Raw genomic sequence first — 72089 nt, 5'->3', positions numbered from 1 at the left:
CTTTCCGCTGGCATCCCCACTATCATCATGGGCAGCTTCAACATCCCCATCGACACTTCCCACTCATCTGTCTCTAAGCTTCTATCCCTCACTTCCTCTTTCAGCCTCTCTCAATGGGCTTCCGCAACCACTCACAAAGATGGCCACACACTGGATCTCATCTTCTCCCACCTCTGTTCCCTATCTAATCTCTCTAACTCTCCTCTCCCTCTTTCTGTCCACAACCTACTTACATTATCTTCCCTCTCCTCTTCAGGTGCACAGTCCCCACCCCACAAACCTCCACACCCTTGCAGAAATCTTAAATACCTTGATCTACACTTACTTTCTGTGTCCCTTCTCCCTCTTACAGATATAAGTTCATTGCACAATACAGATGCTGCTGCTTTATATAACACCACAAAATCTGCTTCACACATACCAAAGGTCACACATTCAATAGGCAACCCTGGCACACCAGCCTGACTAAAGAACTGAGGCAGTCTTCCAGAGTTGCTGAGTGGAGATGAAAAAAGATCCCACTCTAAGGAACACTTCATTACATTTAAACAGTCCCTCACTACCTTTAAGTCCACACTCACTGCAGCAAAGCAAACATACCGTATTTTTCAGACTATAAGACGCACCGGACCATAAGACGCACCCCAAATTTTAGGGTGGAAAATAGGAAAAAAATATTTTTTATAAGATGGGGGTCTGTCTTATAGTCTGAATAGGTATCTTACCTGGGGGGCGTTGGAGCGAGGGTCACAGGAGGCAGGGTCCTTCAGGGAGCCAGTGGAAGTGTGGCCTGGGCCTGTGGTGGGGCCTGGGCCTGTGGTGGGACCTGGGGCCTGTGGCCTGTGCCTGTGGTGGGGCCTGGGGCCTATGGTGGGGCCTGGGGCCTGTGCTGGGGCCTGGGCCTGTGCTGGGGCCTGGGGCCTGTGGTGGGGCTGGGGCCTGGGCCTGTGGTGGGGCCTGGGCCTGTGATGGGGCCTGGACCTGTGCTGGGGCCAGGGCCTGGGCCTGTGCTAGGGCCTGGGGCCTGGGATCTGGGCCTGTGCTGGGGCCTGGGCCTGTGCTGGGGCCTGGGCGGGGCCTGTGGTTCGGATAGGGCCGGGGCCGGGTCCTAGGCCTGTGAGTGGCGTGCGCTGCTGTCCAGTGGCTACAGCTGTGCAGCGGTGCGACAGAGCGGTGGTGAGTCCTGCGGTGCGGCTTTCCAGTGGCCGCGGCCATCTTCATGAAGCTGTGATCCACAGAAAAATGGGCGGCCATTTTTCTGTAGATCACTGTGCACCCACCGCCGCTCTGCCTCGCCGCCGCAGCGCTGGACATTTACTCTGCTTCGCCGCAGCAGCGCTGCACATCCACTCTGCCTCACAGCCGCTCTGCCTCGCCGCTGCACCCACCACCGCAAATATGTGGTAAGGTTCGGACCATAAGACGCACCCCCCATTTTCCTCCTAAATTTGGGGGAAAAATAGTGCGTCTTATGGTCCGAAAAATACGGTACTTATCATTTCTCATATCCTCCCTGTCTCACAGCCTCTCCCCTCTGTCAATCCCTTCACTGGTCCCCATTACTCAGAGACTCCAGTTCAAAACCATACCCTTGGCATACAAAGCCATCCACAACCTGTCTGCCCCATACATCTAATCTCCCGGTACTTACCTGCACGCAGCCTCCGATCCTCACAAGATCTCCTTCTCTACTCCCCTCTTATCTCCTCTTCCCACAATCACATACAAGATTTCTCCTGTGCTTCCCCCCCTACTCTGGAACTCTCTACCCCAACACATCAGACTCTCACCTACCGTGGAAACCTTCAAAAGGAACCTGAAGACTCACCTCTTCCGACAAGCCTACAACCTGCAGTAACCAACGCTCCACCATACCACTGCACGACCAGCTCTACCCTCACCTACTGTATCCTCACCCATCCCCTGTAGACTGTGAGCCCTCGCGGGCAGGGTCCTCGCTTCACCATACCGCTGCACGACCAGCTCTACCCTCACCTACTGTATCCTCACCCATCCCCTGTAGACTGTGAGCCCTCGAGGGCAGGGTCCTCGCTCCACCATACCGCTGCACGACCAGCTCTACCCTCACCTACTGTATCATCACCCATCCCTTGTAGACTGTGAGCCCTCGCGGGCAGGGTCCTCGCTCCTCCTGTACCAGTCAGTGACTTGTACTGTTCAAGATTATTGTACTTGATTTCTATTATGCATATGACACGCCCCTGGGCCTGAGTCGCGCAGCGTTGCGCACGCGGGAGCCTACCCGGAGCCGGATCAGATGGTGGTAGTAGTCTCGTGGCGGTGACCCAGTCCGTGCCCAGGGAGTCAGACTAAGTGGCAGTCTATTAGCAGTAGATGGTGGATGACTATGCCACCCGTTGAATGCAGCTATGGAGCTGCCGCTGCAGGGCAGACCGCTGAGGCCGGTGGAAGGATGGTGCAGCGTGGATGGTATAACCCCCAACGGGAGGGGTATGGCCTCAGGGCAGCCGACGTGGAAGATGGGGGTAGCAGGAACCACTCAGAGACGGTGCGGTGTAATTCAGGGTCTTTACTCGTAACAACGATAGACCCTCCCGGAGTACTTGCTAGCGAACGGGGCCTGGTCAGTCCTTGAGCAGATGGGATCTCCCCTGGCCAGGCGGAGTTGTAGGCCTCCCAAACTGACTGTACTCTTCTGGCTACCTTGCTAGAAGCGGATATAAGTAGCCCACGTCCCTGAGTGTACCGTGTGGTGCTCACCCGTATGGCCGGTGACTCGGGGCCTTCTATTGGCTTCCGCTCCACGATGGCGGTGCTGGTCCCACACGTGTGACCGTGCCTTCGGGTTTCTGGGCCTGAGGACCTGAAATCCCCTGCCGGTCGGCTTCTGCTGCTGGGTAAGAGTTAGTCCCCACAGCCTCGGACGCCGGGTCCGGTAAGAAAGCTTCTCAGTCAGGGCGAGCTCTGCAGCTGCCAGCCCCTGACTCGTAGTAGTATTGCTCCCACTGAGCTCCAGCTGTTTCTTCCTATGACTGTTTCTTGTCTCTACTTTCCTGGACTCCTAACCCTGCTTCAGCCCCGGGTTTATATAGGGGAAGTTCTTCCCCTCCCAAGACTGGGCAGGAGGTGTGGCATGCACAGGATCCCTGACCAAAGGACCTCCCACCTGCTCTCAGACATAACATCTCTATCACTGTGGCAACAAGACCCCTGGGGTGTCACATTCCCCCCTAGTGAAATTTAGTACCCCGGGACTAAACATATTTTAGAAAAACATAACAAGATAAAAACAATAATAATACAATAAGAAAAACATATAAAGATGGTTACGGCATGTCCGTAACCGGGTGCAGTCTTTGAAGAAAAGCAGGTAGGGTGTCGTCCTTATCTTCCGGCAGCCATACAGATTGCAGAATTCCTGGAAGACCTCCGCTTCAAAGGCAGGTCCCTGGTCCGTCAGCACTTGGTCCGGGTACCCGTGTGGACGGCAAAAGTGCTGCTGGAAGGCTCTAGCTGCTGTTTGAGCCGTTAAGTCCTTGATGGGGACGACAACCAAGAACCGGGAGTAATGATCCACGATGGTTAACGCGTAGACGTAGCCACTTCTGCTTGGGGTCAGTTTTACATGATCCAAGGCTACCAGTTCCAACGGTTGCCGGGTGACGATGGACTGCAGGGGAGTCTTCTGGCTGGCACGGTCCTTCCTTCTCAGGTTGCATGGGCCACAGTCTCTGCACCACTTCTCAATGGTTCCCCTCATGCCTACCCAGTGGAATCGCTCGCGCAGCAGGAACTCCAGCTTCTTCCACCCGAAGTGTCCAGCTCCGTCGTGGTATGCCTCCATCACCATGGCTGCGTCTCTTCGTGGCACCACTACTTGCCAGAGTAGTTCATGCGTCCGGGAGTTAACCATTCTGCGGCACAACTTCCCCTTGTAAAGGAACAGTCGACTCTTCTCTGCCCATAGTTGTTTGGCTTCCTCCGGAGCGTCTGGTTCAAGGCAAGCCTCCGGGCGAGTCAGCATCTCCTTCACCAGTCGGACGGCAGGGTCGCTGTCTTGCGTTTCCGCCCAGTTGTAGTGAGGTAAGGGGTTCAACGTAGCAGCCTGCTTACTCCTTACCCGGTGGGAATACTGGATAGTCCCATGACGGTGGAACGCAGGGAGTTCAACTTCTTCCAGTCCCTCCGGATCTTCTCCTTCGTCCGGCAGGTTGGGCATCCTGGACAGGGCATCCGCGTTGGTATTGGAGCGTCCGGCCCGGTATTTGATTGTGAACTCGTAGTTGGACAGACGGGCCATCCACCTCTGCTCCAGGGCACCGAGTCATGCCGTGTCCAGGTGTGTCAACGGGTTGTTATCCGTGTACACGGTGAACCGGGAAGAAGCGAGGTAATGCTTAAAGCGCTCGGTGACTGCCCATACTACGGCCAGGAACTCTAGCTTAAATGAGCTGTAATTCTCGGGGTTCCTTTCGGTGGGTCGCAGTTTTCGGCAGGCGTAGGCGATTACTCGTTCCTTCCCCTGCTGGATCTGGGACAGTACGGCTCCTAGCCCGATGTTACTGGCGTCGGTGTAGAGGATAAAGGGCTGGCTATAATCCGGGTACGCCAGGATTTCGTCCCCCGTGAGGGCCATCTTCAGCTGGCGGAAGGACTCTTCTTCCAGCTCCTCCCATTTGAAGGGCGGCTTCTGGTTCTTGGCCTTCCGGGACTGGCCTATCAGGAGGTCCTGCATAGGTGCTGCCTTTTTGGTGAAACCGGGAATAAACCTTCGGTAGTAGCCTACCAACCCGAGGAACTGCCGCACTTCTTTTACGCTGGAGGGGCTTGGCCATTCCTTAATTGCGGTGATCTTATCAGGGTCGGGAGCCACTCCGTCAGCGCTCACCACGTGTCCCAGGTACTGCACCTTTGGTTTCAGGAGGTGACACTTGGAGGGTTTCACCTTTAGGCCGTAACTCGCCAGAGCTTCGAACACTTCCGCCAGGTGTTTCAGGTGGTCCTCATACGTCTTGGAATATACAATGACATCGTCCAGGTACAACAGGACCGTCTCGAAGTTTCTGTGGCCCAGACAACACTCCATTAATCGTTGGAAGGTTCCTGGTGCGTTGCAGAGTCCGAACGGCACGCAGGTGAACTCGCTAAGTCCCATCGGGGTGGTGAATGCGGTCTTCTCCCGGTCCGCCTCTGCTACAGGAACCTGCCAGTACCCGCTAGTGAGATCCAAGGTAGAGAAGAAGTTAGCAGATCTTAAAGCAGCCAATGACTCCTCTATCCTTGGTAAGGGGTACGCATCCTTGTGTGTGATACGGTTGATTTTCCGGTAATCTACACACATCCTCATGGTGTTGTCTTTTTTTCTGACTAAGACTAGTGGAGCTGCCCAGGGGCTACAGCTATCCCTGATCACCCCAGCCTCCTTCATGTCTCTAAGCATCCCCTTGGCGTGTTGGTAGTGGGCAGGGGGTACGGGTCGATACCTCTCTTTTATAGGAGGATGGTCTCCCGTGGGGATGTGGTGTTCTACCCCCTTGACTCGCCCGAAGTCTAACGGGTGTTTACTGAACACTCTCTCGTACTCCTGAACCACCCGATAGACTCCTTGTTTCTGGTGTGAGGGAGTGGAGTCAGTACCCAGATGTAGTTGCTGACACCAGTCCTCCATGTTTTTCTTAGAGCCGTTACCTTCCTCCGGGTGAGATGGAGGCAAGGGTTCCACAGATTGTATAGAATTTTGGTTAATGGTATATAATTTGGCTAGCGTGGCATACCGGGGCAGGTACACTTCCCTCTCCCCGATATTTATTATGCGAACGGGCACCCTCCCATGGCGTACATCAACCACCCCCCGTGCTGTCAAAATGGTGGGCCTACTGTCTGAGTAAACTGGTTCTACCATTGCCTGGTAATCCCTACCTCTCAGACCAATAGCTGCCCGGCACCAAATCATCATTTCACTTTTTGGGGGCATGGCAATAGGAAAAGGGTCACACATTCTTACGCTACCAATCTCACCGCCGGAGAGTTCCACCTGTTGCCGTCGCATCAGTGACCGGATCTCTTTCTGGAGCACCCGCTGCTCGCCGGAGCTGGCGTTCTTGGCAACCTGCTGTAAAAGGAAAATCACCTCTGCAAGACAATTTTCAATTACATTAGTTCCTAGAGTTATTTTTGGGTGACTCTCATGTTTGTCAATATCTACAATGATCAGTCCCTGTGCTGCCAGTTCGACTCTACCGATTTTGATGGTCACCTCTTTAAATCCGATCTGTGGCACGGGCTGGCCATTGCTGGCGATGATACTCAAGTCGTCGTCAGGGTAGCGGGTAATATCCGAGTCATTCCATTACTGCTTAAAGAGCACGTACGGGATGGTGGTGACCTGTGACCCGGTGTCCAGTAGGGCACTCATGGGAATGCCATCCAGTACCACAGGCAAGACTGGACGTCCTCCCACATATCTGTCGCGCCAGTTCGATGGGCCTGGTGATCTTTTTCCTGGGGGTTGGCCCTCTACCCCAGGTTGTGCCCGTTTAAAGAACAGTACCTTGCCATATGTCCGGGTTGATTGCAGCGGCGGCAGATGGGTCGTCCGTCCTCGCTGTATCGGTCACTGGGTCTTCCTCTGGCCGGTGGGGTCCTCCTTGGTCGACGCCACGGGATGTCCTCCGGTCTGGATGCCAGCTGGATCTTCCCTGTGGTGGAAACCTGTAAAGACTGCACAGTTCGGGTTAGCGCAGCAACGCTCTTAACTAGCTCTTGGACCTGATGGTGTAGGTCTGGAGCCGGGTCATTGTCCAAAGCCTGCGCATCAGCTCCCACAGGCCCTGCCGACAAGGGCGCCGCCTCCTGGTGGTAAGTAATAGCTGGGCGCCTGTGGGTCATAACGCCACCCGGTGCCGGTTCTCGGAGCACCCGGATGGCTCTGTGTTTGAACTGTGCAAAGCCCAGATGGGGATCCTGTAAGGCCATCGCCCGCAACTGGGTTCGGTGGGCATTACAATAAAGTCCCTCTATAAATTGTTCAGTCAACAGCCTGTCCTCGTTTCCCGCTCCATCAGGGTCGGTCTGCTTAATGGCCCTCAGGGCCTCTTGTAGGTTTAGTGCATAGTCCCTTATACTCTCATGCGCTCGCTGCTTGCACCCGTAGAATCTAAGCTTAATCTCGGCTGAGGTGCGGGTATCAAAGGTATCCTTCAGCCGGGTTAGTATCCCTGCGACAGTCTTCCTCCCAGGTGGCCAGGATTTTACTTCCCTTTTAGCTGCCCCGGTTAGTTGGGCCACCAGGATGCTCACTTTTTGCTCTTCTGTGAGGGGGTACACCTGGAAGAGGCTATCCAGCTTTTCTCTAAAGTCATGCAGGGTATGTGACTCCCCTGAGTACTGGGGTAGCCAAGCTGCTTCCGGGATATAGGGCATGGTGAAGGGCATAACTGCAGCAGCGGTGGCGCTGGCGGGGGTTGAGGCAGTGAAGCTCTCCTCCGTATTCGACATCTTCCTCCCCCCTAGTGGACCGTGGCCTACCTTGCGATGATCCTGTTCCGTAGGCCGCGGCTCCGCAGTAGATCGTCAGGGTTGAGGACCTTCCGTCGCGCTCCGGTGACATCGGCGTCTGCTGGGCTCCTTCCAGGACCTTACGCAACGTCCGGACTTGAGGCGGGGCTTCAGTTCTCGCGCGCTTTCGAAGTCCACGCCCCTCTTCTTCCCGCGCGGCGTCCTCAAGATGGCGTCCAATGGCGGGAAAACTCCACGGATGGCGGGAAGAAGGCCGAAGATGGCGCCGGATGGCGGGAAAACTTCGCGGACGGCGGGAAGAAGGCAGAAGATGGCGCCGGATGGCGGGAAACCTCACCACTGGTAAGTTTGAACAGTCTTTGCTTTTCAGGCACGCAGTACCCGGTGGTTGCGGGCACGAAATCCTGCCGACTACGCCAAAAGTTGACACGCCCCTGGGCCTGAGTCGCGCAGCGTTGCGCACGCGGGAGCCTACCCGGAGCCGGATCAGATGGGGGTAGTAGTCTCGTGGCGGTGACCCGGTCCGTGCCCAGGGAGTCAGACTAAGTGAGCTTTTCTTCATACTTATGATTGGGTTCCCTGTATCTGGCTTTTGCTCTCCCTCAGTGTTCATTATTCTTTCTGATCTAAAGTCCGTGCTCTTGTTTTTAGCCTGTTTTTATCCTGTTTCTAATTGTGTTTTTTTTATGTTTCTAGACTCGTGGCTACTAATACATTGGTTATGTGTGCCATATGGACCTTTTTCACTCCTTGTTTCAAGGCATCCTATAGCGGACATGATGGAGCATCTTTCAAGAGTTCCTCCATTTTTTCATCTTTCTCCCCGTCGGAAATGGCTCTATTGATTAGTCCTTATATTTATACATATATTTTCTGACTTGTTTATACTCACCCCTTTGGGTATTTATTATAACCATCTAGAGTTATTGAATGGATCTCTTTTTTATAATCATGTTCCACTAAGCTATTTCATGTATATGTTTATGCCTAAGAGCATTTTTGTCTTACTTACTGTGTATCTTATTATTCAGTTTTCAGCCCACTACTCTTGGTCTGTCTCACTGAGCTCTGCTTCCTTTCACACATTGATGGTGCATATAGTTTCCGGCTCTTTGCCGGCCCGTGCCCGCGTCCGGCTGTCTCCTGTCCCTGGCGCGCCCCCGGGGGCGTTTCCTAGGCACGCCCCCTGGTGTGCGCTCGAGACTTGACAGCTGTGACGTTGGTAGCGGGGGGCGCGGCTTCGGGTACACGCGCCGCTATACTCCAATGAGTTTCTGTTTTAAGCATCACATGACTAGTTGTGGGCGTATATAATCAGGTCCTGTCAGGCAGACATACAGCGCCTCTTGAAAAAGAAAGCGAAACGCGCGTCGGGGCGCGTCCTCACATGCAGCACGGTCTTTGACTCCCCTGGCACCTTGCGAGCTTCCTGTCTTTTGGACACTCTGACACTGGGCAACTTGAACGAGCGTTCTGTATCCCGGACACTTTCTCACTGGGTGAGTGTTTTCATTTAGGTCCGGGTACTCTTTCTATACATTTCTTTATCTAGCACTACATGGCATAGGGTAGTTACGTAACTCACTCCTATCTTGGATGTTTACATAAATTGTCACTACTCAGTGATTGTTATACTTACCCTGAGTGTGTATATTTGCCTCATTGACTTTTTAAAGGGGTTAATTGTGATATTTATCTACTGTTCTTATCTGTGGCTATATACCCATGGGGTGTTCCTTATGCCTGTAGATTTACTTGCATTTTTATCTACTGTTCTTATCTGTGGTTATATACCCATGGAGTGTTCCTTATGCCTGTTGATTTACTTGCATTTTTGTAATTTGGATTGCTTAGCTAGTGTTTTGCCAGGGGCGGTCTAGCTTTCGGCACTGTGTTTTCCTGATCCCCTTGCTATGTCATTTCTTTATTTACTTTTTACTGTTGTGATCATGTATCATTAATAAAGATTTTGCCTCTTTGCTAACTACTCTTGTGCTCTCCGTGTTTCCCCCATTTGATATGAGTAGGCAATTTGAACCCGGTACTGGACTACTTGTCCTGATACCAGGTTTCATACTTTAGTTTTATGTTGGCCAGTTTTTTGTCTTATAAGTGGCAGTCTATTAGCAGTAGATGGTGGATGACTACGCCACCCGTTGAATGCAGCTATGGAGCTGCCGCTGCAGGGCAGACCGCTGAGGCCGGTGGAAGGATGGTGCAGCGTGGATGGTATAACCCCCAACGGGAGGGGTATGGCCTCAGGGCAGCCGACGTGGAAGATGGGGGTAGCAGGAACCACTCAGAGACGGTGCGGTGTAATTCAGGGTCTTTACTCGTAACAACGATAGACCCTCCCGGAGTACTTGCTAGCGAACGGGGCCTGGTCAGTCCTTGAGCAGATGGGATCTCCCCTGGCCAGGCGGAGTTGTAGGCCTCCCAAACTGACTGTACTCTTCTGGCTACCTTGCTAGAAGCGGATATAAGTAGCCCACGTCCCTGAGTGTACCATGTGGTGCTCACCCGTATGGCCGGTGACTCGGGGCCTTCTATTGGCTTCCGCTCCACGATGGCGGTGCTGGTCCCACACGTGTGACCGTGCCTTCGGGTTTCTGGGCCTGAGGACCTGAAATCCCCTGCCGGTCGGCTTCTGCTGCTGGGTAAGAGTTAGTCCCCACAGCCTCGGACGCCGGGTCCGGTAAGAAAGCTTCTCAGTCAGGGCGAGCTCTGCAGCTGCCAGCCCCTGACTCGTAGTAGTATTGCTCCCACTGAGCTCCAGCTGTTTCTTCCTATGACTGTTTCTTGTCTCTACTCTCCTGGACTCCTAACCCTGCTTCAGCCCCGGGTTTATATAGGGGAAGTTCTTCCCCTCCCAAGACTGGGCAGGAGGTGTGGCATGCACAGGATCCCTGACCAAAGGACCTCCCACCTGCTCTCAGACATAACATCTCTATCACTGTGGCAACCAGACCCCTGGGGTGTCACACATACCCCATTTCACATGTAAAGCGCCATGGAATAAATGGTGCTATAATAATAAATAATAATAATACTTGCGGTCACATGCTTGTTGCTCCCCGAGCCAGCACTGGAAAATCCTCACATGGTGCACATGAGTGAATGCAGACTTGTAGCCTAAGGCTCAAGAACCCCTTTAAAGTATTATTCCCATCTAAGATATTTATGGTATATGGACAGGATATGACATAAATATCTGATAGATGCAGGTCAGATACCGAGCATGGGCCACTGGTAATGTAGAGGTGACTGCAAATGTGTGGTTTTACTCAATTTTTCTCCATTTTTGTCCATTTTTATAACTACCATAGAAAAGAAGTACAGAAAAGAACAACTGACGGCTATGTTACAACACTTTTTATAAAAGAAGAAAACAACTTCCTTGATATTTTACCCCATTGGGTGTAATGATGGCACTCCAGTAACTATCAAGCGCTCAGTGAGAAAAATATAGTGATGATTCCATGATGAATTTGTAGTTCTTCCTTTTTCTATAAACCACTAAAATAATATATTTTCCTGGTTGCCCATTTCATTCTGTTAGAAATAAAAAACCTTGATGTGAATGGAGTATAACAAACCTTATTAAGGTAGCTGTCTGTTCATCGGGACTCATCAAAAAAAACAAAAAAGAAAAGAACACAATACGAGGATTTCTTCCTGGGGCGAAAAAGGGAAAAGGTAGATTAAGAATACAAATCGGAATCTGCCCTCATAAATCAAATGCACTTGCAGAATTTTCCTTCAGTTACAGCTCTGTCTTACACATTAGACAAGTCATAATTACACTTCAGCACACAGTGTGAGTAGAGGAATAAGCCGCAACACAACGCACAATAAACCCTGTCATATGGCGGAAAACAGGATGGAACAACAGTGGCAATACTCAATTTTACATCACAGTCTAGCATTACACTGTGACATACTGTAATATTACCATCCATCATGATCTCATCCAAAACTGACAGCTCAAGTAGATGGAAAATTGCGCAAAAGGAGTTTTGTGCTAGTCCGCACACTGATAAAATCACGCAGCTTGGCGAGGAAGACAATCAGGTGTTCCCGTAAGTGTTTTACAGGAAATAAATGAGTTTCTACAAATAGAATACACAATGTTTCCAGATCTACCACTCCGGTATGAAATATGGGATTTTACTATAGAAAAGAGACTTCTGGGTAAGTTACTGACTGATCTAGATCGCCATCTTAATGCAATGGACTGATGATTGGTTTTGTTCGGCATCAGTGAATTTTTCAGGATGGCAGTTCTGTGTGCGGTGTCCCTATAGCATGGGGTCAGTGGTATCGCTATTCCATCGTAGGAGTTGTCTTGAGCTGCAAGTTCACCTCTACACAGGATCAGACCTATCATTGAGAGGTCACGATCAAGAAAAAAGACCATCAAGAAAAGTCCTCTAACACAAGAATTATTCTAAAAGTGAAAATACTTCATTAATAATGATAAGATATAGAGACAAAGTGCTCGGACACTACATACACATGACTAGTTCAAATATAATGGGCAGACAATCCGCCCAACTAGCTGATGCACCACAAATTAAGCATATTCATATATTCAGTTATTCCTAGAAAGCACCAGCACATCATATAGAGTGTTATATCATGTCACTCACAAATTTGTAGTGAAAGAAACACATTTACCTATAATACAGGAATCAAACAGTATACATTGCCAGGCGGACGCTGTCAACCCCAACGCGCGTTTTGGCGGATGACCTGACCACACTGGTGCTTTTTCTTGGAGCAGTAATGAGATGCAGAGAGTGCTCACCTGTCTGTTGACTAATTAGATGATTGAGGCAGCCAGGGGCAGTTTTGAGCAGTCAAAATCCATTTGCCATCAGCTGCTGAGCTCTGCATTGGCAGTGACCAAGTTAACAAACCTCTCAGTGAGCTTTGTCACCTTGGTCACTGCCTATGCAGAGTGCAGCAGCTGATGACAAATTAATCTCATGTGCTCTGCATAGGCAGCCACTGAGATAATAAATGCTGCACTGTGCTTTCCGACAGCTCCCCACCTCTCTTTTCACTTATTATTTTGTGAGGGGAGAGGCAGATATCTGCTGGGGGAGCTATCCTAAATTAAGTGCTAATTTTTTTTTAAAAAAAAACGATGTTATAATAAACTTGAATGTTTTCCATACTTTTTTGAACCCTAGCTAGAGTTAGTTTTAAGGTTAGAAGTTGACTAGGGCCAAGGTTAGGACTAGTGTTAGGTTTGGGATGAGGATTCATTTTCGGACTGGGGCTAGGGATAGAACTAGGGTTAGGATTAGGGTTAAGGTTAGGATTAAGCCCTATGGTTAGCAATAGTGCTAGCAAAGGGTTAGGTTTAGGGCTAGGGTATTAAAATAGTTCTATAAAAAACAACATAATGGAATTAAAAATATAAAGTAAAAAAATATAACAAAGTATAACTTTATTTTAAAATGTTATTAGTGATGAGCAACCATGCTCGCTACTGCTTGGTGCTCACCCGAGCATCTCACTGCTCGAGATGCTCGGTGCTCGCGAGTATTTCCGGGGTTGCTCGGCGGGAGCTCAGGTCCCCTCCCTGCAGGTTTGGTGCTCTTTAGAGCGCCAATCAACAAGCAGGGATTGCCTGCCACTCACTGTAATGCCGCAGCCATGTTTGTTGTGGCATTACAGTGATTGGGTGGCCCCTCATCCGATATGCTCGTCACAGTCACTCCGGAATCAGACAGAGTAGGGAGAGGTGCTGCTGCGTCAGGTAGAGATTTGCTTGTGTATTAGGTAGTGTAGGGAGAAAAAACGTACATTACACATATCCATCTTAACAAACAGTCCTTCTGAGGACTAATCCATCTACAGAGATATCAGGCAGGCAGTGTATATAGCAGACAGTATATATAGCAGACTGCAGTGCATATAGCACAAGATGCTCCATTTCAGTTCTGCCTTCTGCTGCTGTTAGATATATCTAGACAAAGGCCCAGGTCTCAGGGCCCAGGAATACTTTTTTTTGGATCTTAATCCTCATTATTTGCTTAAAAAGCAATCCAGAGAACACAGTTTTTCTGCGCCATTTGCTTGTTGGCACTGCAGAATACAGCCAGGTCCTTTCCATATTAGAGCGCTAGAAATCCAGCTATTTAAAACCGTGTTTTCTCCGTCAAACGGATCACATATACGTTGTCAGAAAATACTGCCACTTCTGGCCTCTATTAAAAATTTCCTTTACTGTGTCAGTGAAGCAATTCACACCAGTTTGCTACTCAAACTACTTACCTACAGGCCAGGTATTTAAAACTCTGTTTTCTCTATCACACGGATCACATACAAGTTTGCTCCAAACTCAGTCATTTGTAGTGAGCGTGGAAGATATTGTCCTCCATTTAAAATGGGCAACGCACGTGGCAAGAGATGGGAAACTGGATGTGATGGTGATGGTGCATGCCGAGGCCGAGGTCAAGGCCGTGGGCAAGCTGAAATTGTGCAACAACAAACACCCACATCTTCTCGCCTGACCTTCCTGTCCCAATTTCTAGGGGACCGCAGCACAAAACTATTGAACCGAGAGCAGTGTCAAAAGTTTGTTGGTTAGATAGCGGATAATGCTTCCAGTCACTTAGCCACCACCACCACCACCCAGTCTTCCACACGGTCAAGTCTCAGTAGCGGTGAGTCTGGACCGCATATTCCTCACCCTGATCCTCCTTCCTCCCACCATGCCGAGTACCCAGAGACAACTGATACCACACTTGGACACTCTGAAGAGCTGTTCACTTTTCCATTTATAGATTCGGGCCACTCGCCCGGTCCACTTGAAGCGGGGCAACAAGAGATTGCGTATAGCGATGCCCAAATATTTGAGCAGCCACGGTCACACAAAGGCAACGGTTGGAAAGTGTCACAAGAGGTGGATGATGATGAGACACAATTGCCAGAAAGTCAGGAGGAGGACCAGGGTGTGGAAGCGGAAGACGAGGTGGTGGATGATATAGTAACTGACCCAACCTGGCAGGAGGACATGCAGATCGAGGACAGCAGCACACAGGGTTAGGGAGGCAGAGCATCCCAACAGGCAGGAAGAAGCAGTGTGGTGGCCGCAGAAAGAAGGCAGGCAACCGTTCCCCGTAACACCAACACGAAGGAAGTTGCCAGTACAACTGTTAGGTCTTCCCGAGTCTGGTTGTTTTTTAAAGACTCTGCCGATAACCCCCAAAAGGCCATTTGCACCACCTGCCAGGCCAACATCAACATGGGTGGCAAAATGACCAGCCTGACCACCACCAGCATGATCAGGCACATGGCAGCAAAGCATCCGAGTTTGTGGGCCGAACCCCTGGGACCAGGAACAGTGTCTGCAGGTAGCACCATTGCTTCTTCCACTATTGTGCATGCAATACAATCCCCTGTTCATGGTGCATGCGAAGATGCCTCCTGCCCTGCACCTGTCGTTGCACACTCTCAAGTAGCAGCATCAGGAAGCACGTCCATGTCCTTGTCCCAGTGCAGCGTTAAGTTGTCCATACCCCAGCACTTGGAACGCAAGCGCAAATATGCAGCCAACGCCCCACAGGCCACACTACTAAATTCTCACATTTCATGACTGCTTGCGCTGGAAATGTTGCCTTTTAGGCTCATGGAGACGGAAGCATTCCGCAACCTGATGGCGGCGGCCGTCCCTCGGTACTCGGTCCCTGGCCGCCACTATTTCTCCCGGTGTGCCGTCCCCGCATTATAAAATCACGTGTCCCAAAACATTAGCCGTGCCCTCAACAACGCAGTTACCAGGAAGTCCACCTGACCACGGACACGTAGACAAGTGCTTGTGGGCAGGGACGTTACATCTCGCTGATGGCACACTGTGTTAACATAGTGGAAGCCGGGACCCGGTCGGACCTTGGGACGGAACACGTCCTCCCAATGCCAAGGATTGCGGGCCCTAGGTCAATCAGGGTTGCCCCCATGGTCTACAGCTCCTGCACCTCATCCTCCTCAGCCTCCTCCTCCTCTTCAGCCTCCATCTCCAAAATGACCACATCAGTCACACGCTGGAAGCACTGCAGCACTGCCTCAGCCAAGCGTCAACAGGCTGTGCTGAAGCTAATATGCGTTGGTGACAAACCGCACAATGCTGAAGAGTTGTGGACAGCTCTGAAAGAGCAGGCAGATCTGTGGCTCACACAGCTGAACCTACAACCAGTCATGTTCGTGTGTGACAATGGCCGGAACCTGATGGCGGCTCTGAGGCGAGGCGAGATCACACACGTACCATGCCTGGCCCATGTGCTTAACCTCGTGGCTCAGCAGTTTCTCAAATCCTACCCGGAGCTGCCGAATCTGCTTGTTTAAGTACGCCGCCTGTGTGCCCATTTTAGAAAGTCAGCTACAGCTTCCGCCGCCCTTGCCGTGTTTCAGCAGCGTTTGCAGCTTCCGGCTTCTACACTGCAGATGTTGGGAAGGATTTCTGAGCAGAAGAGGGCAGTTGTTGAGTACCAGCATCAACAAAGCCGTTGGTATTCAGTTCAGACTCCACACATAAGACCTCAGGAGTGGACATGGATGTCAGACATATGTACCATCCTCCAAAACTTTGAGGACTCCACCAAGATTGTGAGCGGCGATGACGCCATAATTAGCATCACCATCCCGCTTCTCTGTCTTCTGAAATGTTCTCTGCTCACAATCAATAGAGGATGCATTGCAGGCGGAGCACGATGAGATGGAGCAAGGAACCATTCAGGGTGATTACACACAGCCAAGCCTCATCTCATCCCAACGTGGATTGGATGACAATGAGGAAGAGGAGGAGGAGGAGGAAGGACAGGAGCTAGTTTCATGCACTATAGACGGTACTACCTGCACAGCTGTCATACCGTCTGTTCAGCGTGGATGGCCAGAGGACAGAGAGGAGGAGGAGAGCATGGTCAGTCATCCTCTTGGTGAGGACACGGAAGTCTTGCCTGTTAGTAGTCTGCCACGCATGGCTGAGTTTATGTTACGCTGCCTTTCCCATAACCGCCGCGTTCTCAAAATTTTGGATGACAGTCATTACCGGTTGGTGACACTTCTAGACCCACTCTACAAGGAGAACTTTGTATCTCTTATTCCTGAGGCGGATATGTCTACAAAAATGGGGCTGTACCAGAAGGCCCTTGTTGCGGAACTATTGAAAAAATTCCCATAAGGTTGCAAAATGTTAAAATGACATTTCCTCGGTGAATGCATCTGTCTTAAAAAATAACGTAAAAAACCCCAAAACAATAGGATCTTTGTTTAGTATAAAAAACAGCGTCACCAATTTAACCTCAATGTAATCACATTGTTCAGCTCATGCACCTCCTCCTCCATTTCCGAAATGATCACATCAGTCACAAGCTGACAGCACTGCAGGACTGCCTTGGCCAAGCGGCAACAGGCTGTGCTGAAGATAACATGCTTAATGCTTAATTGACAAACCGCCCAGCGCTGCAGAGTTGTCTAAAGCTGTAACACAGCAGCCTGATCTGTGGCTCTCACCACTGAACATACAGCCAGGCATGATCATGTGTGACAATGGGCGGAACCTGGTGATGGAGAAATGACAGCCGGAGTAAATACGGTTTCCCTTTATGTCAGTCCTTTTACTGAGCTAAATACAACTCTCAGCAAAAAAAGCTGTGGACTGGCTACCGGGAAAAATAATGGCGGCTGGGGACCGAGTATGGATACCCGGTCGCCGCCGCCATAAGATTGTGGACAGCTTCTGCCTCCACGAGCCTAAATGGCCATATTTCAAGTGCAAGCAGCTGCCCAGAAATCTGGCAGTTTAGTGTTGCGGCCTGTGGGTGGCTGGCTGGCTGCATACTTGCACTTGCATTCCAAGTAACAGAAAACTAAGCAGATGGTGGCTTCTATCATCATCATGGCCTCACCTCGGCACTATGAACTCTCCTGAAGGAGAAGCCAGGGCCCACCGGAGGAGTCTCTGGCTCTCTGGTGGGCCCGTCCAACCCTGCCGAGAAGCAGCCCTGGCTAAGAAAAGTGTGGGGGAAGGACACTCTATGGCTGTTTTTTTAATGTGGATCAGATAGGCTTATGCATGTTATTTCTTAAACCGCATTGCAGATCAGGCCATTGTCCAACTCTGTATTCATGAAATTAAATGCGCAAAGAAAGGTATTTGTGTGTCAAAGCACCAACGACAAGTGCGAGTTGATGTTGGATGGGCTGCCATTGCCTCTGCCACAAGCTGCTTTGCACTGGGGAGGGCACGGGTAATGTTGTGGGACCCGTGCTTGTGGAAGTTGGAGACGATACCAGGAGAAATAGTGGCAGCTGGGGACCAAGTATGGACACCCGGACGCCGCCGGCATGAGGTTATGAAAAGCTTCCGCCTCCACGAGCCTAAAAGGCCACATTTCAAGTGCAAGCAGCTGTCAAAAATCTGGCAGTATAGTATTGCCGCCTGTGGGTGGGTGGGTGGCTGCCTGCATACTGCATGGTGGGGTAGGGAAAACTGAATGCTGCACTGGGACAAGGACGTGGACGGTGATTGTTGCAAGTCTGCAACGACAGGTGCATGGCGGGAGGCATCTTCGCATGCGCCAAGGATCACTTATGATGGGTACACTTTTAGGCAGTGACCTGGGAGTCAGAGATGCTTCCAGAGGTCTTCCCCATGCTGTTTCCATGTCTTTTCAGCACTGTATGCATGTGTCTGATGATGTGTCACACAGCACATGGCCAGATAAGGTTGTAAAATGTTAAAATGACATTTCCCGGTGAATGCATTTGTCTTGGTTGAAAGCAATGCAAAAGTGCAAAAACGCATCAAAAACGCTACGTGTGAACTTAGCCCAAGGTGTGGAGGAGTATTTTTGTATTTGGTTATTTATTTTGCCTTATATACAAGTCATTACCCTGGAAAGGATGTTCCTTAACATATTTCCCAGGAAAATCCATTTTGGTTTCGTTTTTGAACGTTTTATTGTGAGTCCGTAAAAGTGGCATAATACTCTGACAACGTTGTTGACAGCAGTGATCTGGGAGTCAGAGATGCTACCAGGGGTCTTCCCCATGCTGTTCCCATGTCATTTGAGCACTGTTCCCATCGATTTGGGCAATTTTTAGGCCCTCTGCAGACCGCCAGGGGGAGCCGCCTGAAAAATGCTCGAGTTTCCCATAGACTTACATTGGGCTTGTTGCTCGTGTCGAGCACCCGAGTATTCCAATTTGCTCGACCCGAGCAACGAGTACCCGAGCGTTTTAGTGCTCGCTCACCACTAAATGTTATGTCTAACAGCCACAAGTTAGGGGGTGCAAAACAATTGTTTTGCGGGGGCGATGGTAACTCATGCTATGCCACTGCATGGGCCTCCTCAATCTTGGGTATATTGGGCATTTTATCTTCTGATGATGACGATACCTCAGAAGCAAAAGCAGTTTATCGAGCGGCAAATGTGGCAAATATCTTCATTCTAAGGTCTCCAACACCTTTCTTTATGACAATGACAGCTCCATGATCCTTGGAAACCAAGGACTTGAAAACTGCTATCTGCAGGTTCCAGAGTTGGAATGGGGGCACCTAATTACATTCTTACCCTGAAATATTCATTTCATATATTAAGAAACTCCAATAAGTTTATATTAATGTTTTTTTTAGACTTCAGATCTGCGTTGAATATACCATGTGTCTATAAGGTATATGCTCAGCAGTCGAGGTTTATTCTCTTCCTCACCATCATGGCAGCAAGCTTCATGCCAAATACCCAACTTGTGGGCAGATGTTTGAGGCTTTTCTGTAACATTAATGCTCCAGATTTGTATACACACAGAGTTTTACAGAAACCCAGTGAACCTTGTTTGTTGCAGCTGCCAGAATCAGCTACAAAAGAGGTCAGAGGTCCAATGTCTTCATGCAGAGACAGATCATCTACTAGCTGGTGTTGAGCAGGAAAATAACAGTAGGCAATGCTTTAATGAATAGCTTATCATGTGTAACACACCATGTGATAATAGGGGGGACGTCGAGTAAGATGGAAGGACAAATCTGAAACAGTTTCCTTTGCAAAAGGTGCATCTGTAAAGAAAAAATACATAAAAATCACAGGCAGGAAAATGATAAAAAAGTAGCAAAATAACCACTGACTAAAAGAATAATAAATATAATATAATATTACTGGGAACAAATCTATTGCTAATATTTTATCATTATTATTATTATCATCATTTTAGTTTCAATAGATACTTTCAATTTTACGGTATTAATTTGTTTTTATTTAATTGAATTTCATTTTTTACTTTTGCCAAGCAAAATTATTTGTGTTTACTTTGTTGCCCTATTTGTAAAAAAAAAAAAATTAGTTTTAAGGGCTAAAAAATAATAAGAAATGTTTTTATGGACTTTTAACTACTAAAAAAACAAACGATTAAGCCCTTAAAGTGATGTCATTGTTGTATCTGAGTTAAATGGGTGCATACTAGAGATGAGTGGATCTTTTGAAATGTGAAGCTGCCAGCTTTGACAAATTTTGCCAGGAAAATCCATTTGCAGTGAATCTATTTGCCGCAAAAGTACTCCAAAAACTCTTATTGCCCTGAAAAGGAATGTATATGTGACTGAATTACAGCAGCTCTTTTACCATACTAATCAAGCAACTAGCAGCTGTCAAATATTTATTCCTTCTTGGCGCTGCCTCACCGATACAGTGACTCTCCTATCATATTTCTCCCGATCAGTTAAATCTGGACTATTTTCTGTTCCCCGCAATAATCTTCTTCATTTCTGTCCGATCACACATCATCTGTACAGTTTCTTCAATGCTTTACAGCTTTCTCTCCCCTATCTCTATTGCTGAGCTGTGACGTCCTCTCACTATCCAGATTCGCCATAAAATGTCTGCTGCATTCCCTACCTCGGCTTTTATACAGTCTCTGCTATACCATGTGATATAATGGTTGTAAGGTATTATGCGGAAGTCCACGTGGCCGTGCCGAGGTTATATGATGTTTCCCTGGCTGATGCAATCTTCTCCAATACTGTATGTAAAATGTCGATGTTCATTCTAGACAATTTTTGTGAAGCAAATTGCATATTGTTTGAATTCGCCAGGTTCCTAAAAAGTCAACATAAATTTGATTCAATCAATCTGAACATCTGTAGTTTTGCAACAATTTTAAATATGCCCAATGCAAAATAAAAATGAACTAATTTTGCATAAAAATATCCTGTCTTTTTGGGTGTACAGTTCCTATGTAGGATGATTTTGCAGTCACGTGTTACTCCATGCTTTCACTTCTTTTACTTATAGACAGGGACAGATGTCGGGGAGTAACATTGAGACTCCATGATCTTAATACAGGAAAATATTTTAAATCAATACCAATCTCTTCTCTTACAAGGTCTTAACATCAGGCATTTATAAATTTTTTTAGGTTCATTGTTTCTTTAAATAGATGACCAGACAAGTTAACCAGTATAACCGATTATATGCACAAGACAAATACCAGAAGAGCATCTTCAAAACGTTAGCATTTTGACAAAAATTAGTAATGGTTGGAGGATTTTATATGGTGCATGAAACAATCAAATTGTGTAGGAAGTGACCCTGATACATTATATAAACAGTCCAAGCTGTGGTCAGCAGGGTATAGAGCTGGAGAACCTGAACATGTGGGAAAGCATTCCTGGGCTTAAAAGTCCAGTGGGTGGTCCTAATCAGTGATTGACAGTGATCTCTGCATCCACTCTAAGGTGAGGAAAGTTTTTAATCATTGGCTTTCGGTTATATGTTCTATCATCTTGTGTATATGACGCGCCCCCTGGGCCTGTGCGCTGCTGCTATGCAGGGGGAGTACCCGGAGCCGGATCGCTGGGGGTTGTAGTTCTCCGTGGCGGTGACCCGGTCCGTGCCCAGGGTGGTCAAACCAGTGGCAGTCTATTTGTATGGTAATAAGTGTCCGACTACGCCACCCGTGGATTGCGGTCAGTGGGGACCGCTGCTGCGCTGCAGACCGCTGAGGCTGATGTTGTTTGCGCAGCTGAGTATGGGATGACTCCCCACGGGAGAAGTATTGCCTCAGGGCAGCTAATGTGGATGATGGTGGTAGTGATGGTGTGAGGGTCCCAGTGCTAGTGGTGCTGGAGCGGCAAGGAATCACAGAGACGTGTGGTGCAGTTTCCAAAGCTTTACTCACAGTTGTTCCTCCGGTCACTTCGGCCAGCAGTGACCGCCCGAGCCGTGCTGCGTCCACCAGGTGAGGAACTCGGTCAACTCCCAAGCAATTCCAGAGTGTGGCTGAAAGCTCCCCTCTCTTCCTTTCTACTGGCCGTCCCCACCAGTGACCCACCTTTGTCCAGCTTCCTCGGGCCTTCTGTTGGTGAAACCTCTCTCCGGTCTCCCTGACCCTATGCGGTATGCCTTTCTGGTGGATGTCGTGAGGGGTCGCACCAAGATGTGGTCACGACCTCCGGTTTTGGCTGAGGATTAGTCACCTCCACCAATTCGGGTTCCGGTACCCTGCTCTGCCAACCCTTCAACCAGTATCTCCTCTGGGAATATGGGGTTCCTTCTGCCTTCGTGTCTCTGGGCCTTTCTTTGTGTTCCTTGCCTCCTTTCTCCTCCGTTTCAGTTCCTTTCTTACTCTCCTTGCTGTTCCTTCTCTTCTCTCCCTCTCTGCTGTCTCAGGCCTCTACTCCAGGCCTGGCTCTGGAGCTGGGCCCAGACTGAGCCACAGCTCCCTGTCAGCCCTCTCTGGCTGAGCTCCTCTCTGAACTGACCACTGACCTAAGATGGTGCCCACCTTTTATACCTCCTTCTGACACCCGAGCCCAGGTGACTAGCAACCAATGGGCTCCTACCTATGCCCAGAAACCCACCCCTATCTGCTCCTACACCACTGGGTTTTCCACCCCCCTCCCCACTCCAGCCAGGAACAGAAGCTGTCGTGCCTGCACTCTGTCTAGTGGGAGCACCGTTGGTCTGTTCCTCGGAAATGGGGTGTGTGTGGTGCATGCAGCTTACTGAGCCCTAGTCCACACTCCATCCTTACCCGGGAGTGGAATATCACACCTCTGGTTCGAGGTGCAATACTCCTGTAGCAGCCGAGTCCTCGGGGTGCTACATTCCCCCCTGGTAAATCACAGCACGTCCTCGGGCTGGAAAAGAGCAAAACAATTTAAAACATACAAAATTTTAGAATGCATTCGTATATAAGACATTAACTTTTCACTCATCCCTTTATGGGAGGTACTCTTCTCTTTTTAACGTTACTGGTACTCCTTTTCATAAAACATCTTGCTAATGCCACTGTAACTCTTTTAGCATATAAAACATCACATAAAACATTTGTATTATTATTCTAGCAGCATATAAAACTTTTCAATATAAAACTTTTTCAAGTAGAACATTCTTGAATTCTGGCCGCTGTGCAACTTGCGACCAGGAAAAGGTGCAACAGTCCATTTAATCCTGAGGTAGACGTTGCGGTTTTTGTATAAAACCAGTAGGGGGCGTTTTAAGAAGCGCAACTATTTACAAGGGTATGGCCGCTCTCAGTCCTCGGCCAGTGGGAATAGGGGAATGGCTGCTCACAATCCTCAGCCTGGTTAGGGATTAGGGGCACACAGGTAACAGTTCACACAATCAACAATTTCACGACAGCTCTTGTACCCTGATGGGTAACTATGTACAGTTCCACTTTACCATTTTCTAATAATGGTGTCCTCCTGATGCTTCTTCCTTGTACTCTTCAGACCCGTCCGGATCCTCAGGGTAGTCCATGTCTGGGCGGTACCGCAGCTCCTCCTCAGTTAGACGGTGGACATGGAGAGCATACAGTCCCTTTGCGCCCTTGTGCCGGGTGTAGGTGACCACGTCGCCGGGGTACAGGTCACGTCCGTGATGTCCCTCTGGCAGGTGGCTTTCAACGTCCCTTCTCGTGACGAAGACGTCGGTGTCAGCCTCCGGGTCTCTGATGAAGCCCCAGCCATGCTCCAGCTGGAACTTGACTACGGTCCCGGTGGCTCTGGGTCCGCGGATGGCGTGGGTGTCTTGTCGGGCCCTGCGCTTCTGCTCCGAGGTCCTGGCCTGGAGTCGCTGCTCCCTGATGCGCCTCTGCCGCCGCTCTCTCTCATACGTAGCTAGCTGCTGACGGCAGCACTCCAGGCGCTGGGCTTCTTCTGCCCGGGTCTCCTGGGTGAAGCCCATGAGGTTCTCACCAGTGGGGTCCCATGCAAACTGGGCATCCTCCGGCAGGGGTGGAGCGATGTTGGCGGGCTCCGGGGCCGGGATCAGAGGCTCACTCAAGGGTCGCTCTTTCCGGAGACGGGGGTTGACGAACTCCGGCGGCCATTCAAAGGGTAGCCCGTCCGGGCTGGTATGTTGGGCATACAGGTCCGCGCCCAAGGGTGGCACTATGGGCTTCGGACGGGTGGCAGCGCCCGGGAGCACTCGGCCTTGCGACCAGGCCGGCGGTCGCTTGTCGGTCGTGCCCGGGGGTGGCACCGCCAAGGTAGGGGGCGCTGGTGAGGCAGCGGCGCCCGGGTGTGCTGGGCCTTGCGTCCTGGCCTGTGACGTTTCACGCTGTACGGCGCCAGGGTTCAGAGGGCACAGCGCGGGGCGGGGCGTGACGATGGTGCTTGCTGCCTGAGGCCTAGCTGGTGGCGGTGGAGGCGTGGTGTCAGGTACGGTCCCCGGGGCTTCGGGTCCCGCAACGGAGAGTGAGGGCAGGCTGGTGTTCCCCGGGCTTGGGGTGGTGGCATCCCCATTACTTGCCTCAGTCTCCGTGGCCTCCTCCGCGGCGTCATCTGCAGCTGCCGGTCCCTCTTCTCCGCGCCCAGCAGTCAGCGCATTGCCCGGTCCCGGCGGAGTCCTCTGCTGGTCACCTCCGTGCTGCTGGGCCATCTCCTCTCTCCACCCGGCAAACACATCCCGCTGCGCCCGGACCATTCTCCTGTTCAGATCTTCCAGCGCTGCGCGCGCACGGTCCGGGTTTCTAGGCAGCTGGGCCAGCAGTTCCGTCAGGCTGCAGGGTGGTTCAGCTTGCAGCAGGCTGCGGGCCAGGGTGCTGGTGGAGTTTTCTGCTCCCTCCATCTCCGGGTGCAGCAGGTCCAGACTGATCCAGGCCGCACCCAGCCCCTCAGTTTTCTTTCCTATCCGCCCCCATGGGGGTTGGTCTTGGGGGCATCTGCTGACAATCACCTTCAGGGGCAGCCCCCCCACGTTGATGGACATCTCCATTGCTGCATTCATGGCTGGTGGGGGCGGGCTCCTTCTTTGGCGCCACTCTGGGACCTGGCCCACGATGGGAGGTGGCTTCCTGCTGTCCTTTGGTGCGCACATAATGGCGTCCGCTCTGCAAGGGCGGGAAAAACAAATGAAGATGGCGGGAAACGGTCCAAAATGGCGTCTGATGGCGGGAATCGGCTCCGGATGGCGGGAAACGACTCCGGACAAAGGGAAACTTCTGGAAATGGCGGGAGACTTCTTTTTAAGGTACATGTGCAGTTTTCTTCAGGCACGCAATACCCGTTTGTGGCGGGTTGGTAATGATCCTGCCGACTACGCCAAAGTTGACGCGCCCCCTGGGCCTGTGCGCTGCTGCTGTGCAGGGGGAGTACCCGGAGCCGGATCGCTGGGGGTTGTAGTTCTCCGTGGCGGTGACCCGGTCCGTGCCCAGGGTGGTCAAACCAGTGGCAGTCTATTTGTATGGTAATAAGTGTCCGACTACGCCACCCGTGGATTGCGGTCAGTGGGGACCGCTGCACTGCAGACCGCTGAGGCTGATGTTGTTTGCGCAGCTGAGTATGGGATGACCCCCACGGGAGAAGTATTGCCTCAGGGCAGCTAATGTGGATGATGGTGGTAGTGATGGTGTGAGGGTCCCAGTGCTAGTGGTGCTGGAGCGGCAAGGAATCACAGAGACGTGTGGTGCAGTTTCCAAAGCTTTACTCACAGTTGTTGCTCCGGTCACTTCGGCCAGCAGTGACCGCCCGAGCCGTGCTGCGTCCACCAGGTGAGGGACTCGGTCAACTCCCAAGCAATTCCAGAGTGTGGCTGAAAGCTCCCCTCTCTTCCTTTCTACTGGCCGTCCCCACCAGTGACCCACCTTTGTCCAGCTTCCTCGGGCCTTCTGTTGGTGAAACCTCTCTCCGGTCTCCCTGACCCTATGCGGTATGCCTTTCTGGTGGATGTAGTGAGGGGTCGCACCAAGATGTGGTCACGACCTCCGGTTTTGGCTGAGGATTAGTCGCCTCCACCAATTCGGGTTCCGGTACCCTGCTCTGCCAACCCTTCACCCAGTATCTCCTCTGGGAATATGGGGTTCCTTCTGCCTTCGTGTCTCTGGGCCTTTCTTTGTGTTCCTTGCCTCCTTTCTCCTCCGTTTCAGTTCCTTTCTTACTCTCCTTGCTGTTCCTTCTCTTCTCTCCCTCTCTGCTGTCTCAGGCCTCTACTCCAGGCCTGGCTCTGGAGCTGGGCCCAGACTGAGCCACAGCTCTCTGTCAGCCCTCTCTGGCTGAGCTCCTCTCTGAACTGACCACTGACCTAAGATGGTGCCCACCTTTTATACCTCCTTCTGACACCCGAGCCCAGGTGACTAGCAACCAATGGGCTCCTACCTATGCCCAGAAACCCACCCCTATCTGCTCCTACACCACTGGGTTTTCCACCCCCCTCCCCACTCCAGCCAGGAACAGAAGCTGTCGTGCCTGCACTCTGTCTAGTGGGAGCACCGTTGGTCTGTTCCTCGGAAATGGGGTGTGTGTGGTGCATGCAGCTTACTGAGCCCTAGTCCACACTCCATCCTTACCCGGGAGTGGAATATCACACCTCTGGTTCGAGGTGCAATACCCCTGTAGCAGCCGAGTCCTCGGGGTGCTACATATACTTTGTGGCCACCTGAATAAAACCTGTCATAGTGACTTAGATCTGATATTCATGGAGCTTTTCAAGCTAATACCAAAAGCTTAGTATATCTATGTATCCATAATGTTAAAGGGGTTGTCCAGGGCTATTATTTTTTTTACTATGGACCTAAAAACTAACAGGCAGGTTAATGTTAACAGAAGCAACTGTCTGCCTGTTCTACCCGGCACCTGCTCAGAGCGGTCACCGACTGCTCCTTCCAGTGATCCAGCTGCTCCACATCAACAGAGCAGCTCTTCTTCCTCTGGGCTCCTCTGTTGATGGGGTGTCACTGTCAATGTCATGCTAATTAACAGCTTTCTCCCCGCAGCTAGGCAGCGGGGAGCCAGCTGTCAATCAACATGATGTCGGCAGTGATGCTCTGTCAACAGAGTAAAACAGCAGAGAAGCCGCTGATCTGTCAACGTGACGTCAGTGGAAGCCACTTAATTTCCGGCAGGACCGATCTTTGACTAGTGTTGAGCAAATTTGTTTGGCATTTCAAATTCGTGTTCGGGGTTCCGGCTTGTTCGCGCCAAAAAAATCGGCTCCGCCCATGAACATCCCTCATTTGCCACGCTGTCACGCAGATGTTAACACCATTAAATTACTATTACTATTACAAATCTTGGAGACAACCACTTGGCTTTCTCTCTAGCCCATTAAATTACTATGTGATTTTTTGGCACGAACAAGCCAGAACCCCAAACATGAACACGAATTTGAAATGCCGAACAAATCCGCTCATCTCTATCTGTGACCACTCTATGCCGGCAGAGATCGGAGCCGACCTGCCTGTTAGTTCTTAAGCCAATAGTAAAAAAACTATGTAGTCCTGGTCAACCTCTTTAGTTAGTGACTCTTTCATCTATATGAAAATAGGAGAACCATATTGGGAACCAGGTTTTGCCATCCTTACCTATTAAATATTTTCTTTTGACCCATTTTATTTTATAATTATTTTTTATCTTGGAGCTCACATTCAGGATCTTTTGGGTAGTGAGATGCACGTAACCCCAGTGTGATTTTGAACCCCGTATTTGCATGGGCGCCTGACAGCAATATTATCTGTGTTGCCCTAATGAGACCTTGCTTTTATGTGATTGCATATAATTTTGTCCTCTAATCAACCATTGGGTTGAAAGTTTCGATCCAGCATGTATTTACAAAGCTGGATTAATGAACTCATCATTCATTATTTTAGGTCATTAATTGGCAACAAAAAAGTTGATTTTGGTCTTTTTTAAGCAAATTTGTGTTGATGCGTTAATATATGCGAATCACAAAATGGGCCGTGAAAAGCATTCATGTGCGATTGTCAGATCAACAGATCAAGAAACATCTGGTGGACAAATTTATAACAAAAAACATTAATATTGATACACTGTATTGATACACAAAATCATATGCTGAGAAAATCTCCCAAAAATGCATAAAACATACCCAAAGGCTAAAGAGCCTCGTGTAGAGTAGCCATTAGGCATCTGTTTAGCTGGCACCTTTTACTAACCTTATTGAAAGCATAGATGACTAGCGTTTTCAATATTTCAATATATGGGCAAGTCAGTGTGGCAATACATGTAGCATTCATGCGTTGGCGCTATATATTTATCATATATGTCAGGAGATTTTATTTTACTACTATAAATTCTTAATTAAATGGTTTATATTCTTCTAGAAATTTGCAACATCTAAGCCAATTTCTCTTCTTGAATCTCCCTCTTTGCGAATTATACAGATGTGTTAATGTAAGTTACCGAATAACCGATTCCCATCTGTACTATTACAATTTTATGAGACGGAATAGTCAGCGAACAAATATGACCGCAAGAAATTCTATCTGCGATACATTATACTGTCTATGCATTCTACACAGACTTATTTTAGTTTCCTCCCACTAGGAATCAGGAAAAATGACATGTTTGCACAGGAAATGATGAAGCTAACCACTTGACTTTCTGTCTGGACTATCACATTACATCATAAGATATGACCACAGAAGAAATAAAGCTGACTCGCCCCCTGGGCCGTGGGGCACTCGGAACCGGGCTTCAGGGCAATGCTGGGAGTAGTAGTGGTAACCTGATCCCGTGGCTCAGGGTGGTCAGACCAGTGGCAGTCTTCTATATGTTTTGTAATGTCCGACTACACCACCCGTGGATTGTGGTCAGGGAGGACTGTCGCTGCAAGGCAGACCGCTGAGGCTGATGTAAATATGCAGCACAGGGATAGGATAACTCCCCACGGGAAGAGTGTAGCCTCAGGGCAGTATAGGAGAATGCTGGGGGTGGTGGTGCAGGGCTTCCCAGTACCGTTAGTGCTGGCGCGGTAAGAAACACAAAGACAACGTGTTGCAGTCCAGGGTCTTTTACTCACAGTTCGTATACTCCAAGCCACTTCTGTCAGCAATGACTGCCCAAGCCGTGCTGCGTCCACCAGGTGAGGGGCTCGGTCAACCCCCAGGCAATTCAAGAGTATGGCACAGGACTCCCTTCTGTCCAGCTGAAGCGGATCTATGCGGGCAAACATGGGCCCCATTTTCCGCTATCCTATATGGTGCCTTCCTAGCAGGTTTGGCGGGGGGTCGCACCAATAAATGATCACGACCTCCGGTTCTTGGCTGAGGATTATTTGCCTCCACCAACTTAGGATCCGGTACCTTTTTCTTGCCTGACCCGTCACCCGTTATCTCCTGGGTCCTTAGGGTCCCTTCTACCTTCGTATTTCTGTGCCTTTCTACTTCTTGGTTCCTTCTCTTTCTGTTCTGTTCCTCTCTCTCGCCCTGCCCGTGTCCCTGGGCCTGGCTCTGGAGCAGAGCTCCTGCAGAGCCTCTGCTCCCTGTCTTCTCCTCACAGACTGAACTTCATCCAGAACTAAGATGGTGCCCACCTTTTATACCTCCTCCTCTGTGTGTGAGCTCAGGTGACCAGCACCCAATGAGCTCCTTCCTATGCTCAGAAACCAACCCCTATCTGCTCCTACACCACTGGGTTTTCCTCCCCCCTCCCCACTCCAGCCGGGGACATAGATGTGCCTGCATAAATATATAAATGGGAGCACTGTAGAGCTGTCCCCCGGAAATGGGGTGTGTGTGACGTATGCAGCTAACTGAGCCCTGGTCCATACTCCATCCTTACCTTGGAGTGGAATACCACACCTCTGGTTGAGGTCAAATACCACTGTAGCGGCCGAACCCTCGGGGCGCTACATAACCACAGAAGATTCTATCTGCTTTATCGTATACTGCCTGTACATTCTACTCTGGCTTATTTTTTGTCCCTTCCTTTAGGAAGCAGGAAGCATGGAATGATTGCCCAGAATGTTATAAAGCCAGCCACTTGACTTTCTATCTGGCTGTTACATTTTGATCATGAGATATGGCTACAGGCAGTTCTATGTGCTATACATTATGCTGCCTAAACATATTCCACAGGCTTGTTTTAGGGTTTTCTATTAGGAAGCAGGAAACATGGGATGATTGCACAGAATATCATAGAGTCAACTATTTAACTTTCTGTCTGGGCGATCACATTTTCATAATTAGATATGGCCACAGAAGATATATGACCACAGGAGATTCCATCTGCTATATAGTATACTGCCTACACATAATATTTAGGCTCATTTTTGTTCCCTTCTATTAGGAAGCAGAAAGCATGGGATGATTGCCCAGAATATAATAAAGTCAACCACTTAGATTTCCGTCTATCACATTTTCATCCGGAGTTCTATCTGCTATACATTATACTGCTTATATATTTACTCAGACTTGTTTTAGGTCCCTTCCTTTAGGAGACAGGAAAATAGCATGATAGCGCTACAAATCTTGGAGACAACCACTTGGCTTTCTCTCAGGCCCATTAAATTCATCACGGGAGAAATCTGCCCATAAGTTCTGCTTGCTATACTTAAAGCTGCTCATACATTCTACACAGGCTTGTTTCAGGGCAATTACATTAGGTAGCAAGAAATGGGAAGTTTGGATGGAGCCAATTACTTGACTTTCTGTCTGGACTATCACTATTTTGTAATGATATATGACCACAGAAGAAATATGGTCATAGGGATTTCTGTCTGCTATACATTATACTGCCTATATATTCTACACAGGTTTGTTCTAAGTTGCCTCCTACTTGAGAGCATGAACCATGAAGGTTTGATTTCATGGAAAATTATAGATCCAACCACACTCACCTTCCTACCTTAACTGTTACAAACTCATGTGAATTTCATATCAAGATATGGCTATAGAAGGTTCTACCTGCCAAACATTATACTGCCTATACAGTTTACACAAACTTGTTTTAGGTCTCTCTCAGACTAAAAAAACAGTGTTGAAGAAGTGCAGGAAGTAAAAAGACTGTTTATGTTGTATATTTGTGTAACACCCCTTTAGGGCTACCACGGTACACTGGGTGTTATGGGGGGTCTCACCTCTCTAGGGCGCAGTGCCTCCACCCGAATCTTGATTGGAGCTCTCTCTCTAGGACTGCAGAAGGACTGTTATCTTCTGCCAGGGGCTGATTCGGGAAGCCCCTGCCACAGCTCAGTACACACTCACAGGGAACAGGAGTAAAACCGTTTAACAGGTTTATTACTATGCAGCAGAATTTAGGTGAGTTTAAAAGAATAACATACAATACAAGTAACAGTGCTCTATAAAAGTCATATACACATCACAATCTACTTCTACTCCGACCCTGCAAATATAACGTAGCAGGTTTTCCCTTTTTGTATTAACTCAGTCCAAACGTTGGGGCCCAGTTGCCGTGGATGTTGGTGCGCAAATGAGAACTGTTGGTGCACTTAGATGAATATTAATGTCAATAGTCTCGGTTGTAGTGTACTCACTGTAAATAGCGCTGGTAGAACCACAAGTTTCAGAAGGGCACTCACTGTGTGTCTCAAATGGTTGGATGGTTCTCTGGACACCAGCTGGGGGCGGCAGGATTCAGGCCTTTATACGGTGGGAGTGCCGGTAGAACTCTCCGAGTCCTGAGTGTAACTTGCTTCAGAGGGTGACAAGACCGCGCTCTCTCCAGTAGCGTGGGTATCTCAGAGGGGGCCGCCACACTCGGCAACGTAGAGGAATGCAGATCCACACCGCTCCGTCCCTCACAGCAAGCTGCCACCCTCTTTTTCCTCTGAACTTTCACTTTCACTTCCTGCCCAGCTCCCTCCCCCAAGTCCCTCCTCATCCAATCCACTCTCTCTCCTTCTATCCTTCCAGGCTGTGTCATCTGACTGAAACAAGGGTCCCTGGGAATTGTAGTCCACTGCAGCTCAGGGGAAAAACGGTTAATGTCTGTAGGTCCCTGTTTAACAGCAGCTGCAAAGCTCTTCTTAGTGTCTGTAAGTTCCAGTATACCAGTAGCTGCCCTGACAATTCCCTGTGCAGTGTTACATTTGTTAAATAATAGGAACGTTTATGGGAGGCATTGTGTAACAAACAGGGAAAGATTTAAAGAGAAGCATCAAGCAGGGAATGCACTGGCTGCATTAGTACATGCAGGCTTGGACTGGCCCACAGGAGAGGAGGAGAATCCTCCGGTGGGCCACCAACCTCTTATATGAGCAGTACTTGGCACAATATACTTGAATCGCTATGTATAGACAAAGGAGCATCTTATTCATTTAACAATCTATCCACACACATAGATAGGGAACTTCCAGTGAGTAGAGGTGGGGAAAGGAGGAGGGCCAGATAACCAGTCTTGTTTCATGCTGGTCTGGGCTGGCACTATACAGGCTATATTATTATTATTTTTTAGAGCACCATTGATTCCATGGTCCTGTACATGAGAAGGAGTTACATACAGGATAGAAATATAAATTACGGAGAACAAACTAACAATGACAGACTGGTACAGAAAGAAGAGGACCCTGCCCTTGTGGGCTTACAGTCTACAGGATAATGAGGAAGGAGACAGTAGGTTGGAGGTTGCGGCAGCTCCGGTGGTGGTGAGGTGGGTTATTACAGGCTTTCTTGACGAGTTGCATCTTCAAGTTCTGTCTGAGGGATCCAATTATGATGGCTAATCGGACATGTTGGGACCCAGAATTCCAGAGGATGGTGGACACTCGGGAGAAGTCTTGTAGACAAATTGGTGAGGAATATATGAGTGTAGAGGACAGAAGGTCTTGGGAGAACTGGAGATTATGTGTTGGAAGATATCAGGAGATTAATTCGGAGATATACAGAGGAGACTGATTATGGACGACTTTGTAGGTCAGTGTTTGTAGTTTGAACTGCAGGCTATAGTTGCAAATTGAAAAACATGCGTCTTTGCCAATCCTCTGCACACCCATACAAGGGAGACATAATACGCTGATATCAAGCACGTACTTTAACAGAAATATCTATCACATACATGTTAAACAGACATCACATACATAAGATACAAGTTGCTCACACTTTACATGTGTCACCCATACATCATCAGTCTGGTTATCAGGTTCAAAGAGGTTCCTTTGTGTTCTACAGAGACCTGATCTCTTCTGCAGAAGCCCCCAGGTTGCATCCACAGCGTAGCTACTGACCGATCCAGCAAGATGAGAGAAAGTACAAAACAAGAAAGTCATTGCCAAGGACTGAATCAGATAGAATCGGAGTCCAGTCGGAGTGGTCATGCATTAGTGGGTTAAACCAGAGTGGGCATCTAGGAGTTAATTAAAATAATCAGGAAGTTAGAATATGGAATTAGCAGCCCCTAAACACAAAATATAAATAAATAAAATATACAATAAGTGGCATAGATCAAATGGCTATGGCATTTTAAATAAAGTGTCCATTGGCCACCAAACTTATTTTTTGGCCACCGAACTCAGTTGGACTTCCTAACTGGTTACAAAGAATAATCTCTGTCAGATAGCTGTGTTTAGTCCATGTTCACATGTTGAGTATTTGGTTAGTATTTTATATCAATATTTGTAAGTCAAAACCAGGAGTGGGTGATAAATGCAGAAGTGGTGATGTGTTTCTATTAGTGATGAGCGAGTACCGTAATATTTGTAATCACTATACCCATAACGTGTACTTTGTAATAATCGCGTATTCGTTCCGAATAGCGAGTACAATGTAAGTCCATGGGAAATGTGAGCCATTTTCTGCTGGACCCTACAAAGGTGTCTGGGGGCCTGAGGTGAAAGTGGTGAAAGAGTGGGAAGAGCCTGGAGAATATGCCTGCATGCATTTCTGACTCACATATGGTTTCTGGGAATAAGTTACGCCACTTTTACAGACACACAAGAACAACTACCAAACCTAACCTAAATTGCATTTAACAGGCCAAAAAGGTTGAGAAACAGTTTTCCCTGCACAATCACTAGTATATAAGGCTAAATAAGCCAGAGAAACCAACAAATACCCCTTTTAGCCGTTTGTTCACACTTACTGCTGTGGCTTTTTTTCGCCTTTTACAATTGGGAGAACCCTGACTTATACATTTTGTAGGTCCCTCTGTCATACATCATTTTTAGTTCGCTATTCCCCAGCACTTTACAAGCACAGCTAGAACGTACTGATAGGTATGTTGATCTTTGACCTGAGAGGTCTCAGGTGGCTCTGTAACTTGAGTTTTGGAGGGGCAGCTGTTACTTAGACATTTGGGCGGTCCCTCCATCATTGACACTCAGATAGTGGAATACATATTCCATAGCAGTTTACAATGTGCCCATTGTAGCGTTAGGCTTGAACCTCATCCTCCTCCTCCTCTACCACAATGTGATACTGCGGCCCTAAATTCAAATGTTCAGAGGGCCTGCAGTAGGCAGGAAAGCTGAGTTTTTTGAGAGCCCTCGAGTGGCCTTGTAACATACATTTTGAAGTGCCCTCCTCTAGAAATTTTGGAGGTGCCTATTGTGTACAATACATTTGAGAGTGCCCTCACTTATTCATATTGTAGGGCCCTCACTCTATTATTTAACTCATTTAAGGGCAAAGACAACAGAGGAAAAAGTCAAGAGACATGGAGTACTAGAAGGTAGCAGTGAGTGCGGCCTGTGATCCTCAGGTATGGCTGAACTCTGTGAAACGGAAAAATAAAGTTGCACTAGTCAACTGGATGACGAGCCCAAATATATCACTTGTGCAAGTCAATGGACAAAGGATAATATGGTGCCCCCCCTCCAGGATGGGTTGGGGAAGCTTCTCCAAATGGCTCAGAGATTTTGATTGTCAATATTCCCCAGATTATATAGCAAGAGAAGATTTCTTGATACTGTACTACTTGGTCCAGTGCAGAATGTGCATCGTATTTCCAAAAATTACTCCTGGGGGCTGTGTCATAGGTGCGGGGAGATTCCATGACAAGGGCCTCCCATGTCAAACATTATTTATGATGGAGTACTGTAGTAGTTGTGGCCCTCAATTCAAGTTTTCAGAGGGCCATCAGTCGGTCATCAATAGTCAGTGTAAATTTCTATTGAATATGTATACCCTATCTCAGTCACAATGTGGCACAAGCCAGGCATGTTTTTTTGCCAAACAGGGTGACTTACAGTACATTTCTATTGAAAATGTATCCCCTATCTCAGTCACAATGTGGCACAACCTATGACAAGGACCTCCAATGACAAATATTAGTTTGGTAGGACCACTGTACATTCCAGATTTGTCCACTGCGCAATGTGCATAGGGTTTGTAAAAATTAGCCCTATGGGCTGAGTCATGGTTGACGCAGGAAGCCACCATCCCAAGGGCCTCCAATCACAAATAGTAGTTAGGCTAGAGTAGGCATACTGTCCTGGTTTGCCCACTGCACAATGTGCATAAGGTTTGCAAAAATTAGCCCTATGGGCTGAGTCATGGTTAACGAAGGAAGGAAACTGTTTTTTATGGGAAGGGGGTGACGTTAACAACAGTAGCACGAATCTGCATTTTTGGTGAATTTAGGTTGGCTTGCTCTCATCTGGAGGGATTACAAACTGTGGAGATATCCAGTCCTTGTTGAATTTGTTCAGAGAAAGTCTGTCTGCAATTTCCGTGGAGAGGCGTGTGCGCTTATCAGTGATGATTGCCCCAGCGGAACTGAAAACACGCTCAGACACCACACTAGCAGCCGGGCAGGTCACTACTTCCAAGGTATATAAGGAGAGGTCGGGCCAAGTGTTCAGCTTAGACACCCAATAATTAAAGGGAACTGAAGCATCAAAAAGGACGCACATATGGTCACTTAAGTACCCCTTGACCATGTTCTGCAACTTATCCCTCCTTGGCATTGTTACAGGCACAGATAGCCCTTGCTGTTGTGCTGGTTTATTGAAAATTGCCCAATTTGTGCACATTTTCCCCCCACCTCTGTTGGAGCTGGTGTTCGTGTCTCTCGCCATTATCTCTTGGTGTTGAAAAGACCTGGTACCACTGACACCAGCATTGTCTGAGGGTGATGTTTTCAGCAACTGATCTACAAAGGCCCTCTTGAACAATTCCATTGTAAAACTCTTTAGTGACTCTAAAAGGAGAGAAGGAAATTTCTCCTTGTACCGTGGATCGAGAAAGGTGACCAACCAGTATAGCTTGTTGGATAAAAGGTGTATCACGCAAGGGTCTTGCCACAGACACTTACACATGAACTGTGCCATGTGGGCCAAGCTTCAAAAAGGCAAATGTTCTGTGTCCCCATCAGTAGAAAAAGTACACATCCTCTCCTCACGCTGACTCGCCTCCTCCTCCACCTCCTCGTCCTTCTCTCCACCTTATCCCGCCTGGACAGACATGAAGCTTGGGTTGGGTGGCCCCCTCTGTAGCATTACGAGTTCCCTTGGTAGCACAGTAAAACAAGTCTTCTCCCTACTCATCCTCCTCATCTTCCTCATCACTAGTGTTGAGCCACCCCCGTAGTGTTCGGGTTCGGTTCGGTTCGTCGAACACCGGGATGTTCTTGGAACTGTTCGTCGAACATCTTGGAACACCGTCGAACACCGTTAAAACCAATGGCAGGCAAACAAAATCACATAGAAACACATAGAAAACACCTTCAAAGGTGTCAAAAAGCTGACAAACTGCTCAGAAGACACTCTCTTTAAAAAAGCCAGCCGGCAATTCAGCAGCGGCATACACCGGTACCCAACAATTTAGACAAGAAGGAATAGAGCATCACACATAGATTAGATAGATAGAAACATGTTAGTCACATATATAAGAAGTACAGTGACAGTGTTGGTTACTGTACTTGTCATTTAGTGTTAAAGGATTTATTAAAAAAAATATTAGTGTTTTCATGCACTGTCTCTTTAAAAAAGCCGGCCGGCAATTCAGCATCGGTACCCGACAATTTATAACAGAAAGAATAGAGCATCACACATAGATTAGATAGATAGAAACATGTCAGTCACATATATAAGAAGTACAGTGATAGTGTTGATTACTGTACTTGTCATTTAGTGTTAAAATAAAGGATTTATTTACAAAAAAATTGGCGCAGGGTTCCCCGTAATTTTAGTCTCTAGCGGAGGTTAAGCAGACGGCTGGGGCAGATGTTTGAAGCCTGGGAAGGGGGTAACACCCACGGAGCTTCCCAGGCTACTAATATCAGCCCCCAGCTGAATACCTAGCCTTTACTAGCTATTAAAATCAGGGACTCCCCAAAAAATGATGTGGGGACCCCCCTATTTTAATAGCTAGCAAAGGCTAGGCAAACAGCTGGGGGCTGATATTAATAGCCCAGGAAGGGTGCCATGAATATTCTTCTTATATATGTGACTGACATGTTTCTATCTATCTAATCTATGTGTGATGCTCTATTCTTTCTGTTATAAATTGTCGGGTACAGATGCTGAATTGCCGGCCGGCTTTTTTAAAGAGACGGTGCATGAAAACACTAATATTTTTTTTAATAAATCCTTTAACACTAAATGACAAGTACAGTAACCAACACTGTCACTGTACTTCTTATATATGTGACTGACATGTTTCTATCTATCTAATCTATGTGTGATACTCTATTCTTTTGGTTCTAAATTGTCGGGTACCGGTGTATGCCGCTGCTTTTCATGTTTCACTGTGAGCACTGTTCCCATCGATTTGGGCAACCACTGTAATGCCACAACCACCATGGCTGTGGCATTACAGTGAGTGGCAGACAATCCCTGCATGATTGGTGCTCTAAATAGCGCCAGACATGCAGGACACGCTTTTGGTGCACGAACAATTATCGAACATAACCTCAAACAGCCAAATTTTTTGCAAATCGTTCGCGTTCGTCAAATGACTCGAACACTGCCCAAAACAGCTCGAATTTGAGATTGGCGAACAGTTCTAGTCAATCACCGCTCATCTCTACTCATCACCCATTGTTACCTCAGAATATTGGCTGGGCTGGGTAGTAACACCCATTGGGAAAACTGGCTCCATACCAACATGCTGGGCACGCAAAGCTTCCTCTTTGAGATTATGCAGTGATTGTTTCAAGAGACCCAGCAGCGGGATGGTTACGCTGATAATAGCCTGATCACCGCTCACAAGGTTGGTGCAGTACTCAAAGTTCTCAAGAACCTCACAAATGTCAGCAATCCACACCCACTCGACAGTTGTTATGTGTGGTGGCTGACTCTCAGTCTGACCGGCATGCTGAAGCTGGTATTCAGCTACTGCCCTCTGCTGTTCACTAATCCTCACCAACATATGATAGATCGAGTTCCACCACGTGGGCAGGTCGCAAATGAGTCAGTGACTTGGCAAATTCAAGCGCTTTTGCAGCGCTGTAAGAGCAGCAAAAGAGGTAGAGGAATGGCGGAAATGGGCGCTAATATGGCTCACCTTCTCAAGTAGGTATGGCAAGTCACGGTAAGTTTTCAGAAATTCCTGAACAACTAGGTACAGCATGTGAGCCATGCATGGCACGTGTACCAGCTTGCTGACCTTTAAAGCTGCCACCAGGTTACGCCCATTATCGCAGACAACCAGACCGGGATGGAGGTGCAGCGGGGAGAGCCACTGATCGGTCTGTTGTTTTAAAGCTTGCCACAACTCTGCTGCAGTGTGTGCTTTCCGACCTAAACAGATCAGCTTCAGCAGAGCGTGTTGCTGCTTTTCCGATGCGCTGCTGCACATGTCCCAGCTTGGCAGTGATGGGGAGGGTAATTCAGCAGAGGATGAGGAGCAAGAGGAGGGGAGAGAGGAAGTGGAATATGAAGAGGTGGAAACCCTGACAGAAGTTGGGCCCGCTATTCTTAGCGTGGGAAGGATGTGTGATGTTCCCCTTTGCGCCTTTGTCCCACCCTCCACCAGGTTCACCCAGTGTGCCATGACAGAAATGTATCGTCCCTGTCCACAACAACTTGTCCAGGTGTCTGTTGTTAGTTGGACCTTCCCGATTATGGCGTTGGTGAGAGCACGGTTCAGATTGTTTAACACGTGCTTGTGTAATGCAGGGACGGCACACTGGGCAAAATAGTGGTGGCTTGGAACACCTTATCGTGGGGCAGCCACAGCCAAGAGATCATGGAAAGACTGTGTTCCCACAAACCTAAATGGCAACATCTCCACAGCTAGCAATTTGGCAATGTGCGAGTTTAGTATTTTTGCCTGTGGGTGCGTGGCTGGGTATTTACGCTTTCTTTCCAAGCTCTCAGGCATTGGACCCTTTGCTGGGACAAGGAAGTGGATGTGGTTGATGTGTGTTGTGTGTGAGCAACCGCAGCTTGTAGGCAGAAGGTATGAGCGCCTGCTTCCTGAACAGCAGATTCTGAAGGACAAAGCCCAGGCGATATGGCATTGGTTTGACCTGCAGACGCAGGTTTGGTACCCTAGTGTTCCGCCCACCTACTGGGGTGCTTGGCTGCCATGTGGTTTCGCATACTGGTGGTGCTTAGGTTGCCTTTGCCTTGGTCTCTGTTCAACTTGGTATGGCAGATGCTACAGACTACAATGTTTTTCTCTGAAGGACTTTCAGAGAAAAAATTCCACACAGCAGCTGAACGCCCCCTTGCCCTCACTTGGCGCACAGCAGGGGTGCTCTTGGGAACAGTTGACCCAGTTCTCACTCTGGGCAAACCACGACCCCATGGTGCCTGTGTTAGTACTACATATCTATCTTCCTCTGCGTTGCTGTCATGGCTATGCATGCAACGGTCCAGGTCAGATCAGTGGACTCATCATCGACCACCTCGTCTTCTATCTCATCCTCCTTCCCAGTTGACATTGTAGGCTGACCTGATGGCAACTGTGTCTCATCATCATCAGCCTCCACCTCTGGAGACAGTAAATGATGTTCCGCCAAGTGGCTTTCTTCTGGCCATAGGTCCTCAAATACTTGTGCTGCACGATGATAGGCCAGAGCCAACCAAAGGATATGTACCAAACAGATCCTCGGAGTGGCCAAGCTTGGGGTCATATGTCTCCAGTGACTGATAATGGCGGGAGGAAGGAGAACCAGCTTCAGGATTGGATGGGCCAGCCTTCTGTGTATCCACAGTAGACTGTGTGGTCACGGAAGATTTGTTGTTGCTCGACAAATGCGTAAAAGCCTTGTCTGCTATCCAAGACAGAATCTGCTCTCGCTCTTCTGGTTTCCACACACATTTATGTTCCAGGTGGGGACATTTTTCAAGGAACATTGTGGATGCATCAAGCTTCTTCTGATCTGACACAGACTGAGTGCCTTCTCGCGCACCACTGACAACACCACATCCACGTCCCTTAACAACAGGCTTTTTTGGCATTTTGGGTTTTGTTGACAGATTTTCAGATGTTGATGGCATAAGTCAATCTTGCTGTAGCAGCCAAAATAGTGCGTAAAATGGGCTGGTGCGTAAGATGGGCTGGTGCGTGCTTTGCAGCAGGCAGTAGGAAATGTTAGGACTACTGCTTTGTGCAGGGCACTCAATGATTTTGTAAGAGGACTAATATAGACAGAAGGCAGGCTGACACCCCAAAATAGTGGTTAAAATGGGCTGGTGTATGCTTTGTAGCAGGCAGTAGGAAATGTTTGGACTACAGCTTTGTGTAGGGCACTGAATGATTTTTTAAGTGGACTAATATGGACAGGAGGCAGGCTGACACCCCAAAATAGTGGTTAAAATGGGCTGGTGCGTGCTTTGTAGCAGGCTGTAGGAAATGTTTGGACTACTGCTTTGTGTAGGGCACAAAACACTTTTTAAAGTGGACTAATGTGGACAGAAGGCAGGCTGTCACCCCCAAAACAGTGGGGAAAATGGCCTGGTACGTGTTTGGTAGCAGGCAGTAGGAGATGTTTGGACTACTATTTTTGCATAGGTCACCAAACGCCTTTTTAAGTGGACTAATTTGGAAAGCAGAAGTCAGGCTCTGACCCCTAAAACAGCGGGGAAAATAGACCGGTGCTAAAAAAAAAAAAAAAAGACAGCACAAAATGCTACTACTGTGTGTGCTGGAAAAATATTGCTTTGCCTCTGACAAGAGCTGTTTTAAGATGGACACTGGAAGAATACTTTATACTCTCCCTACCTAATACACAATCTCTCCCTCCTTGTACTCTGACTTTGTTGTGTGGCTTCAGCTCTGAAAAGAGCTATTTTTTTGGTGGTATTATGGAGATAGTGAGCGGCTCCTTTAAACACAAAACTAGTACACACTGCAGGTAGCCCTGAAAAGGGCTTTTGTATTATCAAGAGGTCTAAACACTCCCTAACAGCTCAGCGATCTCTCCCTATGCTTATAGAACGCTCCGAACGCAATGTGCACAAAATGGCTGCGGCAGGGCTTAAATAGACCCTATGACGCTGGGCGGCCAGCCAATCACAGTAATGCCACAACCAAGATGTCTGCAGCATTACTGTGATTGGTTAAGAAGCCCAGCATATTTAGTGGCTGAAAAGAAGGAGCCAAAACGGCAGGGCGGGACATCCGAATATAGCGAGGCGAGTACACAAATACTCGCAGAATAACGATTAACCCGAATACCGTACTATTCATGCGAATAGCGAAGAGTAACAAATACACTCGCTCATCACTAGTTTCTATTATACTTTTCCTCTGATTGTTCCACTCCTGATTTTGGCTTACAAATACTGATGTAAAATACTGACCAAATACTGAGCGTGCGAACGTGGCCTTACAGAGACAACTGTAATCATTGTTGTCTGATTTAGGTGCAGGTGAGTTTGTGAGACACGATGAGAAAAAGCTTCAAATTCCAAAGTCATCAAAGATTTTCCATTTACATTTTCATTGTTTAACTAATATTTTAAATTATACATTTTAATTAAATTAAAAAGGACGCCCACTTGCTCTGAATTGCATAAAGTTTGTGCGATACGAGAAACATTAATAGGTTAGAAATTCGGACCTCTGGCTATTATGTTAAACATGGAATTTCAATTAATTATCCGCCATCTATAGACAATCTGCCAATTAATAGATAAAAGTCCGCTCCACCGCAGCAGTAACCTTCCAAACGCAACAACCACAAAGAATCTAAAATGTAGAAGTTCACAAAAGCTTTCGCCAAGTAACAATATCAAGACACTAATTCCATGTATAAATTAAAGCGCTATGCAGTGACCAAGATGAATGGAAACCAAGATGAAATATGAATTTGTATTCATTTCCCAGCCATGAACTTATTTTCTGTTAAATTTTACGTTTCAAATACTCCCCGGGAGTTCTTTTCTCAGGCAAGAGGCAATATGAGGTGAGAAAGGGATCCTGCTGTTGGTGCAGGTATAGGCCTGCATAATAGAGCCAGGACATTAAAAAAAATAGGTGTTTCATTTTAACAAATTTTATGATAAGGATAAAACATAATGAGCATGGTGTATTTGAAGCGATGGATAAAACATTAAGGACTCAAAGGATTACGGGGAAAAAATGTGTTGATATTATTTCATTTTTATGTGGGAAATATTTTAACCTTTTCATTGCGATGAAAATACATGTAAAACATCAGCGCACAGAGAGAACTCGTAAATGTAAAAATATCTGTAAAATGAAAAAAAAATGAAAAAAGGGAATTCCAACCAATCAACCAATTATCAACTAGTGTTAGTAAAGTTTATCTTAAATTGGCTTGGGTAAGGTTAGGTACTTGGGAGACAAGCTGACCATGGGGTCCAACAGCATAAAGTCATAGGTAGGGGATGTATAGGTAGCAGTTGCAACTGGCCCCGATGCTGGTGGTGGCCTCATTACTACCACATATGTAGACAACTGTATTATAAATTGCACAAGGCAGGTGATGAGTCCTTTAGGATATGTTATCACTTTATGATCAATTTGGAACCAACCTCTTGTGTCCCCATCATTCTTGAGAACGAAGAGTAAGACCAGTAACCTAATGGCTTGATACTATTAAGATAACGGCAGAGAAGACCCTGGTGGACCTATCTAGGCTTGCACAAGATTGATCTTCCTACAGATCGTTCATCCATCAAGTCGCTATGGCTTGAGATGGAGCCAAAGACTGCATAGATCATAAACCGAACACCTAACCAATTCTAATGCTCTCCTTTGTTACGACACTTGAATAAATTACTAACGCATTGCTCTTTTTATGTGTCATGCTAGGTATGGGAAGAACCCAGGGCACGACGACATTTAAAGGGGGGAAGCCCCGCAACTAGGGAAAGGGGGGAGTGTAGACCCCTAGGCAGATCTAACAACACCCTATCTCCCCTATCATCCCTAAATAGGTTCCTCACCTATCACCGAGCAGGATAACTTAGCCCTGGCTGACCCTAGAGCTAGGCCCTTGATACGGAGGGGGAGAGGTGAGCTCTAGTCAGTCCCACTGCAACTAAAGACAAACAAGTCAAACAGACAAGGGGATACACTTAGCTTGGAGAAGACACCAGAGAGATCACAACTACAATCCAAAAGGGAACTCCAAGTAGAATCCAGCTGAGCGCCAGAGCTCCAAACCTGAACAGAGGATTTTACCCTATCACCAGTGAGAGGATGATAGAAGTTATACTTCACCCAAGACTACGATGTAAGACACAGATGAAGTTATTCTTCCCTTATCTGGACATTTGGACTGACGCCCAGAAATTAGATTGTAACTTGTTTTTAGCTGTCTCAGCAACCTTCTACTGCTATCACTTTTCTGTTTATGAAACTTTCTTATCAACATTCCACTGTTATGAATCATCACTTCACTGCTTGTGAAACAAAGGCATTTTACTGCGCATGTGTGACAAAAAAAAAACTAAGATTATTAGTATAAATAAAGGGACAGCACTTATAGAGGCAGGCGCGCTCAGGGGCTTCCCAGTACTTGATTATACACTACGTGTCTGTGTATTTCTTGTTACGGGGATACCCCGACTCCAACAAGGACCCTCCATGGCTGAATGATCCTAACAATTCCTGGCGCCCGAAACAGGGACCCGAGGTCTGCGTATTCCTTCAAGTTCATCGACCGGCACGAGTAACCGCTGAGATTGGGACATCGGAACAGCAGATGACAAACCTGGCCAGGTAAGAGACACTGTTAGTTCTCTTACATCTGCTCTGCGATAGTCCGTAAATTTCATGCATATCTTGTGTTGGGATTGAGGAACTAGTAGAGAAGGATACCTATAGCTCGGGTCATTCATGTATATACTGTAGGATCTGCCGAAGGAGAGGTCAGAGAAGGTTATGAAATGGATGGTATGAAAGAGATGTGGATGTCGGGAATAGCCTCATAAGCCGCACTAAGGTAGATGACATAAGTATTACGGAGATTGCCTAACTGAGTCATAAGGTTGTGTCCTTTCGGGGAAACCTTCGCTCACGCTTAACTCCCGAACCTTTGTCCTCCTTTTTGACGGATAAGAGATTGACAGAATGAGCCCATGGAAGTAATGATAATACTCCAGGGACACGATATATAATGGAGACTGTATGGTTCATTTTATGTATTGTTGGTCTTGCCCTTGTTGCCATATATATATGTGTTAGAATTACTCTACACTTCAGACAAAACGGTCCAGAGAAACCGTTTCAGATACTGGCTCCTTAGGACAGAATAGGTAACGAGGAAAGGTAAAATATAGAATATATTTTATCTAACCCAAAAAGCCTCCTAAGGTAGGAATAGTCAGGAAAAATGGGCAACAATGGCTCCTTAGGACAGAATAGGTAACGAGGAAAGGTAAAATATAGAATATATTTTATCTAACCCAAAAAGCCTCCTAAGGTAGGAATAGTCAGGAAAAATGGGCAACAAACAGACTAAGACCACAAATGATGAACAAGATGTCTATACAATCGTGAAAGAAAGGTGTGGTGTAGAAGCAACTAAGAATTTAGGGAAAGTTTGCAAAACTTTTCAGGTAGCAAGGCATGACAGGTTTAACAGGAAACTATGGGAGGACATTGGATTAGAGAATGCAGGAAAAAAGCCAGGGATATAGAAGATGGTACCTATGTCCCAAGAGAATCACAAGAAAAGACAGTACAGGCTTCTGCTCCTGCAGCAAGCGAGTGACTAGACGTGATGCAAACCACTTTGACTGGAAGGCGCCCAATAATTCAGGTAAAAGTAGCAGGAAAACAATGCCCTTTTCTAATAGATACCGGAGCAACTTCCTCCGTCCTCAATGAAGACGCCTTACCAAATGCTGATTGTTTATCAGATGATGTAACCTATACCGAAGGGTATGATGGAGGAATCAGGCCACTCCCATATAGTATTCCCCTTGAAACAAAGATAGGATCTAAAATATTTTTATCTAAATTTCTTTTTGTCAAAGGGGCACCTACTTGTCTTCTAGGTACAGACCTATTAAAGCAGACAGAAATGAATATCCAATTTTTGGAGGATGGTAGAGTCCAAATTTTGGTGCCTGATGACCAAGAGTCTCTAGAAAACATTGTAAAAATCCAAGCCTTAGAGGATGAGAAAGATCCTGCCCCTACCCAAATTATTTTAGATCTTTCTGAGGTACCAGAAAAATTATGGGCACAACATGACACCGATGTAGGACTAATGCCAATAGCTCCAGTAAAAGTCTCTCCTGTTCCAGGTGTGACACTACCCCAATTGAGACAGTATCCTATTAGTGCCCAACAAGAACACGCCATAGGAGAACAGATAAAAGATTATCTAAAAACTGGAGTACTGATAGAAGTAAAGTCACCAGCCAATACACCGTTGTACCCCGTAAAAAAGAAATCTACTGAGGGGTCAGCTGCTAGATACCGGATGGTACATGATTTAAGAGAGATAAATAAAATTTTGGAACCTATTACTCCTGTTGTGCCAAATCCACACACGTTGCTATCACAGATCCCAGCAACAGCACGAGTATTTTCTGTCATAGACTTGTCAAATGCATTTTTTTCAGTACCATTACACCCAGACTGTTACAAACTGTTTGCATTTACATTTAAGAATAGACAATTAGCATGGACAAGATTACCACAGGGTATGATACATTCACCTACCTTGTACTCAGAAGCTATGAGATCAGTTCTTCAAAATTTCAAACCTACGGATGAGGTTGTAATTCTTCAATATGTTGATGACCTATTATTATGTGCCCCTGCTCAAGAGTCCGCAAACAGCAACACAATAAGATTGTTAATATTTCTAGCAGACATGGGCTGTAAAGTTAACAAGAAAAAAGTACAACTTTGTATGACTACGGTAGTATTTCTAGGTCACTGCATTTCACAAGGTATTCGGCACCTCACCGCCGACAGACTAAAAATCATTAGAGATCTTGTTCCTCCCAAGAACTACAAAACATTAAGAGCATTTTTGGGAATAGTATCACACTGCAGACAATGGGTTATACATGCTAGTCAGCTTATGCAACCTCTATATGATTGTTTAAAAATCGAGCCTTTTCAGTTAACTGAATCAGCGCTCATAGCCTTTCAAGACCTCAAGAAAGGTCTCATGTCAGCCCCGGCCTTGGGAATCCCAGACTACGCCAAACCATTCCAATTAATGGCTGCGGAAATGTCTAATCATGCTACAGGAGTACTAACACAGAAACATGAAAATAAACAAAGACCTGTCGCATACTATTCTGCTCAATTAGATAATGTTACCAAAGCTGCACCATCATGTGTCAGAGTAGTAGCAGCTGTCTCTCTTTTGGTAGAAAAAGCCTCAGAAATAGTACTAGACCATGCCCTAATAGTACAAACTACACACGATGTACATGGCATACTGAATCAGGTATTGCCAAAACACATTTCAATGGCTAGACATCTTAGATTACAATGCTCCTTACTAATGCCACCAAACCTCACTTTTCGCCGCATATTGTCTCTAAATTTAGCCACTCTGTTACCACTAGAGACAAAGGGGGGAGTGGAAGGAGGTCAGGAAGACGAAGATGAAAATTTTTTACAATACCACGAACAAGACAATATAATACATGATTGCTTACAGTGTATAGAACAAGAAACACAAGGGCTACCTAATGTACAGGACACCCCTCTTGACAATCCAGACCTACATATGTATATAGATGGTAGTAGGTATGCAGATGAAACTGGTAACTTTCACACAGGTTATGCCATTGTATCAGATCATGATGTTATTGAAGCTGAGCCAATGCAGGCCAGCTGTTCAGCCCAGGAAGCTGAACTATTAGCTCTAATACGAGCATTACAGTTAGCAAAAGAAAAAACCGCTAATATTTTTACTGATATGCATATGGTATTGTACATGATTTTGGATGTATATGGAGAGCTAGAGGTTACATGACAGCTTCAGGTCAACCAGTAAAACATGGACAGATGATTAGACAAATCCTAGAATCAGCTGCCTCAACCAAACAAGTAGCAGTAATAAAAGTACCTGCACATGTAAGACTCGACACCGAGATAGCTAGGGGTAATGACCGAGCCGACAAGGCTGCTAAGCGAGCTGCAGTAAAACCTCTGACAACTGACCACACTATTAGTGCAGTATCAGAATTTGACTTAATTACACGGCTCAAAGAAGCCCACCAGCAGGTGAGTAGAGAAGAAAAAGAAGAGTGGCAGAAACAGGGGGCAGAAGAAAAAGAAGGACTATGGAGAAAAGGAGATGAGCTTTGTCTCCCCCGAGCGTGGTACCCTGTTGTGGTCAGTGAAGCCCACGGACCTACACATGTGTCTGCAAACGGTATGATACAGAGGGTCAGACAGAAGTGGTTAGCTCCAGGGTTCGGCCAGGTAGCTCGAGCAAAATGTGGTTCTTGTGAAATCTGTTTAGCCCACAATCCAGGACAGACTGTTAAGACCCCCCAGAAGCACCATGTAAGACCACTATATCCGTTCCAGAGACTTCAGATCGATTACATCCAGATGCCTAAGCATGGACACTATGAGTATGTACTGGTATGTGTGGACATGTTTTCGGGGTGGCCAGAGGCTTATCCAGTTCATACAGCCACGGCTAAAGTCACTGCAGTAAAAATAGCACATGAACTGGTACCCCGTTATGGTATCCCAGAAGTGATCGAGTCAGATAGAGGTACACATTTTACTGGAGAGATCTTTCAGAATGTAATGAAAATGTTGTGTATAAAAAGTGAACTACACACCCCTTACCACCCACAGAGTTCTGGTAAGGTTGAGAGAATGAATGGAACACTTAAGTTAAAAATACAGAAAGCCATGGCAGAAACACAGAAACCATGGACTGAGTGTCTCCCAATAGCATTGTATTCAGTCAGAAACACCCCCCAGGGAAAGAGCAAACTCACCCCCCATGAAATATTGTTTGGTAGAGTTGCCAATACAGGATTGTATTTCCCACAGACTTTAATGTTAGAAACTGAAAGCTTAACTGCTTATGTACAAAATTTATGTAAGCATGTGTCTAAAATACACTCTTTAGTGTTCTCTTCCATTCCAGATCCTGATTCCATTGAGGGAACGCACAAGCTGCAACCAGGAGACGAAGTCTACGTAAAAAGACATAACAGAAGAACGCTAGAACCCAGATTTGAGGGTCCATATCAGGTGTTATTGACAACTCCAACTGCAGTAAAATTGGAAGTGTTTACATGGACTAATTGCTCAGACAAATTAGCAAATAACCAAACCGTTAATTCTAGATTATGGAACACCACTGTTGCCATCCCAGTTGTGGGGTGGGTGGGATTTCCCTGGTGGCAAGGTAATATGACCGGAAAAATAAACAACTTACAATATTTAGCGTTTAAAGGAGGTGTATGGGTTCCTAGAAATAAGACGGGACTAACAGACTTAGGGTTAATTCCTACAGAAAATATACAACTCAGTTTTAGTAGCACAGTATCTTCTTCTCAACCTTTTAAACCTGATATAGTAGAAAAATACAGACACAATGACCAAAATAAAGATAGCTGGTGGTCAGACACCTTCTCCTTTCTCAACCCAAAGAACTGGTTTAAGGGTATTGGAGGTTGGGTGGCTGGAATTCTGCAAGGTATATTACAGATTGTGCTAATTATAGTAGTCATATATGTAGTGTTTAAAATAGGATTAAAAATTATTTTAATATGCATAAATAAGCTTTGTAACACGGATTCAAGAATATGAAAGAAAAGAACTCCCGGACCAGGTCTTCTACCAAAAGTCCATAAGGAAGAATCAAAGGGGGGACTGAGAGGATGATAGAAGTTATACTTCACCCAAGACTACGATGTAAGACACAGATGAAGTTATTCTTCCCTTATCTGGACATTTGGACTGACGCCCAGAAATTAGATTGTAACTTGTTTTTAGCTGTCTCAGCAACCTTCTACTGCTATCACTTTTCTGTTTATGAAACTTTCTTATCAACATTCCACTGTTATGAATCATCACTTCACTGCTTGTGAAACAAAGGCATTTTACTGCGCATGTGTGACAAAAAAAAAACTAAGATTATTAGTATAAATAAAGGGACAGCACTTATAGAGGCAGACGCGCTCAGGGGCTTCCCAGTACTTGATTATACACTACGTGTCTGTGTATTTCTTGTTACGGGGATACCCCGACTCCAACAAGGACCATCCATGGCTGAATGATCCTAACAACTGGCAACTCTCTGGAGAAACTTAGTGTATTTAAGGATCCAGCAAGGGTGTGTTAATTAGCAGCAGAAGATGGAGATCACTGCTGTGTCTTAGAGGGGGAGGGATGATGAAAGGATCAAGAAGGTGCCTGCAAGGCCAAGTGCAGTGACCTTCTACAGCCGGATACAGAATGACTGTCTGTCAAACCTGACACACCTGTGACATTATGGACGGGGTCGGACACAGCTTTTGTTTATTGTTTCTCTTAGTATATCCAAAAACTTTTAACCATTAAATTCGGTAACTCCAACATCCGAAAAGGTACGCCCCACCGAACTCCGGGTGGGCAAGTCTGTCTTCAGCGCCATCTACTTCAATTTTTGATAAATTCACCATCACCTGTAACTTATCTTCATTCCACTATAATACAGAAAAACCGTATAAGTAAAAACACTTCACATAATATCAAAAAACATATGAAGTGGAGTGAAGGACGCTCATCCAGCTGGTGCCGGTAGAGGGGCTAAAAAGCCCAGGCAAATCATTTGTACATGGGGTGCTAACTATCTCATTGAACTATTGGGACTGAGAGGTTAAAAGGGGCATGGCACTTACTTATCAACCCTGTGCATACTTGCTAGTGGGAGGGGATCAATATATGGCATGGAGTCCCTTTCAACTCTCATATTGGAACAAGTCCAAAACTTTAACCCCTTGTGAGAAAGCAAAGGGGGAGGAACCAGCAGAATGACAATGAGGGACATATACAGGGATATACACTTTTAAAGGCACTGGGCCTATGCAGTCAAAGACCACTTCCCTACCACGGCTTGTGGTCCTCAGGGACAAGAAAAGTTGCTGTGGTTTGAGACTGGTGCTACTGTGGTGCTACTCGGTTAGGGTTAGGAAAAACTGTCTCCAGATCCATTTTTTTTAACAGTGCTCCAGTCTTTTGCAAACTTAGTAGCCAGATGCCACTGTGCAGGCAAATCCAGTGAGTTGCAAAAAATACTCATTCAGCTTACAGCTTTCTCTCCTGTTCTCCTTCATGCTCATGCATGTTTAGCTGGGCAGAGCAAGAATTTGTTTTCTAGGAGGACATGAGAGTAAATGGCTGCCAATTAATTCCAGGAAGAACAAAAGGATTGGGTGTTGTAATTCAGCAAACCAGATCCTTCTCTTCCCCAACATTTTCTTCTTGGTCAAAATCAGGGCAACAAGATATTATTACTCACCCTCTCTTGGATCAAGCATGGGCACTGTTTACTCCACCTCCACTTACTCCATTACACGGCCCATTGAATTGTTGTGACAACCCAACGCCTGCCTCTGCTGTCATGTTTCCAGGCCTTGTAGGCTGTAGCAGGACACCACCTGAGTATTCAGATAGTTGGAGTTGATGTTGCTGTGGACTGCTTCCCTGCTTTACCTTGGACCTCCTGACTTGAGATGAGCGGATTGATCCACGGAGGATTGACTTAAAATTGAATTTGCATATTTTATTTCCCAGATTAGCATTGCATGGCTTATAAGCCTACTTACATTGGCATGCCAGACATGTCACTCTCCACTAGGAGAAAGATTACCACTTAGATAACAATAGAATTTCCTGAACATCACGGTTCCACGCAAATTCAAACACGTTAGGATCGAAAGAAAAAAACTTCCCCCATCATTTCCCATACTGCCGAAGCATTAGAGATTGGGCCTGTGAGGACCTGGCCACTTTCTAACTACTTTTCCAGCACTGAGCACCCTTTTTTCGTCAATCTTAATTTTGTGTTTTGTTAGAAATTTGTTTGCTGTGTTTTGTTAGTGATTTGTTTGCTCATCAGTTCAACCTCAGGTATCTATTCCATTCAGTGACCATATCTCCGAGACCTTGGGCCATTGTTCTCTCCGTCACCACAGGTAGTCTCACATGCAAACCCAGAGGATGGGTTCCACCTGAGAAAATATCTCCACTAAGGCTATGTGCCCACGATGCAGAAATGAAGCAGAAAATTTCTGCTTCATTTCTGCAAGTAAAAACGCATGCGGAATTCCGCACGCGTTTATCGCGCGTTTATCGCGCGTTTTCCACATGCGGAATTGCCTTGCATTTTTTAATGCATTGAAAAAGGCAATTCCACTTGCGGAAACACAAAATTAATGAACATGCTGCGGATTTTTGAACGCAGCATAAACGCTGAGGAAAAATCCGCAGCATAGGCATAGAACTTGCGGAATCCCCTTGGGGACCATGGGGAGCGGATTACCTAGTGTTTAACAAGCGTTTACGCTGCGGAAATTCCGCAGCATAAACGCTTGAAAAACGCTACGTGGGCACGCAGCCTAAGGCAGGAGAAAGAGAACAGGCATTGCTGGTCGGACGGAGAGCTGGGTGGTATCACGGGCTGCGGTCGTGATATCCATCATCCGAAGGAACATATGCTGTGACTGCCAATATACCGGCGGGAGATACAAAAAGCTGTGGGCCAACCAAAAGTTGGGGGACAGTGGGTATCACTTGGTACGGGGCAGTGGAACTACTGATCCCAGGTTGGAAACTCAAGGACTAAGAGAATTGCCTGTTGGACATTTACCTGGAATTGCTGTTCACTGTGTTCGGAAGGAATAAAACTAATTGCATCGATAACCTGCCTAGGTGATTATTAAAATCCACAATCGCACAGCTTTACAGGGCCAATAACGTTTTGTGTGGTCACGCTGGCCTTCTCATAATGCCCTGCAGCACTGGCATCACATGGTCCATCCTACTTTAGTCAGTGAATCATAACTGAGTTATCAGAGATCAGCAGGGTCGGACTGGGTTGTTTGGCGCCCACAGGGAAAATGGTCTCTAGGAGCCCACCCTATAGCTATATAAAAATATCCATAAGCCGTTATCCCTGTTATAGTGGAGCATCTACTGTAAAACACAGGTGGCACAGAAGGGTGCATAGGTCCCTGATCTGAGACCACTCCTCCAGCGTGATTTGCCCCACCTCTGGATCTCGTTGGCCCAGGCTATACGTCAGAACGTATTGCACCAGGGCATGTCGGTGCTGCCACAGTCGCTGCAACATGTGCAGAGTTGAATTCCACCAGGTAGGCACATCGCATTTTAGCCGGTGAAGTGGCAGGCCCATCGACTTCTGTAGAGATGTAAGTCGCTGAGCTGCGGGATGCGAACGGCGGAAGTGAGCACACAGCGACCGTGCCCTCTGCAGAAGGCCATCTAGTCCAGGATAGTGGGCTAAAAATTACTGGACAGCCAGGTTCAACACGTGAGCCATACAAGGCACGTGTGTGACATTGCCCCGGCGAAGGGCCGCACCCAGGTTTGCAGCATTGTTGCACACGGCCTTCCCTGGTTTCAGGTCCAGTGGAGACAACCATTCATGAAACTGGTTCTCCAGAGCTGACCACAACTCCTCAGCTGTGTGACTCACATTTCCCAGACATTTCAAAGTAAAAACTGCCTGAGGACGTTGAGCCCTACTGCCAGCATAGTAAGGAGGTGTGCAGGATCCCTTCTGCGCAGTTAGAAAGCTTGTGACATGTCCAGACAGGCCTTGGGTGCAGGTGGAGGACCGAGAGGAGGTTGAGGAGGCAGAAGCAGTGGAGGAACTTCGAGATAAAGAGGATTGACGCACAACTCGTGGGGACGGAAAGACTTGGACAGCAGCCCCTTGTCCCATAGTTACCCAGTGCCCAGTCAGCGACATGTAATGCCCCTGTCCATGCCTACTCATCCAAGTGTCTGTGGTGAAATGCACCCTGTCACACACAGAGTTTCTCAAAGAAGCGGTGATGTTGTGTGCGACATGCTGGTGGAGCGCAGGCAGACCTTTCTTTGAGAAGTAGCGCCGACTGGGCATCTGGTACTGGGGCACTGCGACGGACATAAGGTCTCGAAAATCCTCTGTATCCACCAGGCGGAAAGGCAGCATTTCTGTAGCCAAGAGCTTGCAGATGGTGAAATTCAACCTCTTAGCTTTCTCATGGCTAGGAGGAAATGGTCTTTTACTTGTCCACATCTGAGGGACCGAGGGCTGGCTGTTGTGCTTAGACGGGGTTGAGAAGGGTGTCCCCGGCAAACTGCCGGTCTGTGAGAAAGATGCAGGCGGACATGTTAGGTTGCCTTGATCCAAAGGTGGTGCTATCGATGTCGGACAGCGCTGAACACCAGCTGGTGTTTCCACCTCCAAGGAAAATAATGACCTGCCAATCACGCTGGCTGTTGCGGGTAAAGAGGTGGCAGGTCTGCGTCCCAAAACAGGTGTGACTGCTGTCCCCCCAGTCACAGAGGATGAAGAGGCCACGGATGCACAGGATGTGGCAGACGGTGGTTGGGCCGGCCGGCTAGGCCGCATTGTAGCACAGTGAGCTTCCCACTGCAACTTATGCTTCATATCCATGTGCCGGTTCATGCATGAAGTACTCAAACTATGTATTTTTTGGCCTCTACTTAGCTTTTGCTGACAAATGTTACAGATAACATGAGTTGGGTCATCCTTATCGATCTGAAAAAATGCCCAGGCTATGCAAGGCTTAGCACCCATGCGACCTGAAGAGCCACCACGACTTGTGGTCAGAGGCAGAGTTGTGTTTGAGGATGCAGTTGTTGACGTGCTTCCAGTACTACGTCTCTGTCCAGGAAGGCGCAACCTGACTTCGTCGTCACTAGGATCCTCCTCCACCTCCTATGATGACCTCATCGACTGGCTGACTGTGGATTGACAGTAAGTGGGATCTCCAACCTCGTCATCATCACCCTGTGTGTTATCACACCCGTCGTCCTCAGAGCCAACGTCTTCCTGCCCTGACAAAAAACTAAAGTTGTCGCTCCAATCAGGTATTTGAGTCTCATCATCGTCTTCCTCATTGTCTCCACCAACAGGAGTTACAGTTTGGGAACGAGGGTCTACATTATGGTCAGAACCTTCTGCGTCTGGTCCTGGATCCGACTCATAAAGATTCTGGGCATCAGTGCAGATCATTTCCTCGTCTGGATTCACAGAAGCTCTGGAGCCGACCTCTGATTCCCAGGCTATAGTATGAGTAAACAGCTCTGCAGACTCAACCATCTGTTCTACCCCATACTCAGACGGGCTGCTGGAGACTTGGGAGCTGTGAGGAAGCAAGTGCGATTGGGGTGACACCTCTGAGGACTGAAGTATTTGTGATGTTGAAGTTGGGGTGGAGGAGAGCCCACTTAAAGGAGCACTTGATATCCGTTGAAGCACCTGCTGTTTTTGTGCCTCATCTGGAATTTGTAGCGATTGGCGTGGCCGTAAGAAAGGGATCTTATCACATTGTCCGCTAAAAGAAGTAGACATCTTAGTTTGGCTGGAAGATGGTCTTTCTTCTGCAGATGTTACTGTTGCTTTAACACCTACCCCACGGACACAACCTTTTTTTCCCTTCCCAACACGCCTATTCCTCTTTCCACCAGCAGCAGGCCTTTTTCCACTCATTTTTGTGGTTAACTAATTGACAACTCTGGAGTTGTTTGCACAAAAAACAATGGATGGGAACCGAGCAGAGCTGAGTGGCCAAACTGTAGTATTAGGCCAAAAGTATTGGATGGGTTAGATGCAGATAAAAATTATTTTGAATATGCAACCTGGTGGAGGTTAGTATAGATGGACTAACAGAACAAGTCCCAGACACTGCTACAAGCCGGAATATTTTCTCAGAGCTAGATGCAGATAAAAATTATATTGAATTTGCAACCTGGTGGAGGTTAGTATAGATGGACTAATAGAACAGTCCCACACACTGCTACAAGCCGAAATATTGTTTCAGAGCTAGATGCAGATAAAAATTATATTGAATTTGCATCCTGATGGAGGTCAGTATAGATGGACTAATAGAACAAGTCCCACACACTGCTACAAGCCGAAATATTTTTTCAGAGCTAGATGCAGATAAAAATTATATTGAATTTGCAACCTGGTGGAGGTTAGTATAGATGGACTAATAGAACAAGTCCCACACACTGCTACAAGCCGAAATATTTTTTCAGAGCTAGATGCAGATAAAAATTATATTGAATTTGCAACCTGGTGGAGGTTAGTATAGATGGACTAATAGAACAAGTCCCACACACAGCTACAAGCCGAAGCCAACATATTTTTTCAGAGCTAGATGCAGATAAAAATTATTTTGAATTTGCAACCTGGTGGAGGTCAGTATAGATGGACTAATAGAATGATGCTATGTCCAAAAGGTTTTACTTCACTAGGTGCAGTAAAAAAATATGTATTCTATACACAGGTGGTGTAGCTTGCAACACAGATAGGCTACTCCACTGACTAACACACACTGCAAGAGGACAAAAATGATTTGTTTTGCTAGATTTAGCCAAATGCTGTGAAAAAAACTTGCACAGCACTGGCACAGACCTGCCTGGCAAAAAGTGATAGGAACTGATGTAACTTAGCCCTCAAAAGGACTGCAATTACAATTAGTCTTTACTCCCAACCTATCTATTTAAGAGCACAGACCTGCCTGATAAAAGTCGTAGGAAATGATGTAACCTAGTCCTCAAAAGGACTGCAATCACAACTATTCCCTACTCCCAAGCTATCTGTAGATTTGTGCTAAAATTGGCTTGAAATTAACACTGAAAGTATAGCGCACACAGCAACAGCGGTGCCGTCTAACACGCAGCTGCAGCAGTGAGAAAATGGTGGCGACGGGGAAAATGGCTGGGTCTTATAGGGCAAGGACATGTGACATACACTGCCAATGACACATGCCCTTGCTTGTGTGAAAAAAAGCACTTCGCTCTGTGTGTGCGCTGCTGATAGGCTGACAGACTGCACCTCCCCACTGTAAATGCCGGAAAGAGAAAAAAAAATGGAGATCTTCATTATTTCTGCAGAGATCCATCCCCTGCCCCTCCCCCCACCCTGCTGTACACTCAAACTGCGTATTAACATTAATTTTCATCATTACTGAGAAAAAATCCAGTTATGATTTTGGTGCATGAACAGTTATCGAACATAACCTCGAACAGCCGAATTTTTTTCAAATTGTTCGTGTTCGCCGAATGGCTCGAACACCGCCCAAAACAGTTCGAATTTGAGATTGGCGAACAGTTCGAGTCGAACACTGCTCATCTCTACAGGTAATACAGTGATCACCAGTGACATTATACACAGGATCTCTGTACATAGTATACAGTGTATAGTGTCCATGTACAGGTAAAACGCTGACTCACAAGTGACATTATACACAGGAGCTCTGTATATAGTGTCAGTATACAGGTAATACAGTGATCACCAGTGATATTATACACAGGATCTCTGTATATAGTGTCAGTGTACAGGTAATTCAGTGACCACCGGTGACATTATACATTATATGTTCCTCATCGTGACCCCCTCACAGTAGTTATATCACCCCTTTATTTAATAAGGTCCCACATCCTGGGTCCCTTTATTTAATGTCCCCATCCTAGGCCCCTATGTTGCCCCTATCCTGGACACCTATGTCCACTTTAATAAGGTCACTATCCTCAGTCCCTTTATTTAATAATGTCCCCATCGGGGCCCCTTTATTTAATAATGTCCCCATCCTGATCCAGGTTATTTAATAATGTCCCAGATCCTGGGCCCCTTTATTTAATAATGTCCCCATCCTGGGTCCCTTCATTTAATAATGTTCCCATCCTAGACCCCTTTATTTAATGATATCCACATCCTAGGCCTCTTTAATTACTAATGTCTCCATCCTGGGTCCCTTTATTTAATAATGTCCCTGATCCTGGCCCCATTTATTTAAAGGGAACTTGTCACCAGAAATAATGTTGTTAACCTGCAGATATGCAGTTAATCTGCATGTTAATAGCGTTAATATGCTGCCCGGCACCTGCACACAGCCAAATGCAGAGGGGAGAAAATGATCTTTATTCTCCCCACCAGCATTCGGTTTCAATCATGGAGGCGGGGTGGCGCTGGTTCAGTCACCACTCTGAGTATACAGAACAGCCACTGTAACTGCTCCCCTGGCCCTGACTGACAGCTGGCTCCCAATATGTGCCCAGAGCAGTGACTGAATCAGTGCCACCCCCCCCCATGACTGAAACCGAATGCTAGTGGGGAGAATAATTAATAGTTAATATTCTCCCCTCTGCATTCGGCTGTGTGCAGGCACCGGGCAGTTTAACAACGCTGTTGACCTGCAGATTAACCCCAAATATGCAGGTTAATTTTAGTTATTTCTGGTGATAGATTTCCTTTAATGTCCCCATCCTAAGCCCCTAGGTCACCTCATCCTGGGCTGCTATGTTGCCCCCATCCTGAGTCCCTATGTCCTCTACCCTGCCAAATCACAGGGGGGCAGAATTAAAAAAATAATTCTTCTCACCTTCCTGCACTCCCCTGGCGTCCTCTTCCTATTCTGCATGGTCATTAAAATGGCCGCCGACTGCAGCTGTGACAAAGCGCTCTGCTCTGGGACAGATCATGCGCTCACGTCACATAGCAGTGACAATGAAAGGCTGCCAGCCATTTAACGTCACTGCTATGTGATGTTGTCATGCGGTCTGTCACAGAGCAAAGTGCCCTGTTACAACTGCAGCCATTGTTCATCTTGATGAGCATCATGTGTTGTCGCAGCAGGTCAAGTAAGAACCCTGTGTGCACACGCCCCTGCAGATTTAAAGGGCCCGTGCCCTTAAAAACGGTTTTGTTTTTCTTCTTTCTTTCCTCTCTTCTTCTTCTCTCTCTCTGTGGTCCACAGGACATTTCACCGGTACCCCACCAGGCTTGTCCGACCCTGGAGATCAGTAGGTCCTATTGAAGCACAGGACTGTCAGTTTGTACCGCAAAGTTGGATTCCTTCTCCCAAATCCACTGAGTAAGTGGATTGCACAGAACACATTGAAACAAAATCTGTCTACCCTTACAAAAAATAAGAGTGTTATACATGTATTTTCAGAGCAATTAGAAGCTTTCCATTATTGCAGTTCGTGGTGAATTTATTTGACTCGAATCAAATTCTTTGGGAAAATTCGTCAAAGACAATGAATTTAAATTTCAAGCGATTCGCTCCTTTCTACTCCTGAGAAACCCAGTACTTCTACATTACTGGATAACTCTGCTATATCACTGGCCCCCTTTGGCTTGGATTTTTTAACAAATCCAGCTCTGCCATATCGCTGGCCAGTTCCACCTTGGACTCTGTGGCAAACCCAGCTCTGTTAAGTCTCATACTTCTCAGGGTAAATCAGCAACACTGCTGCCAGCTCTAAATTGACAAAAGTCAACTTTGCTACATTGCTAAGTCAATTCTGACATATTGTTATGCAATTCTGCTCTTTTTTGCTGAGGCTTTTCTGCTTCCTTGTTAACTGCAACTTTTTTATGACATTTGCCATAAACTCATTTGCTTTATTTTATCTGGTGATAATTGTTTGCTCCTCCTGTCGTAGTTCTGAACAAAACAGCTTCCATTGTTCCATTAGGATCTCCCTGCTGCACCAACATCATCGGTCCGTGCTGCAGGTGTGCCATTACAGGTTTGGTTTAATATGTCACCTTTTTATTTTGTTTGTAGCTATTTTATGAGAAAAAAAACGTGGGTTCTTAAATAGTTAATAGTGTTGAGCGAGCACTAAAATGCTTGGGTGCTCGAAGCTCGGGCCGAGCTCACCGTGATACTCAGGTGCTCGACCCGAGCAACGAGTCCAATGTTAGTCTATGGGAGACCAGAGGAATTTTTGCAGCGGCACCCCCGGCAGTCTGTAGAACGCCTAAAAAGTGCCCAAAACGATAGTGACAGTGCTCAAATGACATGGAAAAGCATGGGGATCGCCTCAGGAAGCATTTCTGACCCCCAGGTCACTGCTGTTAACAACGTGGTCAGATGTATTAAGCCACTTTTACGGGCTCACAATAAAACGTTCAAAAACGAAACTGAAACAGTTTTCCTGTGAAAAATGTTAAGGAACATCCTTTCCAAGGTAAAGACTTGTGTATAAGGTAAAATAAATAACCCAAAACAAAAATACTCCTCTACAACTTGGGCAATGTTCACAAGTATAATTTTTTATGCGTTTTTGCACTTTTGTATTGCTTTCAACCGTGACAAATGCATTCACCGGGAAATGTCATTTTAACAACCTTATCTGGCCATGTGCTGTGTGACACATGCATACAGTGCTGAAAGACATGGGAACAGCATGGGGAAGACCACTGGAAGCATCTCTGACACCCAGGTCACTGCCTAAAAGTGTGCCCATCGGAAGTGATCCTTGCCGCATCAGAAGATGCAGACTTGCAACTATCCCCATGCAAGACCTTGTCCCATGGCAGTGTTCAATTGTACCTCACCCATTCCATGTAATGCAAGCGCAAGTATGCAGCCTGCCACCCACCAACCCCCAGGCTGCAATACCATACTGCTTGCTTGCTTGCACTTGAAATTGGGCCTTTTAGGCATGTGGAGGCGGAATCTTGCCACCATGTCATGGATGTGTCAGCATCCTGGTATCCATACTCAGTCCCCAGCCGCCCGGCGGTGGGGTGTCCACGCTTGGTCCCCAGCCGCCAGGGGGCGGCCGGGTGTCCATACTCGGTCCCCAGTCACTCCGCGGCCGGGTGCCCACACACGGTCCCCAGCCGCCTGGGGGCGGCCGAGAGTCCATAAACGGTCCCCAGCCGCCCCTATTTGTCCCGGTGCGCCTTATACACAAGCATGCATACCAAAACATTACCTGTGCCCTCCCCAGTGCATTTAGTGGGAAGGACAGCCTAACCACAAACACGTGGACAAGTGAATGTGGCCAGGGATGGTCCATCTCACTGACGCCTTCACACTGGGTTAATATTGTGGAAGCCGGCACACAGTTGGACACTGGGATGCAACACGTCCTCCAGACATAGAGGATTGCGGGTCCTGGGTCAATCAGGCTTCAACACAAAGTTCAGAAGGTAGACAGCAGCAGTGGTCGGCCTCCTACACAACAAGTAAATTATTCATGATCTTGAGGCCATCCATCTCCTTAGCTTTCTGTTCCTTGGAATGCAAGCGCATGTATGTAGTAACGGCTAGGCCTGAGGTGGTCAGCATTTTGGCGCATATCCTACCTCCTCCGAGGATTTCTGGATGTATAACTGCTACTATCCCAGTTCTATGACTCCCGTTAAAACAAAGCTTCAGGTGATGAATGATGGATGAGGTGGTGGCAAAGGAGAAAGAGCAGGAGGAACAGGGACCATTCACATCAATATCAGGCCAGTCAACCACACATGTCCTGTAGGATATGTTTCTGCAACAAAAGGAGCAGTTCGGCTACACAGTTATAGGGCATACAGTGAGTGCAATGCCTACCAAAAATTTTGAGGCACTCCAATGCCCCTTGGAAGTGACATGGTGGTCAGAGGGCCTTAACTAAACCGTTTTTTCCATTTATAGCAACTGGGTCTCCTGTACACTGTTGGCCTAAGTAGTGAATGGAAGGCTTTCCAAAAATTATGAGGAACTGCAATGCCCCTTGAAACAGACGTGGATTACAGCGTACTAAAAACCTTCTACCCATTATTGGGGAGTGGGTCTCCCTTAGGGTTCGCCTATGCATTGAAAAGCAAAAGCTGACTAAAATTAGGAGGAAATGCAATGCCCGTTGGAAGAGTCTTGGAGATTAGAGGTAATTAAAAACAACATTTCAATGCCCCTTGGAAGAGCTGTGGAGTTCAGAGTGGTTTAACATGACAGTTTTAATGCCCGTTGGAAGAGACGTGGAGGTCACAGTAGCTTAACAAGACGGTTTTAATACCCCTTGGAAGAGACGTGGAGTTCAGAGTGGTTTAACAAGACGGTTTTAATGCCCCTTGGAGTAGATGTGGAGGTCACAGTAGCTTGACAAGACGGTTTTAATGCCGATTGTAAGAGACATGGAGTTCAGAGTGGTTTAACAAGATGGTTTTAATGCCCCTTGGAAGAGACTTGGAGGTCCCAGTGGAATAAAAAGACAATATGAATGCCTCTTGGAAGAGGGGTGGAGGTCCCAGTGGAATAAAAAGAAAATATCAAAACCCCTTGGAAGAGTGGTGGAGGTCGCAGTGGAATAAAAAGACAATATCAATGCCCCTTGGAAGAGTGGTGGAGGTCGCAGTGGAATAAAAATACAATATAAATACCCCTTGGAAGAGTGGTGGAAGTCCCATTGGAATAAAAAGACAATAACAATGACTCTTGGAAGAGACGTGGAAGTCGCAGTAGCTTAAAAAGACGATTTTAATGCCCCTTGAAAGAAACGTGGAGTACAGAGTCGTTTAACAAGACGGTTTTAATGCCCCTTTGAAGAGACGTGGAGGTCACAGTAGCTTAACAATACGGTTGTAATGCCCCTTGGAAGAGACGTGGAGTTCAGAGTGGTTTAACAAGACAGTTTTAATGCACCTTGAAAGAGACTTGGAGCTCCCAGTGGAATAAAAAGAAAATATCAATGCCCCTTGAAAGAGTGGTGGAGGTCCCAGTGGAATAAAAAGACAATATCAATGACCCTTGGAAGAGTGGTGGAGGTCCCAGTGAAATAAAAACACAATATCAATGATCCTTGGAAGAGACGTGAAGGTCACAGTAGCTTAACAAGATGATTTTAATGCCCCTTGGATGAGACATGGAGTTCAGAGTGGTTTAACAAGATGGTTTTAATGCCCCTTGGAAGATACGTGGAGGTCCCAGTGGAATAAAAAGACAATATCAATGTCCCTTGGAAGAGTGGTGGAGATCGCAGTGGAATAAAAAGACAATATCAATGCCCCTTGGAAGAGTGGTGGAGGTCCCAGTGGAATAAAAATACAATATCAATGACCCTTGGAAGAGACGTGGAGGTCACAGTAGCTTAACAAGACTATTTTAATGCCCTTTGGAAGAGACGTGGAGTTCAGACTGGTTTAACAAGACGGTTTTAATACCCCTTGGAAGTGACGTGGAGGTCACAGTAGCTTAACAAGACAGTTGTAATGCCCCTTGGAAGAGACGGGGAGTTCAGAGTGGTTTAACAAGACGGTTTTAATGCCTCTTGGAAGAGACGTGGAGCTCCCAGTGGAATAAAAAGAGAATATCAATGCCCCTTGGAAGAGTGGTGGAGGTCCCAGTGGAATAAAAAGACAACATCAATGACCCTTGGAAGAGATGTGGAGGTCACAGTAGCTTAACAAGACGATTTTAATGCCCCTTGGAAGAGACGTGGAGTTCAGAGTCATTTAACAAGACGGTTTTAATGCCCCTTGGAAGAGACGTGGAGGTCCCAGTGGAATAAAAAGACAATATCAATGCACCTTGGAAGAGTGGTGGAGGTCCCAGTGGAATAAAAAGACAATATCAATGCCCCTTGGAAGAGTGGTGGAGGTTACAGTGGAATAAAAAGACAATATCAATGCCCCTTAGAAGAGTGGTGGAGGTCGCAGTGGAATAAAAAGACAATATCAATGCCCTTGGAAGGATGGTGGAGGTCCCAGTGGAATGAAAAAACAATATCAATGACCCTTGGAAGAGACGTGGAGGTCACAGTAGCTTAACAAGGTGATTTTAATAACACTTAGAAGAGACGTGGAGTTCAGAGTGGTTTAACAAGACGGTTTTAATACCCCTTGGAAGTGACGTGGAGGTCACAGTAGCTTAACAAGACAGTTGTAATGCCCCTTGGAAGAGACGGGGAGTTCAGAGTGGTTTAACAAGACGGTTTTAATGCCTCTTGGAAGAGACGTGGAGCTTCCAGTGGAATAAAAAGAGAATATCAATGCCCCTTGGAAGAGTGGTGGAGGTCCCAGTGGAATAAAAAGACAACATCAATAACCCTTGGAAGAGACGTGGAGGTCACAGTAGCTTAACAAGACGATTTTAATGCCCCTTGGAAGAGACGTGGAGTTCAGAGTCATTTAACAAGACGGTTTTAATGCCCCTGGGAAGAGACGTGGAGGTCCCAGTGGAATAAAAAGACAATATCAATGCACCTTGGAAGAGTGGTGGAGGTCCCAGTGGAATAAAAAGACAATATCAATGCCCCTTGGAAGAGTGGTGGAGGTTACAGTGGAATAAAAAGACAATATCAATGCCCATTAGAAGAGTGGTGGAGGTCGCAGTGGAATAAAAAGACAATATCAATGCCCTTGGAAGGATGGTGGAGGTCCCAGTGGAATGAAAAAACAATATCAATGACCCTTGGAAGAGACGTGGAGGTCACAGTAGCTTAACAAGGTGATTTTAATAACACTTAGAAGAGACGTGGAGTTCAGAGTGGTTTAACAAGACGGTTTTAATGCCCCTTGGAAGAGACGTGAAGGTCACAGTAGCTTAACAAGACGGTTTTATGCCCCTTGGAAGAGACGTGGAGTTCAGAGTGGTTTAACAAGATGGTTTTAATGCCCTTTGGAAGAGACGTGGTGGTCCCAGTGGAGTAGAAAGACAATATCAATGCCCCTTGGAAGACTGGTGGAGGTCGCAGTGGAATAAAAAGACAATATCAATGCCCTTTGGAAGAATGGTGGAGGTTACAGTGGAATAATTAGACAATATCAATGCCCCTTGGAAGAGTGGTGGAGGTCTCAGTGGAATAAAAACACAATATCAATGCACTTTGGAAGAGTGGTGGAGTTCTCAGTGGAATAATAAAAACAATATCAATGACCCTTGGAAGAGACGTGGAGTTCAGAGTGGTTTAACAAGACTGTTTTAATGCCCCTTGGAAGAGACGTGGAGGTCACAGTCGCTTAACAGGACGGTTGTAATGTCCCTTGGAAGAGACGGCGAGTTCAGAGTGGTTTAACAAGATGGTTTTAATGCCCCTTGGAAGAGACATGGAGGTCCCAGTGGAATAAAAAGACAATATCAATGCCCCTTGGAAGAGTGGTGGAGGTCCCAGTGGAATAAAAAGACAATATCAATACCACTTGGAAGAGTGGTGGAGGTCGCAGTGGAATAAAAAGACAATATCAATGCCCCTTGGAAGAGTGGTGGAGGTCGCAGTGGAATAAAAAGACAATATCAATGCCCCTTGGAAGAGTGGTGGAAGTCCCAGTGGAATAAAAAGACAATATCAATGACTCTTGGAAGAGACGTGGAGGTCGCAGTAGCTTAAAAAGACGATTTTAATGCCCCTTGAAAGAGACGTGGAGTTCAGAGTGGTTTAACAAGACGGTTTTAATGCCACTTGAAAGAGACGTGGAGGTCACAGTAGGTTAACAATATGGTTGTAATGCCCCTTGGAAGAGACGTGGAGTTCAGAGAGGTTTAACAAGACAGTTTTAATGCACCTTGGAAGAGACGTGGAGCTCCCAGTGGAATAAAAAGAAAATATCAATGCCCCTTGGAAGAGTGGTGGAGGTCCCAGTGGAATAAAACGACAATATCAATGCCCCTTGGAAGAGTGGTGGAGGTCCCAGTGAAATAAAAAGACAATATCAATGATCCTTGGAAGATACGTGGAGGTCACAGTAGCTTAACAAGACGATTTTAATGCCCCTTGTAAGAGACGTGGAGGTCCCAGTGGAATAAAAAGACAATATCAATGCCCTGTGGAAGAGTGGTGGAGGTCCCAGTGGAAGAAAAAGACAATATCAATGTCCCTTGGAAGAGTGGTGGAGATCACAGTGGAATAAAAAGACAATATCAATGCCCCTTGGAAGAGTGGTGGAAGTCCCAGTGGAATAAAAATACAATATCAATGACCCTTGGAAGAGACGTGGAGGTCACAGTAGCTTAGCAAGACTATTTTAATGCCCCTTGGAAGAGACGAGGAGTTCAGACTGGTTTAACAAGACGATTTTAATACCCCTTGGAAGTGACGTGGAGGTCACATTAGCTTAACAAGACAGTTGTAATGCCCCTTGGAAGAGACGGGGAGTTCAGAGTGGTTTAACAAGACGGTTTTAATGCCTCTTGGAAGAGACGTGGAGCTCCCAGTGGAATAAAAAGACAATATCATTGACCCTTGGAAGAGACGTGGAGCTCACAGTAGCTTAACAAGACGATTTTAACGCCCATTGGAAGAGACGTGGAGTTCAGAGTCATTTAACAAGACGGTTTTAATGCCCCTTGGAAGAGACGTGGAGGTCCCAGTGGAATAAAAAGACAATATCAATGCCCCTTGGAAGAGTGGTGGAGGTCCCAGTGGAATTAAAAGCAATATCAATGCCCCTTGAAAGAGTGGTGGAGGTCGCAGAGTAATAAAAAGACAATATCAATGCCCCTTGGAAGAGTGGTGGAGGTTACAGGGGAATAAAAAGACAATATCAATGCCCCTTGGAAGAGTTGTGGAGGTCGCAGTGGAATAAAAAGACAATATCAATGCCCTTGGAAGGGTGGTGGAGGTTCCAGTGGAATGAAAAAACAATATCAATGACCCTTGGAAGAGACGTGGAGGTCGCAGTGGAATAAAAACACAATATCAATGCAACTTGGAAGAGTGGTGGAGGTCTCAGTGGAATAATAAAAACAATATCAATGACCCTTGGAAGAGACGTGGAGTTCAGAGTGGTTTAACCAGATGGTTTTAATGCCTCTGGGAGGAGAAGTGGAGGTCACAGTAGCTTAACAATACGGTTTTAATGCCGATTGGAAGAGACATGGAGTTCAGAGTGGTTTAACAAGATGGTTTTAATGCCCCTTGGAAGAGACTCGAAGGTCCCAGTGGAATAAAAAGACAATATGAATGCCCCTTGGAAGAGTGGTGGAGGTCCCAGTGGAATAAAAAGACAATATCAATACCACTTGGAAGAGTGGTAGAGGTCGCAGTGGAATAAAAAGACAATATCAATGCCCCTTGGAAGAGTTGTGGAGGTCGCAGTGGAATAAAAATACAATATCAATGCCCCTTGGAAAAGTGGTGGAAGTCCCAGTGGAATAAAAAGACAATATCAATGACTCTTGGAAGAGACGTGGAGGTCGCAGTAGCTTAAAAAGACGATTTTAATGCCCCTTGAAAGAGACGTGGAGTTCAGAGTGGTTTAACAAGACGGTTTAATGCCCCTTGGAAGAGACGTGGAGTTCACAGTAGGTTAACAATATGGTTGTAATGCCCCTTGGAAGAGACGTGGAGTTCAGAGTGGTTTAACAAGACAGTTTTAATGCACCTTGGAAGAGACGTGGAGCTCCCAGTGGAATAAAAAGAAAATATCAATGCCCCTTGGAAGAGTGGTGGAGGTCCCAGTGGAATAAAATGACAATATCAATGCCCCCTGGAAGAGTGGTGGAGGTCCCAGTGAAATAAAAGACAATATCAATGATCCTTGGAAGAGACGTGGAGGTCACAGTAGCTTAACAAGACGATTTTAATGCCCCTTGGAAGAGACGTGGAGGTCCCAGTGGAAAAAAAAGACAATATCAATGCCCCGTGGAAGAGTGGTGGAGGTCCCAGTGGAATAAAAAGACAATATCAATGTCCCTTGGAAGAGTGGTGGAGATCGCAGTGGAATAAAAAGACAATATCAATGCCCCTTGGAAGAGTGGTGGAAGTCCCAGTGGAATAAAATACAATATCAATGCCCCTTGGAAGAGACGTGGAGGTCACAGTAGCTTAACAAGACTATTTTAATGCCCCTTGGAAGAGACGTGGAGTTCAGACTGGTTTAACAAGACGATTTTAATACCCCTTGGAAGTGACGTGGACGTCACAGTAGCTTAACAAGACCGTTGTAATGCCCCTTGGAAGAGACGCGGAGTTCAGAGTGGTTTAACAAGACGGTTTTAATGCCTCTTGGAAGAGACGTGGAGCTCCCAGTGGAATAAAAAGACAATATCAAAGCCTCATAGACTGTAAGCTCGCGAGCAGGGCCCTCACTCCGTTCGATATGACATATGCTTATTCTGTATTGTCTGTATAAGTCCCCCCTAAAATTTGTAAAGTGCTGCGGAATATGTTGGCGCTATAAAAATAAACTATTATTATTATTATTATATTATTATAAAGCCCCTTGGAAGAATGGTGGAGGTCCCAGTGGAATAAAAAGACAATATCAATGCCCCTTGGAAGAGTGGTGGAGGTCGCAGTGGAATAAAAAGACAATATCAATGCCCCTTGGAAGAGTGGTGGAGGTCCCAGTGAAATAAAAAGACAATATCAATGACCCTTGGAAGAGACGTGGAGGTCACAGTAGCTTAACAAGACAATTTTAATGCCCCTTGGAAGAGACGTGGAGTTCAGAGTCATTTAACAAGATGGTTTTAATGCCCCTTGGAAGAGACGTGGAGGTCCCAGTGGAATAAAAAGACAATATCAATGCCCCTTGGAAGAGTGGTGGAGGTCCCAGTGGAATAAAAAACAATATCAATGCCCCTTGGAAGAGTGGTGGAGGTCGCAGAGTAATAAAAAGACAATATCAATGCCCCTTGGAAGAGTGGTGGAGGTCGCAGTGGAATAAAAAGACAATATGAATGCCCTTGGAAGGGTGGTGGAGGTCCCAGTGGAATGAAAAAACAATATCAATGACCCTTGGAAGAGACGTCGAGGTCACAGAAGCTTAACAAGTTGATTTTAATAACACTTAGAAGAGACGTGGAGATCAGAGTGGTTTAACAAGACTGTTTTAATGCCCCTTGGAAGAGACGTGGAGGTCACAGTAGCTTAACAAGACGGTTTTATGCCCCTTGGAAGAGACGTGGAGTTCAGAGTGGTTTAACAAGATGGTTTTAATGCCCCTTGGAAGAGACGTGGTGGTCCCAGTGGAGTAAAAAGACAATATCAATGCCCCTTGGAAGACTGGGGGAGGTCACAGTGGAATAAAAAGACAATATTAATGCCCTTTGGAAGAATGGTGGAGGTTACAGTGGAATAAAAAGACAATATCAATGCCCCTTGGAAGAGTGGTGGAGGTTGCAGTGGAATAAAAACACAATATCAATGCACCTTGGAAGAGTGGTGGAGGTCTCAGTGGAATAATAAAAACAATATCAATGACCCTTGGAAGAGACGTGGAGTTCAGAGTGGTTTAACAAGACGGTTTTAATGCCCCTTGGAAAAGACGTGGAGGTCACAGTAGCTTAACAAGACGGTTGTAATGCCCCTTGGAAGAGATGGGGAGTTCAGAGTGGTTTAACAAGATGGTTTTAATTCTCCTTGGAAGAGAAGTGGAGCTCCCAGTGGAATAAAAAGACAATATCAACGCCCTTTGGAAGAATGGTGGAGGTTACAGTGGAATAAAAAGACAATATCAATGCCCCTTGGAAGAGTGGTGGAGGTCGCAGTGGAATAAAAACACAATATCAATGCACCTTGGAAGAGTGGTGGAGGTCTCAGTAGAATAATAAAAACAATATCAATGACCCTTGGAAGAGACGTGGAGTTCAGAGTGATTTAACAAGACGGTTTTAATGCCAGTTGGAAGAGACGTGGAAGTCACAGTAGCTTAACAAGACGGTTGTAATGCCCCTTGGAAGAGACGGGGAGTTCAGAGTGGTTGAACAAGACGGTTTTAATTCTCCTTGGAAGAGAAGTGGAGCTCCCAGTGGAATAAAAAGACAATATCAACGCCCTTTGGAAGAATGGTGGAGGTTACAGTGGAATAAAAAGACAATATCAATGCCCCTTGGAAGAGTAGTGGAGGTCGCAGTGGAATAAAAACACAATATCAATGCACCTTGGAAGAGTGGTGGAGGTCTCAGTGGAATAATAAAAACAATATCAATGACCCTTGGAAGAGACGTGGAGTTCAGTGTGGTTTAACAAGACGGTTTTAATGCCCCTTGGAAGAGACGTGGAGGTCACAGTAGCTTAACAAGACGGTTGTAATGCCCCTTGGAAGAGATGGGGAGTTCAGAGTGGTTTAACAAGACGGTTTTAATGCCAGTTGGAAAAGACGTGGAAGTCACAGTAGCTTAACCAGACGGTTGTAATGCCCCTTGGAAGAGACGGGGAGTTCAGAGTGGTTGAACAAGACGGTTTTAATTCTCCTTGGAAGAGAAGTGGAGCTCCCAGTGGAATAAAAAGACAATATCAATGCCCCTTGGAAGAGTGGTGGAGGTCCCAGTGGAATAAAAAGACAATATCAATGCCCCTTGGAAGAGTGGTGGAGGTCGCAGTGGAATAAAAAGACAATATCAATGCCCCTTGGAAGAGTGGTGGAGGTCCCAGTGAAATAAAAATACAATATCAATGACCCTTGGAAGAGACGTGGAGGTCACAGTAGCTTAACCAGACTATTTTAATGCCCCGTGGAAGAGACGTGGAGGTCAGACTGGTTTAATAAGACAGTTTTAATGCCCCTTGGAAGAGACATGGAGGTCACAGTAGCTTAACAAGACGGTTGTAATGCCCCTTGGAAGAGAAGGGAAGTTCAGAGTGGTTTAACAAGACAGTTTTAATGACACTTGGAAGAGACGTGGAGCTCCCAATGGAATAAAAAGACAATATCAATGCCCCTTGGAAGAGTGGTGGAGGTCCCAGTGGAATAAAAAGACAATATCAATGCCCCTTGGAAGAGTGGTGGAGGTCGCAGTGGAATAAAAAGACAATATCAATGCCCCTTGGAAGAGTGGTGGAGGTGCCTGTGAAATAAAAAGACAATATCAATGACCCTAGGAAGAGACGTGGAGGTCACAGTAGCTTAACAAGACGATTTTAATGCCTCTTGGAAGAGGCGTGGAGTTCAGAGTCATTTAACAAGACGGTTTTAATGCCCTTTGGAAGAGACGTGGAGGTCCCAGTGGAATAAAAAGACAATATCAATGCCCCTTAGTAGAGTGGTGGAGGTCCTAGTGGAATAGAAAGACAATATCAATGCCCCTTGGTAGAGTGGTGGAGGTCACAGTGGATTAAAAAGACAATATCCATGCCCCTTGGAAGAATGGTGGAAGTTACAGTGGAATAAAAAGACAATATCAATGCCCCTTGAAAGAGTGGTGGAGGTCGCAGTGGAATAAAAAGAAAATATCAATGCACCTTGGAAGAGTGGTGGAGGTCTCAGTGTAATAATAAAAACAATATTAATGACACTTGGAAGAGACGTGGAGTTCAGAGTGGTTTAACAAGACGGTTTTAATGCACCTTGGAAGAGACGTGGAGGTCACAGTAGCTTAAAAAGACGGTTGTAATGCCCCTTGGAAGAGACGGGGAGTTCAGAGTGGTTTAACAAGATGGTTTTAATGCCCCTTGGAAGAGAAGTGGAGCTCCCAGTGGAATAAAAAGACAATATCAATGCCCCTTGGAAGAGTGGTGGAGGTCCCAGTGGAATAAAAAGACAATATCAATGCCCCTTGGAAGAGTGGTGGAGGTCCCAGTGAAATAAAAAGACAATATCAATGACCCTTGGAAGAGAAGTGGAGGTCACAGTAGCTTAACAAGACAGTTGTAATGCCCCTTGGAAGAGACGCGGAGTTCAGAGTGGTTTAACAAGACAGTTTTAATGTCCCTTGGAAGAGACGTGGAGGTCTCAGTGGAATAAAAATACAATATCAATGCCCCTTGGAAGAATGGTGGAGGTCCCAGTGGAATAAATAGACAATATCAATGCCCCTTGGAAGAGTGGTGGCGGTCGCAGTGGAATAAAAAGACAATATCAATGCACCTTGGAAGAGTGGTGGAGGTCCCAGTGGAATAAAAAGACAATATCAATGACCCTTGGAAGAGACGTGGAGGTCACAGTAGCTTTACAAGATGATTGTAATGCCCCATTGAAGAGACGTGGAGTTCAGAGTGGTTTAACAAGACGATTTTAATGCCCCTTGGTATAGACGTGGAGGTCACAGTGGAATGAAATGACAATATCAATGCCCCTTGGAAGGGTGGTGGAGGTCCTAGTGGAATAAAAAGACAATATCAATGCTCCTTGGAAGAGTGGTGGAGGTCGCAGTGGAATAAAAAGACAATATCAATGCCCCTTGGAAGAGTGGTGGAGGTCGCAGGGGAATAAAAAGACAATATCAATGCCCCTTGGAAGAGTGGTGGAGGTCCCAGTGGAATAAAAAGACAATATCAATGACCCTTGGAAGAAACGTGGAGGTCACAGTAGCTTAACAATATGATTTTAATGCCCCTTGGAAAAGACGTGGAGTTCAGACTGGTTTAACAAGACGGTTTTAATGCCCCTTGGAAGAGACGTGGAGGTCACAGTAGCTTAACAAGATGGTTTTTATGCCCCTTGGAAGAGACGTGGAGGTCCCAGTGGAATAAAAAGACAATATCAATGCCCCTTGTAAGAGTGGTGGAGGTCCCAGTCGAATTAAAAGACAATATCAATACCCCTTTTAAGAGTGGTGGAGGTTGCAGTGGAATAAAAAGACAATATCAATGCCCCTTGGAAGAGTGGTGGAGGTTTCAGAGGAATAAAAAGACAATATCAATGCCCCTTGGAAGAGTGGTGGAAGTCGCAGTGGAATAATAAGCAATATCAATGCCCCTTGGAAGAGTGGTGGAGGTCTCAGTGGAATAATAAAAACAATATCAATGACCCTTGGAAGAGACGTGGAGTTCAGAGTGGTTTAACAAGACGGTTTTAATGCCCCTTGGAAGAGACGTGGAGGTCACAGTAGCTTAACAAGACGGTTGTAATGCCCCTTGGAAGAGACGGGGAGTTCAGAGTGGTTTAACAAGATGGTTTTAATGCCCCTTGGAAGAGAAGTGGAGCTCCCACTGGAATAAAAAGACAATATCAATGCCCCTTGGAAGAGTGGTGGAGGTCGCAGTGGAATAAAAAGTCAATATCAATTCCCCTTTGAAGAGTGGTGGATGTCCCAGTGAAATAAAAATACAATATCAATGACCCTTGGAAGAGACGTGGAGGTCACAGTAGCTTAAGAAGACTATTTTAATGCCCCTTGGAAGAGATGTGGAGTTCAGACTGGTTTAACAAGACGGTTTTCATTCCCCTTGGAAGA

This window comes from Phyllobates terribilis, unplaced genomic scaffold, assembly GCF_046119375.1.
Source record: "Phyllobates terribilis strain yellow unplaced genomic scaffold, ASM4611937v1 Scaffold_9__5_contigs__length_417890890, whole genome shotgun sequence".
In the NCBI taxonomy this organism is placed as follows: Eukaryota; Metazoa; Chordata; class Amphibia; order Anura; family Dendrobatidae; genus Phyllobates; species Phyllobates terribilis.
This window is presented reverse-complemented; position numbering follows the sequence as displayed.